Source organism: Coptis chinensis, chromosome 5 (genome assembly GCF_015680905.1).
Source record: "Coptis chinensis isolate HL-2020 chromosome 5, ASM1568090v1, whole genome shotgun sequence".
NCBI lineage: Eukaryota > Viridiplantae > Streptophyta > Magnoliopsida > Ranunculales > Ranunculaceae > Coptis > Coptis chinensis.
This window is the reverse complement of record NC_141460.1, coordinates 49316593-49388681: the sequence shown is the minus strand read 5'-3', so window position 1 is coordinate 49388681 and position 72089 is coordinate 49316593. Positions and strand designations below refer to the sequence as shown.

General features: G+C 37.5%; 3 protein-coding genes, 1 long non-coding RNA gene and 1 pseudogene across 8 annotated transcripts; 3 read left to right on the top strand and 2 right to left on the bottom strand.

The window, feature by feature from the left end:
* Nucleotides 1-9683: 9683 nt before the first annotated feature.
* Nucleotides 9684-10730, top strand: LOC147497772 (uncharacterized). The gene is made up of 3 exons (XR_015194139.1): nucleotides 9684-9743; nucleotides 9860-9961; nucleotides 10673-10730. It is a non-coding gene; the product is annotated as an uncharacterized LOC147497772 (long non-coding RNA).
* A 9412-nt stretch (nucleotides 10731-20142) lies between these two features.
* Nucleotides 20143-20653, top strand: LOC147497771 (putative prolyl 4-hydroxylase 6 pseudogene; annotated as a pseudogene).
* Nucleotides 20654-44995: 24342 nt separating this feature from the next.
* On the top strand, nucleotides 44996-47482 carry LOC147497770 (uncharacterized). Its single transcript, XM_086563730.1, has 3 exons — nucleotides 44996-45131; nucleotides 45255-45384; nucleotides 46426-47482. The coding sequence occupies exons 1-3, from the start codon at nucleotides 44999-45001 to the stop codon at nucleotides 47309-47311; spliced, it is 1149 nt and encodes a 382-aa protein (XP_086419856.1). The 5' UTR covers nucleotides 44996-44998; the 3' UTR covers nucleotides 47312-47482.
* A 1492-nt stretch (nucleotides 47483-48974) lies between these two features.
* Nucleotides 48975-56355, bottom strand: LOC147497769 (uncharacterized). Of its 2 annotated transcripts, XM_086560090.1 has the most exons (8): nucleotides 56015-56355; nucleotides 54988-55068; nucleotides 53964-54099; nucleotides 53615-53777; nucleotides 52972-53100; nucleotides 52124-52318; nucleotides 49266-49388; nucleotides 48975-49167 (listed from the first exon to the last, which is right to left on the bottom strand). In XM_086560090.1, exons 1-8 carry the CDS (start codon nucleotides 56163-56165, stop codon nucleotides 49060-49062), a joined length of 1086 nt encoding a protein of 361 aa, XP_086416216.1. In that variant the 5' UTR covers nucleotides 56166-56355; the 3' UTR covers nucleotides 48975-49059. The 2 variants fall into 2 exon arrangements, with proteins under 2 accessions (XP_086416216.1, XP_086416217.1); XM_086560091.1 differs by lacking the exons at nucleotides 48975-49167; nucleotides 49266-49388 and adding an exon at nucleotides 51553-51874 and having other exon boundaries at nucleotides 56015-56347.
* Nucleotides 56356-57903: 1548 nt separating this feature from the next.
* LOC147497768 (RUN/FYVE domain protein) lies at nucleotides 57904-63729 on the bottom strand. Of its 4 annotated transcripts, none has more exons than XM_086560087.1 (14): nucleotides 63548-63729; nucleotides 63438-63482; nucleotides 63269-63367; nucleotides 63092-63202; nucleotides 62747-62921; nucleotides 62567-62623; nucleotides 62085-62221; nucleotides 61911-61970; nucleotides 61749-61826; nucleotides 60642-60715; nucleotides 60142-60221; nucleotides 58916-58992; nucleotides 58463-58583; nucleotides 57904-58261 (listed from the first exon to the last, which is right to left on the bottom strand). In XM_086560087.1, the coding sequence occupies exons 1-13, from the start codon at nucleotides 63617-63619 to the stop codon at nucleotides 58500-58502; spliced, it is 1149 nt and encodes a 382-aa protein (XP_086416213.1). In that variant the 5' UTR covers nucleotides 63620-63729; the 3' UTR covers nucleotides 57904-58261; nucleotides 58463-58499. The 4 variants fall into 4 exon arrangements, 3 of the variants coding, with proteins under 3 accessions (XP_086416213.1, XP_086416214.1, XP_086416215.1); XM_086560088.1 differs by having other exon boundaries at nucleotides 58037-58261; nucleotides 60142-60191; XR_015195232.1 differs by lacking the exon at nucleotides 60142-60221 and having other exon boundaries at nucleotides 58037-58261.
* Nucleotides 63730-72089: the final 8360 nt, after the last annotated feature.

The window sequence follows — 72089 nt, the reverse complement described above, 5'->3', positions numbered from 1 at the left end:
CGTGGCGCGCTCATGCTTTTGGCGACCTCCAGTGATTTAAGCGCGATCCGCGCTCTATTTATGCCTGGACAAGGGCGCGACCTGCGCTCCACCGTATTTTAGCAGAAACGATTGTTTCGGAAGTTTTTTCTGAAACAGTATAAATATAGGTTTTTTCTGTAGAAGCCTAACTTAACCAAAACCAAGAAAGATAGAGATTATAAATGAGCAATTCTATGTGAGTTGAGTGTTCATTCTTTATGAGTGAATTGAGAGACTTGTAATCTGTTACTCCGGACATCTAGTAAAGCTTGGAACTCGCAGTGTGGATGTAGGCAAATTGTCGAACCACAATATATCTCGTCTTGTGGTTTGTTCTTCTTTTTACATTAATTGTTTTACTTTAGATACTTGTTTATTTGATATTGAGAAATGTTGGGATTACTTTGGAGGGTGTTGAAGTCTTGTCTAGTAAGAAGGATCGATCTTTGTGTAGGATTGATCTATTTGTTGTGAGTAACGTTGTTTCCGTAATGTCCTATTCACAACAAATGCAAATCGACATTATTAAACCATTGTTATCTATTCAAGAAAGGGTAACTTTAATGCTTCAAGGAGTTTGAATAAAACTTATGAAAGGGGCTTTTCCACATAATCTTTGATAATATCATACCTTTTGATAGAATATTGGATTACTAATTACAAAAATCCATTCCATTATGATTTAATAGTTATCACTAACTAGCATATGTGCACGCCTTCTGGCGTCAAATTGAATCAGCTATAGAAATAGATATTCTAAAATTTTGTCCTATAAAAACATGTTAAAGGACGAATTTAAATGAGACTCGAAACCATATAGGTTCAAAATAACTTGAATTGAGGACATTAATAAGATTGAACCAGCGACCTTAAGTTGTCAAATACCAAGGTTAATTTGGAGCAAGGTAATCAATTTTCAAGGGTTAATGGTTAAGCTAGCCTGGAAAGGTTGTATAGATTTTGTCTTCAGCCATTAAACTTTACGCTTATGTGGAGGTTTGATTGCATATCGAACTTTAAAGAAAAAAACGACTAAAAAAGGGTATCAAACTTGACACGCGTTTTGACAGTTTGTGGATCAATTGAGTCTTTGTATCAAAGTAATCAAACTATCGGTTAACCTTTCAATTCTACCTTGGAATTTTATGACCACGGTATTGCACATCAATCTTTCAAGCCCTGACCACTCGTGTTGTTCAATTGCCTCATGTTACCGAGCAAAAAGAAAATGAACTCCTGTTAAAAAGGATACCAATTTCCGGGGAACGAATGTAAATTTTGGAAACAACATGTTTCTTATTTTTTTATTCTGCCCACCAGGTGTCCGGGCCAGCTGATGGTGCACCTCGACTAATCCCAAGGCACAAAACAACAGGTCTTTAAACTTTAAAGTAGTACTTTCCCTAACATAGAACTATTGAGATCGTGTGGCCCTTTGTAAATATTCCAAGTGTTTTACTTTTACATAAAAATCACTTCTAAGCCATTTGCAAAACCCATAATAATTACAATAAACCAGAAATCTAGAATAACATATCACAATAAGTCCATAATGCTATTAGGAAGGGGAAAACAGTTCTCAGAACTACCAGTAGAAAGGTTGTTGACGAAGAATCTTTACACTTCTTTATGTTAGAACTGTTGAGAACGGCATATGAATTCAATCAAAAAGCTGGATATTAAAAAGTTCAGCGACCGACGAATTCTTGGGACCCGCTTTGTCAAGCATGCATTTTCAGGTCCTAGAGAACCATTCCTTGCTTGAAAACCCGGGACACCGAAAACCGGTATGCAAGGGAAGGCCTCTTACAAAAAATCAAAAGCACTTCTGAAGTTCTAATAGTGCTTATGTTGATCCTACGGGGATCATTTTGACAGCAGCAGCAATTGGCATGCCTAAAAACCCAATGAAAATACTAAAGAACCACTACAACAAAGTGAGAGGAGAGGTATATGAGAGGTAAAAGCCAAAAAAGTAAAGGACTAATATGACTATTTTTCCTGTTCATTTTTTGATACTATGCTCTAAAAGATTTTGATACTATGTATAAGATATGTACAAAGCATTTTGATCCGAACTTCATAAGTTTTAGGTGGAGCTACTTCAATCTCTTCCATAACCAGAGGATCCCCTACCTTTCTACCTATTGCAGCTGCACTTTGATAAACTTCATATTATTACTCAATTATGAAAGAACCCGTACTGGCTTGAATTTGAGTGAAGAGTTGGAGACACCAGTGTAAGTAACACGGCTATAGTCACTTGCAAGTACCGGCTATAGTCACTTACCTGTCAAAAGGCCAGTAGGGCTGAATTGTAGTAGCATACCTACCACAGGAAGTGTAGCCTCCACTTCACCTGTGCAAAAAATCGATTCCAGTCCACATAATTTTAGGTTGTCCTAAAACGATCTTTTAACAAAAGAAAGCAAAATCGGCCAGTTTTTATCCTGTCGGGGCCGGCCTCGTCTCTGAGAGGTCAGATCTTACACCCTCAGTTGTCTTGGGACAATACACATACTAATCGGTGTCACTTGGCTCAAATGATAAAACATACAAAGAGGTCATCACCGATAGCAAGGGCTAGTTGTACCAATAGGCTCGCTCTGGGAGAATATGACGCAAATTCACAATAATTTTTTCAATTTAGATGGGCAGAATGTCTCTAGGTACCTTACATGCTATTAGGGTTGCATTTTTCCTTTTTGTTTTTCCTTGAGAAGGCACCAGTTTGTTTCAGCTTATCATCGCACTCACCTATTTACATTCCTAATATTCATCTATACATGCTTTTTTTTGTACATAAACAACTTTTGGTAGTTCAGATTGTTCACATGCTTACCTGTTTCCAAAAGCTTTAAAATGACATTCTTCAAATATGTCATATCTACCCCTTCCCGCTTCTTCATTCTTTCCATGTTTCGGAACTCTTCCTTCAACATCACTTCCTGTACCATGATTTAGAAATGTCAATCAACAAATAAAAATATTTGAAACCCTTCAAAATCGGAAACAGATAAGATCTCAAACTGTTACCATTAAACTACCATGAAGCTTTGTTTTTCTCATCTGTAATATGACACTTGCCTTCAAGACATTCAAGGTGACGACACTAAATCTACCACAGCTTATTAAGCTTTCTCATTTCTTCAATTCTACTTCCTTTCAATTGGAGCTACAAATAGATACTAAGAACCCCGAGTCCTAGTTACATGCAACTACAATCTCTTAGATTCAATTAGAAATGCTGAAATCGTGCTAAACGATTATTCACAAGTACGAATGAATTTTCTACTAAGGTTTCGTTTACATATCCATCGAAGAGACATCTATCAGCTTCTAAGTAAAATATGGAAAGTAAAACACTGTTACCAATCAAACCCAGCCAGTTACAGTCCATCACACAATATCCAAATGGAGCAAACCATTATCTAGCTACAAATCACTTAACATGAACCATAACTTTCCCTGTTTTACCTTCGGCACGGAATGCCTACGAAGATTCTTGATTTGATAGTGGATTATAGGCACAACAATTTTTAGTATTCATCAAGTTCTAATGTTTACAGTTTACTAATAAAATATTAAGATTTAGAACGAAAAACGAATATGCAAATTAACATTTCAATGGAATGGATATAAAAAATAAATTATGTGAATGTACACCAACTCTATACAATTTATACAACTAATGCATTTGACAAAATAGTGATAAAATCAATGACCATACTTAGTACTCTCCTTCCCAGACAATGCCTATTGTCTATCCAAAATCCTAAATTAGAAGGCAACACCATAGCCATCTACTTTAGGGCCCATTGTGCAATGATGAGCTGATGAGGCAAGCGTAGAATATTACCACCTGTCAGAAAGTCAATAAATTTAACACAAACAGAAATATCCCTGCAGCTTCAATAACCTTAAAAATTGCCAAGTTATCAAATTTAAATGGGGAAAAAGTCGAGCAATATATGTACCTTAACGAAATGAGAGAGATGTAAATGACGTGTTTTTCAAGAATTATTCAATGTGGTTGCCCAATGAACTTAAAAAAAAGTCTCTTTGCCAAATAACACATTTGAAAATTTTGACAAACAAATCACCTCGTCAAATAGTAGTTATAAGTCAAATTGAACATCACCAGCCCCATTGCTTCTTGGTATGTCAAAAGCCAACGGTAACATACATGGTAACAATTTTAACAAACATAAAAAGATAAAAAGGGAATGAAGAGAGGTACCCGGAATGATACCTTTAGTAACTTCAATAAGTAGAATACCATAATTCGCATTATTCTAAGTCATTATTGCAGAACCACATGTCACAAAAAAGATTAACATCGGCAGTGTTATATAAACCATATTATTTGAATAATAGTGTGCCGTAACAAAATAGTTAAATAGATGTCATTTATTAGATGCCACAAAATGCAAAATGCATCTTTAACCTAAACCCTAAAAGCTTTTTGGGAGAACATATTCATAATGGTTAAACTAAATTGGTTTTGTGCTACCAAGTTTTGAAACACAACAAAACTCAAAATGATCAATACACTATCTCAAGAAATACAATTTTGATTCAAAGCAACAACACAAAAAGTACCTTTAATTCAACTAATTCTAAGTAGCAAGTACCCTATTAAAAGGTCATGTGTAAGTTAGTAAATAGCGAGTCTCTATTGTCGCTATTTTGCAGATTCTATCAATGCTAATTGGACTCATTAATAAACCCCGACTTCCCGAAAAGCTTCTTGGGAGCATACATCCATAATGGTTTAACTGAATTGGTTTCGTTTTTTGTGTACTCTCGTTACCAAGTTATGAATCACAACAAAAGTCAAAATGACCTATACACTCAGCAAATACAATTTTAAGTTGATGCAATTAAAAAAAAAACTTTAATTCAAGTAATGCTATGGAAGTAGCGAGTATCCTATTGAAAGGTCATGTGCAAATAAATTTGCAGATTCCATCAAGCCTAATTGGACTCATTTAAAAATTTACTTCCCTATACCTATAACACACCTTTTGTAATGGAGGGATCACTATCAAAAGCAAAATGCATCTTCAACCTCTTAAAAGTTGTTGACCCAGCCATCCAGCATGATTGGATTTAGCATATATATAGAAACAATAAAAACACCAAGTAAACTTGGATTGAATCATGGTCTAGCTTTTCTAGCTTCACAACCTAACCTATCCATAAAGCTCATTTGATCAAATCTCGTAATAGATATTACTTCATTCCTAGCGTCCCTTGCCACATTAACTACGTACCTTGCCCTTTAATCACTTCAGAATATTTTTCAACTAAGAAAAATGAAATTGAATCAAACTCCCTAAAGTTTTCCTATAGCACCAAACTAATGGAAACCAAATAATGCGTGTTACATAAACATAGCACTGAATATGTTCTATGAACCACTGATTGTAAACTGATCAGCATTAGCAGTCATCTATGCGTATATATAGTCTAATCAAGTTCTCATTGGCCAAATGAACACTGATGGAATAATTATTGATAATTGTACATGAAATTGACTAATTAATGCAAAGAACATGAACAACTATATATATATTGGCAAGTAAATACCTCTTGACGATGACTTGACAAACTCTTGCTTTAATCCCCCCTCCTTGGCGGCCCATATCTCTGCTAGATTTAGTCCTAATATATCTGCCTTGCTCCTTGCAGTCTCATCAGCACCTCAGACACCAATTCCTACCCCTGCAGAACTAATATAGCATTAGGTATTATTACACCCAGCCATTTGGGTAGGAAATCCATACGATATGGATCAATTCCTTGTGGGCGATCAAGTACTTATTTGACTTATAAAGATATTATTACTATTAACAATTGCATAATAGTAAATACAATTGAATGAACTTCCCAATTAACAAAAAAATTCATTACTAACCTGACCTTGAATATAAGTGAAGAACAACATTCAAGCACTCGAGGCCCACGATTAAGATTAATTAAATATTTAGTTGGTGATGCTACAGACAACTTAAATGACACCACCATACCTGTTATCATGGATTAAGTTCATAATAGACATGAATGAGACAAATCACAAAGCAATTACTACAACGTAGAGCTTAAATGCAGCTTTAAGAAGAACTAACAGGGGATGCTTTCTATAGGGTCATGTATATAGAAGAAGAGACACGTGAACTTGAAATGCAGTCGGTTGAATTGCAACCTCTTTGAATTTTTATTTTTTTTAGAAGAACAAATAGCATATAATTGTTCCCTTTACCCTCTCGGTTTTATGTTATCAAATCAACTAAGTTGTTAAATATGAAAAATCTATTAAAACTTAGCACTACATACATGTTTCAGTGTAAGTGCAAATGCAAAGGATTTATTAGATAAATCTGTAAAGATAAGAAACTAAGAAAGTAAAAAATGATCACAATGCCTATAACTATTTCTGCTGATTATTTCAATAATTAAAGTAGTCACTTTTAAACTAACTAACCAAATTTGAATACAACCAAAGAAACTTGTGGCACAACATTAGCGTGTAATCAGAAAACATTTAAGCAAGCTACCTAGCCGTAATTTATTTGGATTCCAATTGCTAAGATTTCCAAATACTTCCTCAGAGATCATTTTAAGTGACTGACCTAGCCATAATTTAAATGACTCACAAATCACTGATCACACAACGATGCTAATTAAGTTAATATCGTCAATAACCGGTTCACAAAACTTATAATGTAAATTGTGTTGCATTGACATATGATCTCCATATTCCTTTGACTATGAACCTCCCTCACCACAAATGTAAAGCCTCAGGGTCCGTTTCCATTTTCAAATTCTCAATTGATTACTTCCCAAACTGCAAAAGGAGAAGAAAATTCTAGATACTTGAAAGATACCATCCTATCATACACACTAATCTTTGAAAAGAAGATAATGAAGGAGTTAAACACATTCACGATCACGAAAACTATAACGGAATCCAAAGTACCTTCTACACCAGAGTGAAAGATGCCTAAAAGCACCCTAGTAAACATAGCCATTCATGGGGGTTAAATCATACACATTGAGATAAGCGGAGAGTTCCCGAACTAAGACCGATAGCGAACTTTGGGGAAGATGCAGAAACGGGGTTGCCGATTTGTTTTTTAAATGAAGAGGAACAATAGATTTCCACCCCCTTCTTTGTCCCCGCCTTTATAATTTCTATACTATCAATCAATGATATGGTCAAATCCTAGTTCCAAACTGTACACACACAAAATAAACACTCACATCACTGAACCAAATTTTTTTTTTAAGTGTAACATGACCATGAACTACACAATGCAAGATAAGATCGATCTAGTTTTATAAACGCCCATTTCATCCTACAACTCTGACAGATCCAACATAACTAAGACCAAACAAACGGATAATATTACAAGAAAAAATAAAACTAACCATTTTTGAAAAAAAAGACAAAGGGCGAGAGAGAAGAGGCGTGCACTCATTCGACAAAAGCGAGAACCCATTGTTCGAGAAATGTGGCCAAGCACGCCCTTTTTTTTTTCATGAAGTTTCCATTTCTGAAATTCAGAGGTGTTTGATGAAGCGTGAGAGATGAAAATCTATCTTCTTGGCATCCCACACGATCAAGGGTGTAAACAAATGCTTGTTGAAGAGCCTCCAAATACCTTTTCAACAAAGAAGACAATACCTTAAAGAGCCAGCCAACACGGTAAAAACACATGCGACTCTAAAGTTCGTAAGCAATTGAGGGCAATCAAGAATATATGCCCATCAAGAAGAGTTGATTAGGTTACAGAGATACTTTGAATGAGTTCATGAAGAAAGGAGGGGAAGTTGAAAGAACTAAGTTTTTTGGACTGTTTTTAAGACCCGGCATTAATGGTATTTAAGTGGGTATTAATGGTAAGGCTACCCCGCGTACATTTCAATATAGGCGTGGATTTGGTTTTCGACCTGAATTTACATAAAACTCCTTTGTGAGTATGTTGTAATTGAAGGGTATAAATGGAAATAAAAATTTAAATGACAAAATAGTCCTTTTTAAAGACATTGAATAATTTTTTTTTATATTTAATTAGGGGTATTTGGTGGTAGAAAAAAGGTTGGTCTAATTTAAAAGGCTAGGTTAATTATGATGTACTTTACTAATAGAGATATGATTGTATGAGGATCTTGCCAAAAACCAAATACCCCTTCCTCGTATGTTAATTTAAATACTTTTACTCAGAGGTAGATACTCAATTTCAAAATCCTCTTTGACATTGACACCCGCTTCAAAGTATCATAGCACAATTTTGATTGCTTTGATACAAAAAGATTAATCACAGAAATGGAAACATCATAAATTTTTACTAACCAGGACTTTTGACATACATGAATGCCCTTCCACGTGGACGCACTAATGTTCCCCACTAATGTTTACTCTTCTATCAAAATCATTTAAGATTTTCTTTATATACTTCTTTATAATTCAAGCTCCTTTCGATGTAAATGTTTTTTTTTTTTTTTACTTTTGACTTCAGAATTTATTTTGTGCAGTTGTCTTTGATTTTGGAGTCTCCCTTCTCTCTCTATTTCACAATGGTTTTGGGAATTGGAATTTCTCTGTTTATTTGTTTTTCCTTGGTTATTTGGCTTGGAGCAAATATGAGGTAACATTTGTAACTCTCTCTAGTCCCTACTCCCTAGTCATTTCTCTATGTCTATAAGACTTTCAGTAAAAACGAAATTTGAGTCACATCATTTGGGTGCCTTGTGTGTGACACAATGAGTGAGTGTGTCTCCGTAGGATTCCTGTTACTTTAAACCTTTAAATGAGTTAACCAATATTACCCCTCTTAGATGAGCCAATTAAGATTTCCTTTCTTATTAAATGGGAAATTATCTCCCCTAAATACCAAAAAAAAAAAAAAAAAAAATTAAATTGGGTTAACCAATTTTTTTTGTGTATATTTAGGAGGAAAACCCTAATTTCCTATCTAGTGGGGGAAAATCCTAATTGGCTCATCTAGTAGGGGTAACACTAGTTCACCCTACTTAAATTGATATAGTTGCGGATACAACCTGTTTTGATTGTTCTGTTCTTTCTTTTCTGCCTGCGCTTTCTTTTTGTATTCACATTTTCGTTTCTTTAATAGAATATATTTTTGACCTGATATTGGTATTTATGGACTGAGATCAAGTGATTCAAACGGCGTTGCCAAAACAACAATATACATTGTTTTTGTTTGTTTCTTTTCCGCAATTTTTGCTACTTTAATATGTTAATTACTGCTTTTAACCTCACGAATATCATTCAGGCATGGTTTATATCCAAGAATTAGTGAACGAGCTTCCAATGTTGTTGTTGATCCCTCCAGAGTTAACAAATCTCTTGGCATCCAAGGTTCCATTAAACATAAGCTTTCTCTGTTACAACTCTGCTACCACCCTGCCAACATATCAATATTGTCCCTACTTACGCCACCCAAAGTCTTAAACTCTACACCTATCCATTGGATTTGAGCCTTTGAGTGACTTAAGTGGGGACAATACCCACATATGGTCTTGTGGTAATACCGTAATAGGGTTGTTACACTCTGTTGTTATAATCTTTCTTTGTAGCTAGCGGTGAATTAACTGTTATTGATGATGCTCATTTATGAATTTTGCAAATCAACAGAGCTTTTTTATATAAAAACTTGCTCACAGACGCAGAATGTGATCATCTCATCTCCCTGGTGAGCAACTTTTCTATTAGTAATAAGACTAATAACACATAGCACTATAAACTACCACAGGCCCCTGTATTGCTCACCAACGCATTGTCCTGTTTTGATTGAAATAATGACAATAGGCAAAGGGTAAGCTCCAGAAATCGACGGTAGTTGACAATGAAAATGGTACGAGCGTACCAAGTGACATTCGGACAAGCTCGGGCTGTTTTCTTTACAATGAGGTTAGCAAGTTTTCACTCTCTTTTCAGTTCCATATAAAGTCTTCTGTTGAACTTCTCTTGTACGTGTCTACACTTATGCCGATTTATTTTAGGACTTGGGACTTGTATACAAATCTGACGTCAACCTTCAGAGAAGTAAAATAGTTGTTGCTTTCTGAAGCTTAAAATATTACTCTTCTGGTATGGATTTGGATAGTATATGTGTAATAGCTACTGCTTTGTACACAAAGACCAAACTGAAAAGATTAACATGTTTCAGATTAAATAACCATGTCAATAAGGTTGTGATGATTGCATTCACCACTGGACACCTAATTACGGACGCATTTAAGTTTGCTTGCATTACTCTAGAGAAGTGATATTGGCTTGATTATAATAGGGATTTAACACAGTAGGAAAAAGTAGCTATTTCTACCTACATTTTCTTGTATGTAACATCTGTGCGCTTCTTATTTTTTCTCCAATGCTCTGGTAGCCAGGGCCATTTCTCTTTAGCAGCTCAGTGTCTTACGGGAAAATAAAGCAACACGTGATTGCTAATAGTACTAAGAATTAACACTACTGATAACTATCTTTTCTATCAAGTTATCGAAAATATCACTTTTATGCTTGGACTGGAAGCATCAACCTCTATTGTAAAGAGGTTTGAGAAAGAAAAAATATTAAGCTACATTGACAACCAATATAACCCAACATTTTTGTCCTTTCCAGGATGAAGTAACTAAAAGGATCGGGGAAAGAATTGCTGCTTGGGCATTCCTTCCACAAGGTAACATGCTGGTATTCTTAGGGATTATACCAATACCAATCGATTTCTCCACTACACAAATAACTCGTATATGGAAACAATTCAACTCCGGACAAAATCTAAATATCAACTACAGCCTATACTAACATACCCAACTCGCTAAACAACTATCAACAACAAATAATAATGCAAAGCAGTAAAGGCAAACCACAACACAAAGATTTACCGTGGTTCGGCCAATGATGCATACTTCCACAAGAGCCAGTTCTTTATAAAGTGGGAAGGAAGATTACAATCTCTCCTTTCAGTCTCTCACCTTACTAGATCATTCTTATCCCTTTACAGGGTTGTATCTCTGTAAAGGTTATCTCTCAATCTTGATAGCTTTCAAGATTGGGTTTTCTCTCTCTTTGTTTTAGTCTGGATTCCAATCCTTCTGACTTGGTTAGGTTTTTCCAAAATCTTGATTTTGGTTTTTATATCCAAAAACCAAATTTCGCGGTTACTGTAGCGAAGCCCACGAAAATTAGACACGGGCGCAGTGCCCCCCATTGGCGGTCGGCGTAAAACACTGGAGCCATGAGCGCAGGTGTGCCTCATCTGAGCGCGGGTCGCACCCAAAACATTGGAGCCATGAGCGCAGGTGCGCCTCATCTGAGCGCGGGTCGCGCCCAAAACACTAGACTGATTCAAAGGCAGAACGCGGCAGTCGCGCCTCTGGCCTTGGTGCTCGACATATCAACGCCCGAATCAGCTCCATTTCTCTCCAGCTCTGTTTCTCTCCTCATGTGAGGGATAACTCCAACAATCTCCCCCTCCCGAACAGTGAGGGAGGATACCTCCATGCAATTTCCAAATCAGCGGGGAGGAGTTACGCTACTATTCGGTAGGTAGCACAACAAATATCAAACTTACCTTTCGGTAAGACTTTGGTCATCATATCCGACCCGTTCTTGTCGGTATGGATCTTCTCGATACCAATGCTTGTCTTCGAAAGTACTTCTCTAATCCAATGATAACGCCGCGTGTATGTGCTTGGATCTAGAATGAAAACTTCGAATTCTTGCTCAAGTGGATAGCGCCTCGATCACATAGAACTACAAACTATTTCTCGCTTTTGCCCTAGTTCGTCGAAAAACCTCTTCATCCATAGCATCTCTTTGCAACACTCAGTGGCTGCAATATACTCGATTTCTGTAGTGGAGAGGGCAACACACTTTTGCAACTTAGATTGCCAAGAAACTGATCCCCCTGCAAAAGTAACCAGATAACCGGAGGTGGACTTCATCGAGTCAACATCACCGCCATGTATGCGCATCGATGTAGCCTTCTTCAAGTAAGGGCTTACTTCCACCAAAGCACAAACACGATTTGGAAGTGCCTTTGAGATATCTCAATATCCATTTAACACCTTCCCAATGCTCCTGACTAGGATTTGACTGAAATCGGCTTACAACACCAACGGCGAAAGCAATATCCGGTCTTGTATACATCATAGCATACATTAAAGGCCACCTGCAGATGCATAAGGAATCTTTTCCATCGACTCGCTTTCATGCTCACCCTTTGGACACATCTCTTTGGTCATGCTTAACCGGCCACCAAGGACAAACAACCGACCGGGCTTTATCCATGTTGAATCTCTTCAACACCCTCTCAATGTAGCATTCTTGAGAAAGCCACAACTTTCCACTTTTTCTGTCACGAGTGATCCGCATCCCAAGTATCTACTTTACTTGACCCAAATCCTTCATCTCAAAGGACTTACTCAAGTCTTTTTTCAGCTTGGATATCTTGTTGATGTTTGGGCCAACTATCAACATATCATCCACATACAGCAATAGCACTATGAAATCCCCATCTGAAAATCTTTGAACAAATGCACAATGATCGGAAGCAGACTTCTTGTATCCTTGCTTCGCCATAAAGGAGTCAAACTTTATGTGCCACTGTCTCGGTGCTTGCTTCAACCCATATAAGCTCTTTATCAGTTTGCATACTAGGTGCTCTTTGCCTTTGACCTCAAACCCCTCTGGCTGGTCCATGTAGACATCTTCTTCAAGGTCTCCATGAAGAAAAGCTGTCTTAACATCTAGTTGCTCAACCTCTAGGTTCATACTTGCAGCCATACCCAATACCACCCGGATAGAAGTCATCTTCACTCTCGAGGAGAAAAATCTCATCGAAGTCAATCCCTTTCCTTTGACCGAATCCCTTCACAACAAGGCGAGCTTTGTGCCTTGGGTGAGGATTGTTCTCCTCATGCTTGACTTTGTATATCCACTTATTCTTGAGAACTTTTCTCCCTGTGGGTTTCTCAACTAACTCATAAGTGTGATTTTTATGCAAAGAATCCATCTCGTCATGCATGGCCTTCAACCACTTTTCTTTGTCTGTACCTTTAAGTGCCTCTTGATAGTACATAGGTTCTCCACCATCCGATAGTAGCACGTACGTATGTGGTGGATACCTAGTTAAAGCTAGTCTCCCTCTGTCAGACCTCCTTGCCCCATCTGCTGGTGCCTCAGGAGGATGCACTTCTGCTTGCTCTGGTGGTGGTTCATGCATCTCATCTGCATCTTCTATACCAATAGGTTCTATCCCATCATGAACAATAGGATTCTTATCATGAGCTTCAAACTCATGATTCTCTGCATTCTCAATGCCTTCTGCACGTTCCACAGTAGGAACTTCTGGTTCTGTATCAACAAGATCATTGGTAAAAGCATGTAGCTTCTCACCCTCCTCAAAGTCTGCTATGGTTTGGTCTTCTAAAAACACAACATCTCGACTTCGGATTACCTTCTTGTTAATCGGATCATAGAGTTTGTAACCAAACTTTTCATCTCCATAACCCAGAAAAATGCACTGCTTGGCTTTGTCATCAAGCTTGGATCTCTCATCCTTCGGAAAATGCACAAATGCCCTGCACCCAAATACCCTCAAGTATCCATAATCAACATCTCTGCCTGACCGTACTCTCTCTGGATAATCACTATTTAAAGGCTTTGCCAGCGATAGGTTGATCACATGCACAGCTGTACGCATTGCTTCTACCCAGTAGCTTCTAGGTAGCTTAGAGTGAGATAGCATGCATCTCATCCTCTCTACAATGGTACGGTTCATTCTCTTTGCTATTCCATTACATTTGCGGTGTCTTGGGAATGGTGCGCTCATGGCGAATCCCATGACTCTGGCAATACTCTTCAAATGGCCCAATGTACTCACCCCCATTATCTGAGCGAATACACTTCAACAACTTCCCAGTCTCTCTTTCCACCATGCTATGGAATTTCTCAAACATGCCAAGTACTTCATCCTTGGTCTTCAGACTATAGGCCCATATCTTTCTTGACGCATCATCAATGAATGTCAATAAGTACGAAGCTCCCTGGTGGGACTTTACTATCATAGGACCACAAAAGTCTGTGTGCACTAGTTCAAGGATAGTGTCCTTTCTGTGAGACGGGAATCTTTGGAAAGACACCCTGTGTTGCTTTCCTACCAAACAGTGAGTACATGTATTTAAATGTGTACCTTTAATGTCTGGCACGACCTTTTGCTTAGCAAGAACTTCCATCCCTTTTATGCCCATGTGACACAGTCTCTTGTGCCAAAGTTCAGATGAAGCTTCTTCTTCTGCCGCATTTGCTTTTGCTTTACACAAACTAGCCTGGGTTTTGTAAAGAGAGCAAGTTTTCTTTCCTCTGGCTGCTACAATGGAACCTTTGCTCAGTTTCCATACCCCGTTACCAAACGAGTTTACAAAGTCATCGTCATCTAATTTCCCAGCCGAAATTAGGCTTAGCCGTATGTCAGGGACATGTCTTATATCCTTGAGTGTCAAGGTGTAGCCGACATTGGTTTCTACATGAACATCTCCAATGCCTATAATTTTCGAGACGGCACTATTACCCATCCTTACTTCACCATATTCACCACAGCTGTAGGTAGTGAAGAATCCCCTGTGCGGTGTGACGTGATAGGATGATCCAGTATCTATCACCCACTCTGTATCCTGACATGAGGTATTAAGACAAAGCACACACCACGACCGACACATTCCCACTGGGTCGCCGACTAGTGCGGTAGTATCTCCGGCTGTGTTTCCGTTCCTCTGCACCATGTCTTCATGTACCGGTTATTCTTCTCATCCCTCTTCTTGTTTACGCACTCATATCTGAAGTGGCCTTTGGTGGCACAATAGTAACATTGCCTCTCGCCTTAGGAGTTCTAGCTTCACCCCTAGATTTATACGTCATCACCTCTAGAACGAGATGGTTTTCTATTTCGACCTCTCCCTCGTTTATCTGTGAAAAGGATCTCTGAGTGAGAGGAGCTGCTTCTTGCACTCCTTCTAGTCTCCTCATTCAACAAAGACGTGGTAGCCATCTCCATGGTAACAATTCCATCCTTGGCTGCTCCATGTAGAGAAACTACTAATGTCTCCCAACTTTCGGGTAGAGAGCCTAATAGAAACAAAGCCTCAACGTCGTCTCCCAAATTGATCTTCATCAAATGCATCGATTGATGATGATGATATTACTTCTTCATTAAGATGCTCGGACATTGAAGAACCTTCTTGGTACCGTTAATGCGCAAACTTCTTAACGACTAGCACTTTGTTTCCACCCGACTTCCTCTCATAAAGGTCTTCGAGTTTCTTCCACAGACTGAAGGATGTAGTCTCTTGGGACACATGGTGAAAGACATTGTAGTTAATCCATTGTCGAATGTATCCAATCGCTTTTCTGTCAAGCTTTTTCCACTCAGCCTCATCAGTCTTTTCTGGTTTTATTCCCTCATTCTCAATGGGAAGTGCTAAGTCCTTGCAGTATAGCAAGTCTTCCATCTTGGCTTTCGAGATGGTGTAGTTCTTCTTATTCAGACTCATCATCACAGTGTTCACGGAATGGTCCATCTCTACAAGTTATTTAACCTCAAATCTTCTCTCAGAAATTTCGTCAAACACCTTCTGACCAAGATTCGGATAACACCCTAGGCTATTCTAACCAAGGCTCTGATACCACTTGTTAGGGATTATACCAATACCAATCGATTCCCCCACTACACAGATAACTCGTATATGGAAACAATTCAACTCCGGACAAAATCTAAATATCAACTACAACCTATACTAACATCCCCAACTCGCTAAACAACTATCAACAATAAATAATAATGCAAAGCAGTAAAGGCAAACCACAACACAAAGATTTACCATGGTTCGGCCAATGATGCCTACTTCCACAAAAACCAGTTCTTTATAAAGTGGGAAGAAAGATTACAATCTCTCCTTTCAGTCTCTTACCTTACTAGATCACTCTTATCTCTTTACAGGGTTGTATCTCTGTAAAGGTTATCTCTCAATCTTGATAGCTTTCAAGATTGGGTTTCTCTCTCTTTGTTTTAGTCTGGATTCCAATCCTTCTGACTTGGTTAGGTTTTTCCAAAATCTTGATTTTGGTTTTTATATCCAAAAACCAAATTTCGCGCTTACTATAGCGAAGCCCACGAAAATTAGATTTGGGCGCAGGTGTGCCCCATTTGAGCGCGGGTCGTGCCCAAAACACTGGAGTCATGAGCGTAGGTGCGCCTCATCTGAGCTCGGTCGTCGCGCCCAAAACACTGGAGCCATGAGCGCAGGTGCGCCTCATCTGAGTGCGGGTCGCGCCCAAAACACTGGACTGATTCAAAGGCACGAGCGCAGGTGCGCCTACTCTGACATATCAACGCCGAATCAGCTCCGTTTCTCTCCAGCTCTGTTTCTCTCCTCATGTGAGGGATAACTCCAATAGGTATATATATCACTTGCGACTTTCTGCAATCAACTTCAATCTTAGTCTCTTAGATTGCATTCATGGTAACCAGAATATGCGGAGGAATTCCATATACTGCGTTATCAGCATGGGGAGAAGTATGAGCCACATTTTGATTATTTCGTTGACAAGATAAATCAACAGTATGCTGGACAGCGATACGCAACTGTACTATCTTGATGTACCTTTCTAATGTTGAGAAGGGCGGGGAAACTATCTTCCCCTACTCACAGGTAATAAAATTTCAATATCAAAAGATGTTTTGTCATAATATTATACTTTGTCATAATGATACTATAACACCCCATCTTTTATTTGCTTTTCCTATAATAATATTAATAGTAATAATAATAATAATAAGGTAAACAGTTAAAACAAAAATAGGATATCCAGTAGTTCGGAAAAAAAGCCCGTAAGCAAGTAGATAGGTTTAAAACCCTTGTTTTACGGGGAGGTTTTAAGAAACTAGAAAATAAGGGTTTCTCACGTAGAGTTTTTAGGGAAAAACAAAAAAGGGAGAGTTTTACTGAAAAAGTTTGGATCAAGGAAGATAACCTTTTCGCGTGACAGTAGACGTCGGGCTTTCGGGATTTCGATTTCGGGGAGCTGTTCGGGCTGTTCGGTTTATAACGGTGAGTAGAAGAAATTATTTTACTTTTTCATTAACTGCTGATCATATACGAATTAGTGTTTTCATTAGTTGATATCTCGTTAACTGCTAATAATATCCCAAATGTGCCGGCTGTTAGATCAAATTTTGGAAGTACTACAGTTGTATAAAAATTCTAACAAAATCTAAATTTCATGATTTTTATGCTGTGATGAGGATGAGAATATGTTTTAGTAAATACCAATTTCATTGTTTAACTTGATTTGAATAGAATTCTATTACTAGGGTTTGTTTTACTGCTATTGTTGGTCTGTAGGAATTGGGTGGTTGATTGGAAGTGTTTTGTGGTAAGGGGATGAACTAGATAGGTTGTGTGGGTTGCCGGGCAATGACGGGCAGTGGTGGAGGTATGTTATGAACGGTGAGAAGCTTTGAACAGCCATTAATGGCTGTTCAAACAAGAACCCAAACCGTCCTAATTTTTGGTGTTGTTTGGAATGTTTGTTGTGTATGACTTTTGTTGCTGTTGTTGTTGGGTTTATGTTGATGGTTGGGGGTTGATTTGGGTGCGCAGAGGGGGTGATTGAAGCTTGAATCAACCTTTAATGGCGTCGATCGAATTTTTGCAGTATAACAGAATCAAGTATTTTTGGTATAGGCACACAGGGTTTTCTCCAACCAAACCAAACCGGGGGTTTCTTTTTGCCATGGATGGCTGGTGGTGGCTGTTGTGCTGGTCGGTGGTGGTGGAAGTTTTGTGTGAGGAAGGAGATGAACAGTGCAACACGATTTGGGCTTGGGCCAAATCGTGTGGGCTCATATGTTTTAAACTTTTGGATCTTATTTTTGGGCTTTAGTGTAGACTATGGGCCTTAGACTTTGGGCCTTTGGGTTAGAAGAGTTTGGGGATGGTTGACTTTGACTGATTGACCAGAGTTGACCTTGACTGTTGACCAGAGTTGACCTTGACTGTTGACCAGAGTTGGCTTTGACTTTGACCAGGGTTGACTTTGACCAGTTGACCCGAATTTTTGACTTTTTCCTAAAATTATGATTCGGTCTAATAGGATAAGTCTAGGACTATTAACGTGTTTGATTTTTGGCTAAGACCTTTATAAATATACTTGTGTACGTGTATTTACTGCTTTGTGATTTTTCAGTCTTTTGAGATACACAACGTTATGACACTTATACATCCATGAAATTAATAACGCGTAAACCAAAAATAATTGAATCAAGATATTCCTACGTTCTCTGAAATAATCTATGCAATAAAGTACAATAATGCGTAAACAAAATTTACCGCACCCTTTTAGAACTCTCCACGCCTCAAGTTTTGGAATTGAGTTTTATGACTGATGATGTCATATGTTAGGTGGGCATTTATTGAATGTGCCATAAATGGCCCGTTAGCGTTATATAAGGGTATTCATTGAATGTGCCATGAATGACCCGGGTATTCATTGAATGTGCCATGAATGACCAGATTGTAGTGGGCTACCTAAAGAGGAACTAAGGTATTAAGCCTTGGGGGTTAGTTGTATTCCTTGAGTGTATGCGGGAATGTAGGATTGGGTATTCCTTGAATGTGGCAGGAATGACCCGGGCATTCATTGAATGTGCCATGAATGGCCCGTTAGTGATATGATAGGTATTCCTATGATATGTATTCCTTGAATGTGGATGGGAATGACCTAAGGTATTCATTGAATGTGCCATGAATGACCTGAGTTTTGTGCCCAAAAGAGGTGAAAAATATGTGTATGAAAGCCCGAGATGGGCTATGATATTGTGGTATTCGGTGGGAAAAGAGGCACACAGGAATGTGTGATTTGGCAAATGTGTGGAGTGCAAATCGTGGAGTAGGTACTAAAGGGTGGGTGTATAAGAAAAGTAATTGATTAATTTTACAAGAGAAATTGATTTGATTATGTGAGTGTGTTGGGCTTACTTTTGAATGCATATAGGATATTTACATATGTTATATATACAAGTTCTAACTTTCTTTTCGCGGGAGGGTAGGACTTAATAATATTTTTTTGTGCGGGGCGCGTCCTATCCTTATCTGTGCAGATATCGGTAAGTGTAATTCAATTATTTAGATATAAAAAGGAGTTATTAGAATGAGTAGTAAGATGGAAGTTAATAAAATGGAAGTTTTGCTTGGGAAGAAACTATGCCGTTTGAGATGACCGGAACTACTTGTCTTCCAAGCTGAGAATGATTAGGTTATGATAGATTTAAAGTGTTAGTGGGATAAGTAAGGTTTTGAAATGTTTATATGTAGTTAGTCTACTCATACCAGCAAATTTTATTTTTGCTGACCCATGTTTGCTTTATTTTGGCAACGTGGGTGTGTTCTTGAGAACATAGGTGGAAGGCAGTGGAACCGCGGCGTGTGATTGGGATTCGTGCCTGGAGCGGTCCGTTAGTTTTCTTTTAGGTTTGATTTTCTTGGTTGGAAGAATGTAATAACGAAGTTTACTTTTTTCATGGCATGAGGACATGGTAGTGATGAATTTTATTTGGAGAGTTTGTTTGATGTTTTATTTGGAAGGATGTTATCTTAATAAAGAGATTTCGGATAATTGTTGGGATTATTGTTATTTAAGTTGTTTCTTTTATGACATGGCTATTAGGGTTTGTATGTGTAGTATTCTCCGTCATAGTCTGGGTTTTTAAACAAGTGAACCTAGTGATGTTTGAGATATTTATATTTCAAATATTCACTTTGTTATTGTTTAGAAATTCGGGCTGTGACAGATACAGCACTCGCTGTCTGTAGGCCAAACTGAATCAAACTAAGGATGATACTTGGTCTGACTGTGCTAGAAAGGGCTATGCAGGCATGAAAACAACTTGCCCTCATAATTAATGTGTTTATTGTCACCACTTAACAAATCTTCTAATTATGGATCTGTTAATGAAAAGATCGCATACTGCACCTTTTCCAGAGGGGAGGACAGAACAAGTGTCACTACCTATTACCTAGTGAATTTCCATAATGTCTTTGGTCGCAGTGAAAGCCAGGAAGGGCGATGCTTTATTATTCTTCAGTCTTCATATCAACACAACTACTGACCCAGACAGTACACATGGGAGTTGCCCTGTAATTAAGGGTGAGAAGTGGTCTGCAACCAGGTGGATTCATGTGAATGGTTTTGGCCACACAACTGAAGAGCGTGTAGCATCAGAGGGATGTGTCGATGAGAATGTTAACTGTGTGGAGTGGGCTGCTTCTGGTGAATGTGAAAAGAACCCACTCTATATGGTGGGCACAAAGAGGTCTGTTGGGTATTGTAGGATGAGTTGCAAGGTATGCTATCCGTAGAGCAACAAGGCCTTATCCACTGAATGTTCAGGGAGGTCGCTCGAATTTTATTTGCCAAAAAAATTGTTATTGTGCTTCTTTGTTATATATAACAATGAAATTTTAGGTAGGTGAACCGAAAAGAACAGAACACAACTTTACTGATTTTCCAGATGCTCTTGGAAATGTTGTATGCTTCTTCTGATTTATGTTGTTCTGTTTTGTCCCCCTGTTTTTTTTTTTTTTTTTTTTCTGAGCACCAGAATATCATGCATAACTAGGCCACCTGATAAGCTCATTGCTTAAACAATTCAATGGAGGCCACTTCCTCTTGGGGATTAAACACGAAATGAAAATTTGATTGAAGGACATGTTGAATTCTTTCGACATTTTGGATATTTTGGATAAGGCCTTGTTTTTTTTTAAACCAAAACAGCTTTTGTACTTAAATTTAAACATCACCAAGTTCGAGTTTGAACATCTACGAACATCAAGGCTATTTAAATTAGGCAGTGCAAAATATGCAGAAACCATAAAACTGAACAACTACCAGACCATTCAAAGAAGACTAGAACCAGCCATTTGTTGGGGTTAATCACCGATACCAATCGATTCCCCACTACACAGATAACTTGTATTTGAACAATAACCGCTCCAATCAACAATCTAAATATTCCCTACAACCAAACTAACATACCCAACTCACTAAACTATTAACAATAGATAATAATGTAAAGCAGTAAAAGCAAACCACAACACAAATATATACCGTGGTTCGGCCAATAGTGCCTACTTCCACAAGAGCTTGTCATTTTATAAAGTGGGAAGGAAGATTACAATCACTCCTTGCAGTCTCTCACCTTACTAGATCACTCCTCTCTCTTTACAAGCTTGTATCTCTGTAAAGGTTATCTCTCAATCTTGATAGCTTTCAAGATTGGGTTTTCTCTGACTTCTGTGTTGTCTCTCGTGTGTTAGGTTTTGCCAAAAACCCCAACCTATAATGCAAAACTTGCAGTTCCGCAAAAATAGAATCCTGCCAAATTAGGCATGGGCGCATGGCGCACTCAGAATTGTTCTACAACGGGCGCGAGGCGCGCTCATGCCTTGGACGATGTCCAGGCGCTTGAGCACGGGGCGCGCTTCAGATTTGCCTGTGGAGGGCGCGTGGCACGGTCTTGCCTCGAAGTCGATGTTCAAGCCGAGCAGAGTACGCTGAATGCGCTTGAATAGGCTTGGGATGCTGGCATGCTCTTGCTTTTCCACACAAGCTGAACTGATTTCTCTCCTCTCCTCATGTGAGGGATAACGTACTCCAACAATCTCCCCCTCCCGAACAGTGAGGGGGGATACCTCCATGCAATTTCCAAATCAACAAGAGGAGTCTGCTACCATTCCGGCAGTAGCACAGCAAACATCAAACTTACCTTTCGGTAAGACTTTGGTCATCATATCCGACCCGTTCTTGTAGGTATGGATCTTCTCAATACACAAATGCTTGTCTTCGAGTACTTCTCTAATCCAATGATAACGCACATGTATGTTCTTGGATCTAGAATGGAAACTCGGATTCTTGCTCAAATGGATGGCGCTCTGACTGTCACATAGAACTACAAAGTGTTTATGCTTTAGCCCTAGTTCGTTGAAGAACCTCTTCATCCATAGCATCTCTTTGCAACACTCAGTGGCTGCAATATACTCGGTTTCTGTAGTGGAGAGAGCAACACACTTTTGCAACTTAGATTGTCAAGAAACTGCTCCCCCTGCAAAAGTAACCAGATAATTGGAAGTTGACTTCATCGAGTCAACATCATCTGCCATGTCTGCATCAGTGTAGCCTTCAAGTAAGGGCTTACTTCCACCAAAACACAAACACGATTTGGAAGTGCCCTTGAGATATCTCAATATCCACTTAACACTTTCCCAATGCTCTCTCCCCGGATTTGTGATAACCCGTAAAAACTCAACTAGATTACTCTAATTTTATTTTTACGGTATCAATTATTTATTTCCTACTCTCACATGTATATTTATGCAATATATAGAGTACGAAATCGTTCAACTCCTAAACTACCAAGACATAATAGAATCTAATTAATCAAACACAAAAAGTAACCAGATAATTGGAAGTGGACTTCATCGAGTCAACATCACCTGCCATGTATACATCAGTGTAACCTTCAAGTAAGGGCTTATTTCCACGAAAACACAAACACAATTTGGAAGTGCCCTTCAGATATCTCAATATCCACTTAACACCTTCCCAATGCTCTCTCCCCGAATTTGTGATAACCCGTAAAAACTCAACTAGATTACTCTAATTTTATTCTTACGGTATCAATTATTTATTTCCTACTCTCACATGTATATTTATGCAATATATAGAGTACGGAATCATTCCACTCCTAAACTACCAAGACATAATAGAATCCAATTAATCAAACACAAGGAAACAATGGTGACAATAATATTTATAGAGGTGAATTTATACTATAAAACTAAATATATGAATTTAGCTTATACTAATTTAACTAAGCAATTGAATATGTCTTGAATAAAATATGGAGAAGAAATTAGGGGGATTTGATTCCACTTTGATTTATTTCTAATATGCTAGTATAGATTATTGCAATCCTAACAAATTAAGATTAAGTATTTGATCCCTAATTATTCATGGCAATCTCTGCCAACTAATAATTAGCATGTGAGGAAGTTCAACCCATTCTCATGGCGAATCAACTAACCTACTAGAGTGAAACTCTTAACAAGCAATAATTCTAACTAACATATCAAGTCTTCATCAAGCTTCATCAAACCCCTCTAATAGAGGTTTAGCTAGAAGTCATTAGACTATCATTAATAGAAGAATAAATAGAAGACATAATGAAGAACAATAACTTGACTTTTATTAATCTAATGGAGGCTACAAACTAAACTAATTAACTAAAACTAAACTAAACTAAAAAGGGAGAGAGAGAGAACCCTAATTTACAACTAAACTAAAGATGGGAGTAGTCAAGTTTTGTTTTAGCCTTAACCCTCTTTATATAGGAGAGGGTTAGGTTACAATTTCGTACATGGGCTTTGGAGCCATGTTTTGGGCCATGAAATCAAGCCCAAAACCTAATTATATATGGCCAAAAAGGGTTTCTCTATGCGAATTTACTTCAGCACCCTTTTCATCCACTTTTACTACTCTGATTGGGGTCAAGGCTTAGACCATTAGAACTCTCTTTCCGAGCCGATCGTTTTGACATATAATAGGCCCAATTCTGAGGTTTAAATCCAAAGATACAGCCTGTGGAAGTTCTACTGACTTTTATGCGCTATTTCTGCCCGCGTTGACTTTGAATTTTCAGCTTTGACCAGGCTTTAAAAAGGCTTCTTCTCTTTGAATCTTGGCATTTAATCATAGAACTTCTTAGCAACCAACCCTTGCTCATTTATCTCGCAAAAGGAACATATTTCTTCACATATTCGACTCCAATGCCTGAAATACATAAAATCACGTAAACAACACTAACTCTTATTTATTAATCACATAATTGGTCTAAAAGTAATATTGTTAAGGGGTTAAGACTACAGTTTTGAGCTCTTATCAAACCACCCCCAAACGGCATTTTGCTTGGCAATCCTGAAACCAAAGCTACCAAATTCTTACTGAATTCCATTGTCGTGTCATTGACTACGATGGAGAATTTTTGTTCTCCATCTTGGTTACAATATAATTTAACATTATTGTAAAAATAAGCAGTAAGCTGAGGTGAATACAAGTCGTCGTCACTTACCAGTAGATGCCTCCATCCTAACTGCAATATCCTGTCGCGGAACCAACCTCCATAGGTCTCGCTTCCTAACAAGGCTTCGAAAGACTGCTCAGGTATGACTGTAGGAGATGTCATCACAAAACTACTCTCTAGAAAAGCTGCAAACGATCCTGGAACAACCCACAAATAATTGGAATTTTTCGTGCCTACAGAGGTCAGAGCGCGGGTGGCGCTCAAACTATGCCTTGCATGGGTGTGGGTCGCGCTCAGGTGCAGATGGAGTAACAGGCGTGTCAACGCTAGGCGCGCTCACAATTTGTCTTGGGAGGGCGCGGATTGTGCTCCGTGTGTTCTGAGCAGGGTGAAGTGAAAAATAAAAGGAAAAATTGGAGGTTTAAGGTGAAAGATGAAAGTGAGATGTGTGGGTTTTGTGTGTAGAATGAAGGAAGTTTATATAGGGTTTTAGTTTCTAAAACAAATTAACAAGTTGCCAAAAAAATTTAAGGCAATTGTCGGAAACAAAATATTTCCAAAACCTAAAACAAAAACAACCCATATTCCTTATTCAAAAACAAACCTAATATCTTTTAGGTTGAATTTAGAATAGCAACTTTCTAACTCATTGAAATTTCATCCTACCATAATATCTAATTATAGCCATGCCAATATCAGCAACATTCCCAGCACTCATCGCAAAATTACTTCTAAATTTGTGGATTATATAAAAACAATGCTAAAAGAAATAATACCACCCCTAAACAATTCGGAAAGGTGGGATTAAAATTATCTCATACGTAGAAAAGAACCATATTAAATTAAAATCGAAATTCAAAATACAATTAACTACCGAATTCAAATTTAACTACTGAATTTAACAACTTGACATCCGAACTAATAAAAAAACAATAAAAACAACATCAAAGCAACAAATTCCTAAACAGCTAGCCACGAGATGAAGATGGCCCCTGAGATGAAGATGGGGATTGGGATGAAAATGGGCCCGAGCCATCCATCCTTTGGCGATGACGCTCATGCCTCACAGACGCCTCCTCAGAAGAAGAACACCCCATAGGTGGCATACAATCTAGAATCTCTACTCGGAATCAGCGTTGTGCTTCCTTCTCTGCCTTCATATCTACCCAATGCGCATCCTGACACTGGATGAGAGTCTCCATATTATACTGGAGATCCTTCCCACCATCGTTGAGCTGTTCATAATTCGTCTGAAGGTTCTTTTGTTTATTTTGAATTATAATCTGCCTAGCCAGTAAATCTTCACAAATACCATAAACGCAACGCAAGCCACTATGCAGCACTGACATGCGTTCTAAATCAGAAGTACACCTCTCCAAGGCATTTTCATCCAAACATGTCATATCCTCCATTTCCTCATCCGAATCCACCACCCTATCCTCCAGCAACTTCCAAGTTTTTTGGATACACTCTGTATAAATAATTGCATTTGAATGCAATTTTATCATAATACAAACTAGATTTTGTAACAACTCTAAAAGACATCATGATCTTAGTGATGGATACCGGGAAGGGCGCAATACTCTTTCCAACTCCTCTAATCATATTTAAAATAAACTCGAGGATGCAGAATTTATACCTCTTCTCCTGCAATATCCAGAGAACATGCAGACATGTCAAACCGATGTCGCTGACTTTCTCCTTCCCGATGACGTTCTTACCAATCCACTGAGCTACAGCCAGCTGGCCGCGGTTAGTTCGCAGAGATAAATGTCGAACACAAAGAGAATTCGGATTGTACTGACCCTCCATGACAGTGTCTTTCATCAATGTAGGAACTCCAGTATACTGGGATTCCTACAAGGTGGCTTCGAAGTGGCGTTTAGGCGTAATGCCTAAAATATCAGCTAACAACTCTCTAGAAGCTTCTCTCCTCGTCCCAACCACCTTCACAAAAAATTTCTGACCCTCCAACTCCCTCTTCTTATAGAATTGTTCGACCAAATCGGAGTAATAGAAATCATCTGTTGAATACCACAACCTATTCCAATCCCTCATAATCATCTCGTCACGAAAAAAAGACGTAAAGCGGGCGTCAGTAAAAGCTTGTTCTGGCAAAATTCTTCGTCTTTGAGCCATTGAAGTTTTGAAACAATTTGTGGGGTGAAGACAATGTAGGGAACGAGTTTAATGGGATTCACTCACAAACTTGGAGTGGTGGCGGTGGTGGTTCAAATTTGTTTGGATTTGTTTTGTATCTTTGGTGGTTTAAAATGTTGGTGATGGTGGTGGAGATGTTGTGGAGAAGTTTTGGAGTGGGTTAAAACTTTTGGCGTGGTGGTATTTAGCTTTTCTTTTTTTTTTTTTCTTTTTTTTTTTTTTTGGTTAGGGTTTAAAATCGGTAATGGCGGAAGTGAGAAGATAGAAATCGCGAACTGTTTTGTTTTGAGGAAGGAGATGCACGTACGTGCGGTATTTGGGCCCAAGCCTAATTCGATTTCCGAAATTTTTCGATTTTTTTGCACAACTTCAAACTAAAATTGCCGATTCGTTACTGGTTTAATTTTTGCGAATGAGATATGGAAACGATCAGGAGAGAATTTCCAATCTAATGATCCATAAAACACGCTACTCTAACTGTGGGTGACATATAAAAAGATGGAAAACACATCGAAGTATGTACGTAATGTAAGTTATGTGATCGAATGAAATTTAAACCCATAGATAATGTCAACCCGAATCAAAATACAATTAAACGACATAAGCAACACAAATGGAAAGTTTAGCAATCACGGATGGAAAGACCGACACCCCACCCCCAAACAAATTTTAGACAACAAAGTTTAGAAAATTTATTTTAATCGTGGATCTTTTAAAGTCATATCCCTGTAACTTCCTAGATTACTATTTTTATGGTTTTAATATATTTGTTTTTTTATTATTTTTTTTTTTTTTTTTTTTATGAATAAGATTTAATATAAGAAAAATAATATAGCAATAAATGCATAATTCACACCATAGAAGAACCTGACTCAAAAATCAAGAAAACATGTAAGAATGGAATACGTGAATTATGTTAAACGTGGACTTAGGATCCGGTACTTACAGCCACACACTCCATAGGGAGGGCCCGGTTACCTGAATGGTGCACTTATCAATATATGGAAGTGAAAGGAAATACACCAAGCAACAAAGGTCAGTCCTCATACACAGGGTCTTGTAAAAGGACTTTCCTCCACATCAGGGGACATTAGCTCGTGAAAATGTTTTAACCATTGGCCATTGACTTGAAAGGTATTGTTGTCCTTGGGATTTACCAAGGTGATTGTCCCGTAAGGGCTGACTTCAGTAACCAGAAAAGGACCAGACCAACGGGTTTTTAATTTCCCTGGAAAAATATGTTGATGGGAGTTGTAAAGCAAGACCTTTTGACCTACCACAAACTCTTTGCGCAAGATTTGTTTATCATGAACACGTTTCATGTTAGCTTTATAATCCTTCGCGAGATCATAAGAATTGCTAAGGATTTCTTCAAGCTCATTCAATTGCAACTTGCGTTTGACACCCGCCTCATCAAAATTGAAGTTAAAGCTTTTTATAGCCCACATAGTACGGTGCTCCAATTCAACGGGCAAATGACAAGGTTTCCCAAATACAAGTCTAATGGGAGACATACCTTTAGGAGTTTTAAAAGCAGTCATATACGCCCATAAAGCATCAGTTAGACGCTTAGACCAATCTTTCCTATCAGGATTTACAGTTATTTCTAAGATTTTTTTGATTTCCCTATTAGAAACTTATATTTGTCCGCTAGTTTGTGGATGATATAGAGTTGCTACCTTATGTGTAACCCTATACTTTTTCACTAGAGATGTAGCAACTCTGTTGCAAAAATGTGTTCCACCATCACTAATGATGGCTTTAGGAATGCCAAATCGACAGAAAATATACTACTTAACAAAAAACACAACTATCTTATGGTCATTGCTAAGGCAAACCATGGCCTCTATCCATTTAGACACGTAGTCCACGGCAACTAGAATATAAATGAAACCATGATAAACAAGAAAAGGACCCATGAAATCAATACCCCATACGTCAAAAACTTCTACCACCATGATTGGATTTAATGGCATCATATTACACTTCGTGATTCTCCCAAGTTGTTAGCAACGAACACACGTCTTGCAATGCACTTAGGCATCTTTAAAAAGGGTAGGCCAATAAAACCCACATTGAAGAATTTTAGCAGCTGTTTTCATACCACTAAAATGGTCACCACACTCTTTGTCATGGCAGAATGAGAGAACCTCATTATATTCCCACTGGGGAATACAACGACAAATAATCTGATCCGCACAATACTTAAAAAGGTAGGGCTCATCCCAATAGTATAGCTTAACTCTGGCCAAGAACTTCTTACGTTCATTTCTTGACCAATCATCAGGAAGAATATCATATGCTAAATAATTCAAAATGTCATCATACCATGGTGCAGAAAAAATAGCATACAGATGCTCATTAGGAAAAAAGTCCGGTATGGATTCAGAATCACTTTCATCGTAATTTGTTAGTCTAGATAAGTGGTCGGCAACTATATTTTCAACCCCTCTTTTGTCCTTTATTTCTAATGTGAACTCTTGCAAGAGAAGAATCCATCAGATTAATCTCTGCTTAGCATCCTTCTTTGCAAGAAGGTACCTAAGGGCTGCATGGTTCGTGTAAACTAAAGTCTTAAAACTAACCAAATAAGGACGAAACTTATCTAAAGCATAAACGACAACTAAGAATTCTTTTTCAGTAGTTGTATAATTCCTTTGAGCATCGTTTAGAGTTTTACTAGCATAATAAATAACAGTGGACTTATTATCTAGTTTCTGACCTAACATAGCACCAATGGCATAATCACTAGTATCACACATGAGTTCGAAAGATTTAGACCGATCGGGAGGCTGTATAATGGGTGCAGATGTTAAGGCAGATTTTAAGGTTTCAAAAGCCTATTTACAGTTAAAATTAAAATCAGAGATGGCATCCTTTAAAAGCAAATTAGTCAAAGGCCTAGCTATTTTTGAAAAATCTTTGATAAAACGCCTATAAAAACCTGCATGGGCTAGAAATGCTCTAACATCACGGACATTCCGTGGTATAGGTAGAGATGCTATCTTATCTAGTTTGGCCTCATCTACTTTGATGCCATCACGAGATACAATGTGACCTAGGACAATTCCCTTTTTCACCATGAAATGACATTTTTCCCAATTTAAAACTAGACTCTTCTCCTCACACCGTGTCAAAACCTTAGACAGGTTAGACAGGCAGTCAGTGAAAGAGTCTCCATAGATAGAAAAATCATCCATGAAAACTTCCATGAAGCGTTCTACCATGTCACTAAATATATGAAGCATACAACGCTGAAAGGTACCAGGAGCGTTACAAAGGCCAAAAGACATTCGTTTATAGGCATATGTTCCAAATAGACATGTGAAGGTAGCCTTTTCTTGGTCATCAATATCAATAATAATTTGAAAATAGCTAGAGTAGCCATCCAAAAAACAATAAAAAGCATGACCAGCCAGACGTTCAAGTATTTGATCTATAAAGGGTAAAGAGAAAATGATCCTTTCGTTTCATGGCATTTAAACGTCTGTAATCAATACAGATCCTCTATTTCATAGGACCATGCGTGGAAACATATTCACTCTTGGCATTACATACCATGGTAATCCTTGATTTCTTAGGAACTACATGAATGGGACTTACCCATTCGCTATCAGAGATTGGGTATATGATACCCGCATCGAGTAACCGTAAGACTTCTTCCTTGACCACCTCTTTCATGGCAGGGTTCAAGCGACGCTGAGGTTCACGAGAAGTCTTTGTGTTATCCTCCAAATGGATAGGATTAGTGGAAACATTAGGGTCAATTCCCTTAATGTTGTATAGGGACCAACCAATCACCGAACGATGTTCCCTAATCACCCTAATTAAACGTGTCTCTTCCTCCTCAGATAATAGAGAAGATATAATTACCAGATGACTACCATCCGGATCAAGTTAAATATACTTTAACTAAGCACCGGGGTGGAAGGAATGTCGATAAATGCTTCTGGAGGGTCCTCATCTTGAGTAATGAAAACTTGCTTAGGCAGCAAGTCTTCAAACTCAGTAGATGGAGCAACAAAAGGATATACGAAGATGGTGTTGACTTCCTCTAACTATGAGTCATCGGCGAAATCTGAACTTCCAAAAGAAAGGAATTTATGCATCTGGTTTTTGGGAAACATGTTATTAAAATAGTCTTGAGCTGAGCTCTTGATCATGCTAACCTCCCTATCTACGGACGAATCTGGTAACTATTTCATCATTTTAAAAACATTTACCTCAACAGAAAGATGGCCAAAAGAAAAAGACATCGAACCATCGCGGCAATTTATAAGCACATTGGCAGTTGCCAAGAAGGGTCGCCCAAAGATGATCGAAATAGAGTCGTTAACGACTTCCGTATCTAGGATAATAAAATCAGCAGGATAGTAGAAATCCTGAACTTTAACAAGCATGTTTTCAACCACACCCTTAGGATACTTAATAGACTGATTCGCTAATTGCAACGTCATTTTAGTAGGTTGCATCTCCTGTAGGCCTATTTGTTTGTATAGATAATATGGGAGTAAGTTAACACTTGCCCCCAGGTCTAATAGCGCAGTCATTATATGGGAATCTCCTAAGGTGCCTTGTACAGTAGGACAACTAGGGTCCTTGTACTTAACGATTCCATTATGTTCGGTTAAAGTTAGAAATTGTTCTGTTAAAAAGGCGTCTTTAGGAATATTTGTCTTACGCCTAATAGTGCACAACTCTTTAAAAAACTTAGCATGGTGAGGTAACTTCTTAATCGCTTTAAGAAAGGGTAGGTTTATCGTTAGATTTTTGAAAACTTCCCTAATCTCATCGAAATTTATATTCTTGTTTAACATTGCTAATCTCTAGGGAAACGGTGGTTTCTCTCTATATTTAGCGTATGGATCAACAAGATGTCTAACCTTGGTTTTCTGTTTCTTATGTTGTGGTTTAACTGGTACCTCTACAGGGATAGGATCTTCAGTTTCTATTTTGGTATCTAGTTCAATATTTGGTGTAGGGACTACTGGTGGGGTAGCTATAGGCATAGTTATGGCGTTATCAACCACTCTGCCAAAATGGAGAGTGGTGATGGCATTTAGCTCACCTACGTTTGCATTGTCCTTACTAGTATTACCGTTTACCTCAAAGGCTGTGTTTGTTGTTTTAGGATTAGGTATTGCTTGACCTGGAAACACACCTTTTGGTTATACTTTCTCTTGTGCTAACTGCTGTAAGGAAAGTTAGATGGCTTGTAAAATCTGTTGTTGGGATTGCATAAAAGCATCAAAATGATCCGGTTGTGGAGTAGTATTTGTTACAAGTTGTGTGACGGGAACTATGTCACGTTGATTATTTACAGGTGGGTTGTGATAGTTATGATTAACCAGAATGATACCTCTATTAGCATTATAATTATTATTGTTATAATTAATATAATTACCCTGACCTTGCCCTTGTCCTTGTCTTAGTGGAGCTTGGTTGTAATTGTTTGCTGGCCTAACATTTTGATTATTATACCCTGGAGGTGTAACTTGTTGATTATTTCTCCAACTTAAGTTAGGATGTTGCCTCCAAGGGGCGTTAGGATTAGGATAGCTATTAATTGAGCAAACATTATCTTGTTATGATGTTTGTTGTTCATAAGCGAGAGGACAATAGGAGTCGGGATGCTCAAAACTCAAACAAAAATTACATGGATTAGAGTTGACATTCATGATGGAGATAGGCTTTTGTTGAATAGAAATAGCTTCTACCGTTTTAGTTAGAGATTCAATTAAAGTCTTAAGCTCAGGATCGGGTTTAATCTCAAACATACCGGCGGCCTTAACTGTTGATGAAGAACTAGCGGAGCAGGACCCCCCCCCCCAGTTATTATTACACTTTGTTTGATCTTCTAGAAATTTATATGCCTCTGAGGCTCCTTTACTAAGGAAACTACCCCCATTCATTATGTCAAGGACCTCTTTATGGTGGTGTAACAGTCCCTTGAAAAAGGCACGAACTAATGTGTATTTCGCAAGGTTATGATATGGACACTCTATAAAAAGGTTAGTGAAACGATTCCAAGCCTCTAAAAGGATTCATGAGGATTCTGTCGAAAAAAATGAATCTTGGAAAGCATTTCATCTGTCTTCAGTGGTGGGTAAAAATGTTCCATAAATAGTTGAACAATTTCTAAGCGCGTTGGCAGTCGCCAAGAAGGGACGCCCTAAGATGATTGGAACAGAGTCGTTAACGACTTTCGTATCGAGGATAACAAAATCAGCAGGATAGTAGAAATCCTAAACCTTAATAAGCACGTTTTCAACCACACCCTTAGGATACTTAATAGACCGATCCGCTAATTGCAACATCATTTTAGTAGGTTGCATCTCCTGTAGACCTATTTGTTTGTATAGATAATACGGGAGTAAGTTAACACTCACCCCCATGTCTAATAAAGCAGTGGTCATGTGGGAATCTCCTAAGGTGCATTGTACAGTAGAACGACCAGGGTCCTTGTACTTAACGATTCCATTATGTTCTGATAAAGTTGGAAACTGTTCAGTTAGAAATGCATCTTTAAGAATATTTGTCTTACGCCTAGTAGTGCACAACACTTTAAGAAACTTAGCATGGTGAGGTAACTTTTTAATTGCTTCAAGAAAGGGTAGGTTTATCGTTAGATTTTTGAAAACTTCCCTAATTTAGTCAAAGTTTGTATCCTTGTTTAACATTGCTAATCTATGGGGAAACGGTGGTTTCTCTCTATATTTCGCGTATGGATCAACATGATGTCTAACCTTGGCTTTTTGTTTCTTAGGTTGTGGTTTAAGTGGTACCTCTACAAGTAGGATCTTCAGTTTCTATTTCGGTATCTAGTTCAATATCCGGTGTAGGTACTACTGGTGGGGTAACTATAGGCATAGTTACTTTGTTATCAACCACTCTGTTAGAACGGAAAGTGGTGATGGCATTTAGCTCACCTACGTTTGCATTGTCCTTACTAGTATTACTGTTTACCTCAAAGGCTGTGTTTGTTGTTTTAGGATTAAGTATCGCTTGACCTGGAAACACACCTTTGGGTTGTACATTCTCTTGTGCTAAATGCTCTAAGGAAAGTTGGATGGCTTGTAAAATTTGTTGTTGGGATTGCATAAAGGTGTTAAAATGCTCCGGTTGTGGAGGAGTGTTTGTTACAGGTTGTGTGACAGGAACCATGTCATGTTGATTATTAATAGGTGGGTTGTGATAGTTATGATTAACTAGAACGATACCTCTATTAGCATTATTATTATTAATGTTATAATTATTATAATTACCCTGACCTTGTCCTTGTCATGGTGGAGCTTGGTTGTAATTGTTTGCTGGCCTAACACCCCTTGGAGACAACATCCTAACTTTAGTTGGAGACCTTGTCCTTGTCATGGTGGAGCTTGGTTAGTTGTAATTGTTTGCTGGCCTAACATTTTGATTATTAAACCTTGGAGGTGTAACTTGTTGATTATTTCTCCAACTGAAGTTAGGATGTTGTCTCCAAGGGGTGTTAGGAATAGGATAGTTATTAATTGAGCAAACATTATCTTGTTGTAATATTTGTTGATCATAGGCGAGAGGACAATAAGAGTCGGGATGCTCAGGACTCAAACATAAATTACATGGATTAGAGTTGACATTCATGATGGGGATAGACTTTTGTTGAACAAAAATAGCTTCTACCTTTTTAGTGAGAGATTCGATTAATGTTTTTAGTTCAGGATCGGGTTTAATCTCAAACATACCAGCGGCCTTAACTGTTGTAGAAGAACTAGCGGAGAAGGAGATATCGTCACTACCCCCCCCCCCCCCCCAGTTATTATTACGCTTTGTTTGATATTCTAAAAATTTATAAGCCTCTGAGGCTCCTTTACTGAGGAAACTACCCCCATTCATTATGTGAAGCACCTCTTTATGGTGGTGCAACAGTCCCTTGAAAAAGGCACGAACTAACGTGTCTTTCGCAAGGTTATGATGTGGACACTCTATAAGAAGGTCAGTAAAATGATTCCAAGCCTCTGAAAAGGATTCATGAGGATTCTATCGAAAAAATGAATATTGGAAAGCATTTCATCTGTCTTCAGTGGTGAAAAACAATGTTCCATAAATAGTTGAATAAGTTTGGCCCATGAGTCCACAGAATTAGGCGCTTGGGCAGTTAACCAAGACGCCTCCTTATCGGCTAGGGTGAAAGGAAACACCCGCAATTTAATTTGTTCAGCACCAACCGTAGGATGATAGAATGTGGTAAGGACTTGTTCAATCCTATGCATATGCTGATAAGGTTTTTCATGGTCTAACCCATGAAAAACGGGTAACAAATTAAATATATTTGGGGGGATTCGGAAATTCCCCACTGGGTCTGCAAGAACAATGCAAGATTTTGGGCTATCGTTCAAGGCTTTGTAAAAGTCGAGAGAGGAGACTCTCTTTCTTCAGCCATTATCTCAGGTGTAGTGTGTGGTATACTAGCTAGAGGTGTAGTGAGTGGTATACTAGAAAGGCGTGTTTATTGACGTTGACGTTTGATTACATTAGGCGTTTTTTTTCTACCTGACCTTAATCTCATGCAAGGCTAAGACCAATTTTAACTAAACACGACAACCTCAAAACAATCCTGATATGCTAGTATAAACCTCTAACAGGAGATGCGAGGAGTGGAAGAAAAAAGTACCTGAATGCCTCCTTGCTTTGCTTATGAATAGCGTCTTGTATACGTGAGCTCAGTGTATTTAACAAGTTAGAAACATTGAATAACTTGAAGAAATGGAAGTTTGTACTAACCAGTGAAATTTGGGCTGCTCATAAGAGGGCGCGGGTCGCGCTCACAAGTAGCCTAGATAGGGCGCGGGTCGCGCTCCTTCCTAGCTCGAGTTCCAGGCGCTTGAACTTTGCTTTGGTAGGGCGCGGGTCACACTCAAGTCCAATTCGAGTTCCAGGCGCTTCAATCCTAGGGGCGCTCGAAGTTAGCCTTGTATGGGCACGGGTCGTGCTCAGGCTTGTTCTTTGAATTTTTTTTTTAGTATCTAAACCAAACAATCAATGTTAGAAGCAAACAAAGGTGGGTGGGTTTAATGGGACTTTGGAAAGACTAACAATACTAATGAAAATAATTCTAAAGGGAACTAAGATGGCAGCGACGCCATTTGATAAACGGTAAAAACGTAAGTTTTACCTACGAATACAATTACGACAAGGTAAGTAAAACTAAAGCTTATGTCATATATATATATATATATATATATATATATATATTATCAAAGTTTTCTACTCTCGATGTTATTGCAATATAGTTGGAATAGAAAATTCGTTCCACTCCTAGTTCTTTAGAATTCTAAGTAAACTACGATTATCAGCCTATCAAGGTTAATGAGAGTAACGATAGGATTATACTACGATGGCAAACTACTAATCAGGATACGATAATTCAAACTACGGAATTGCTAATTTGACTATATGAGGAGGAATTAGGGGGATTTGATTCCACCTTAACTCGACTTAATTAACTAGCGAAGATTTGTCGTAATCCCAATTGCAATGCTTTCGCATAACAAATTGGTATTTCTAATCCCTAATTATTCATGGCAATCTCTACCAAATAATAACTAGCATGTGAAGCAATCAAACTCATTCTCATGGTGAACTAATTACTTTCTAGAATTGAATAGATTATCACAACGATTTCTAAGCTAACACAATCAAGTTTTCATCAAGGCTTCCTCAAACCCCTCTAATTGAGGTTTTAGCATTGAATCATTAAACTATCATTTCTATATGAATTTAAGCAAGACATGATATAAAGTAATAAATTTACTAATTTGATCTAATCAAGAATTCACAATTGAATTAACAATTAAGAAATGATTATCAACTAATAACTAAATTTAGATCTAAGTAATTTAATAAACCAAAACTAAATTTATGAATAACTAACTACTTTCATTAATCTAATAAAGAATTATCAATGATTCAATAAACTAAATTAAAAACAAGTAAATCATTAATTAAAAAAATTGAGTCCAAGCTAATTTATTTCTGATCTAGGTCTAGCTAATGAGTCTGCCTCCTTTCCTTCTTTCAAGAAGAGAAAGAGATCCCCAATTTCGTGCATGGGCCTGGAGCCATATTTTGGGATGGAAAAATCGAGCCCAAAACCCAATTTTTTCAGTCCATAGAGGTTTTTTCAGCTGGATTTGACTTCAATAGACTTTTCATCCACTTTTTCTCCTCAGATTGGGTCAAGGTTTGTATCATTGGAAATCTCATTCCAAGACGGTCATTTTGACATAAGGTAGGCCCAATTCAAGGTCCGGAGTTCAAAGATCTGATCTTGGGAAGTTCTCATTGATTTTTGTCTTATTTGTTTCTACCAAATGACTTTTGACTTTCCATCTTTTTTAAAAAGGTTTTTTCTTCTTGAATCTTGGCTTTTAATCACAGAACTTCTTAGCAACCAAAACTTGCTCCTTTATCTCGCAAAAGTGACACATTTCTGCACATAATTGACTCCAATGCCTGAAATATATAAAAGCACGTAATCAGCATTAACTCTTATTTATTACTCGCATAATTAGTCTAAAAGTATTATTGTTAAGGGGTTAAAACTACAGTTTTGTTTAGTAAGTCGCCTATAAAATTTCAGATCAATCGGAGTTATGAAAGTTCTTCTACTGCCCTGCAAAGTTTGTGAAACAGTTTTCGGACACAACACAAACAACAGAATGGTTAACCAATCAAAACAGAGCCAAAAATCGCCAAACTTTTATTGGAAATTTTGACATACCATGTGTGTTCCCGTAAACAATTTAAAGCATTAGGAGTTCTAAAAACCATCCTTATTGGTTGTTGTTCCAGAAATTAAGTGTTGCAAAACTGCAGAAACACACTGGAAACAATCCACTAGTTAGGTGGTCAAAACAAATAAAAAACACTTCAAATATATACTGCAAACTCCTGACTTATGATAGATACTCCTGTAAAAATCTTAGAATTTTTGGAACTTCCTAAGTAACCTTACTCGTCAGGTTTTCCCAAAACTTACTGTTTGAAAGCTGAAATGTAGCACTGTAAAGATGGTATTAGTTTGCTAGGTGAAATAACTAGGAAAAATCTGAACATATTCCAATAAATCAACAACACCTTATATATTATGCCTGAAAATTTTTAGAATTTTTTGAAATTTACAAATGCCTTTGCTATAGTGTTCTTCAGTGTGAATCTGCAGACACAAGGGAGGGCGGGCTCCCCTGTTCCTAAAATAGTGAACAGTACCGAAAATGCAAGAAATAAGAAAGAAAAAGTAAAAGAGTGGGTGGGTTGAGAATGGGGGATTGCCCCTTGGATTCAACCAATTGAATTCTTGTTCTGAATGAGTTTAAGATGGCAGCGACGCCATTTGATAACCCGTAAAAACTCAACTAGATTACTCTAATTTTATTCTTACGGTATCAATTATTTATTTTCTACTCTCACATGTATATTTATGCAATATATAGAGTACGAAATCGTTCCACTCCTAAACTACCAAGACATAATAGAATCCAATTAATCAAACACAAGGAAACAATGGTGACAATAATATTTATAGAGGTGAATTTATACAATGAAACTGAATATATTAATTTAGCTTATACTAATTTAACTAAACAATTGAATATGTTTTGAATAAAATATGGAGAATAAATTAGGGGGATTTGATTCCACTTTGATTTATTCCTAATATGCTAGTATAGATTATTGCAATCCTAACCAATTAAGATTAAGTATTTGATCCCTAATTATTCATGGCAATCTCTGCCAACTAATAATTAGCATGTGAGGAAGTTCAACCCATTCTCATGGCGAATCAACTAACCTACTAGAGTGAAACTCTTAACAAGCAATAATTCTAACTAACATATCAAGTCTTCATCAAACTTCATCAAACCCCTCTAATGGAGGTTTAGCTAGAAGTCATTAGACTATCATTAATAGAAGAATAAATAGAAGACATAATGAAGAACAATAACTTGACTTTTATTAATCTAATGGAGGCTACAAACTAAACTAATTAACTAAAACTAAACTAAACTAAAAAGGGAGAGAGAGAGAGAACCATAATTTACAACTAAACTAAAGATGGGAGTAGTCAAGTTTTGTTTTAGCCTTAACCCTCTTTATATAGGAGAGAGTTAGGTTACAATTTCATACATGGGCTTTGGAGCCATGTTTTGGGCCATGAAATCAAGCCCAAAACCTAATTACACATGTCCAAAAAGGGTTTCTCTATGCGAATTTACTTCAGTAGCCTTTTCATCCATTTTTACTGCTCTGATTGGGTCAAGGCTTGGACCATTAGAACTCTCTTTACGAGCCGGTCATTTTGACATATAATAGACCCAATTCTGAGGTTTGAGCCCAAAGATACGACCTGCGGAAGTTCTGCTGACTTTTATGCGCTATTTCTGCCTGCGTTGACTTTGAATTTTCAGTTTTGATCGGGCTTTAAAAAGGCTTCTTCTCCTTGAATCTTGGCCTTTAATCATAGAACTTCTTAGCAACCAACCCTTGCTCCTTTATCTCGCAAAAGGGACATATTTCTTCATATATTCGACTCCAATGCCTGAAATACATAAAAGCACGTAAACAACACTAACTCTTATTTATTAATCACATAATTGGTCTAAAAGCAATATTGTTAAGGGTTAAAACTACAGTTTTGGGCTCTTATCAATTTGACAGAAATCGGCTTACAACACCAACGGCAAAAGCAACATCCGGTCTTGTACGCACCATTGCGTATATCAAGCTGCCTACTGCGGATGCATAAGGAATCTTTTCCATCTAACTCTGCTCATGCTCACCCTTTGGACATATCTCTTTGGTCATGCGAAACTGGCCACCAAGTGGACAACTGACTGGCTTCACTTAATCCATGTTGAATCTCTTCAACACCTTCTCAATGTAGCATTCTTGAGAAAGCCACAATTTCCCACTTTTTCTGTCACGAGTGATCCGCATCCCAAGTATCTACTTTGCTTGACCCAAATCCTTCATCTCAAAGGACTTACACAAGTCTTTCTTCAGCTTGGATATTTTGTTAATGTTTGGGCCAACTATCAACATATCATCCACATACAACAAGAGCACAATGAAATCCCCATCTGGAAATTTCTGAACAAACACACAATGATCGAAAGCAGACTTCTTGTATCCTTGCTTTGCCATAAAGGAATCAAACTTTATGTACCAATGTCTCGGTGCTTGCTTCAACCCATATAAGCTCTTTATCAGCTTGCATACTAGGTGCTCCTTGCCTTTGACCTCAAACCCCTCTGGCTGGTCCATGTAGACATTTTCTTCAAGGTCTCCATGAAGAAAAGTTGTCTTAACATCTAGCTGCTCAACCTCTAGGTTCATACTTGTGGTTATACCCAATACCACCCGGATAGAAGTCATCTTCACTACAGGAGAGAAAATCTCATCAAAGTCAATCCCTTTCCTTAGACCGAATCCCTTCACAACAAGGCGAGCTTTGTGCCTTGGGAGTGGATTGTTTTCCTCATGCTTGACCTTGTAGATCCACTTATTCTTAAAAAAAAATTCTTCCTTGCGATTTCTCAACTAACTCATAAGTATGATTCTTATACAAAGAATCTTTCTCGTCATGCATGGGCTTCAACCACTTTTCTTTGTCTGTACCTTCAAGAGCCTCTTGATAGTACATAGGTTCTCCACCATCAGATAGTAAAACATACGTATGTGGTGGATACCTGGTTGAAGCTAGTCTCTCTCTGTCTGACCTCCTTGCCCCATCTACTGGTGCCTCAGGAGGATGCACTTCTGCTTGCTCTGGTGGTGGTGCATGCACTTCATCTGCATCTTCTATACCAATAGGTTGTATCCTATCATGAGCAATGGGATTCTCATTATGAGTTTCAAACTCATGGTTCTTTGCATTCTCAATGCCTTCTGCACGTTCCACAGTAGGAACTTATGGTTCTGAATCAACAAGATCATTGGTGAAAGCCTGTAGCTTCTAACCCTCCTCAAAGTCTGTTATGGTTTGGTCTTCCAAGAACACAACATCTCGACTTCGAATTTCCTTTTTGTTAATCGGATTATAGAATCTGTAACCAAACTTTTCATCTCCATAACCTAGAAAAATGCACTGCTTGGCTTTGTCATCAAGCTTGGATCTCTCATCCTTCGGAATATGCACAAATGCCCTGCACCCAAATACTCTCTCAACATCTCTGCCTGACCATACTCTCTCTGGATAGTCACTATTCAGAGGCTTTGATGGCGATAGGTTGATCACATGCACGCCTGTATGCATTGTTTCTACCCAGTAGGTTCTAGGTAGCCTAGAGTGAGATAGCATGTATCTCATCCTCTCTACAATAGTACGGTTCATTCTCTTTGCTATTCCATTCTATTGCGGTGTCTTGGGAACGGTCTGCTCATGACGAATCCCATGACTCTGGCAATACTATTCAAATGGCCCAATGTACTCACCCCCATTATCTGAGTGAATACACTTCAACAACTTCCCAGTCTCTCTTTCCACCATGCTGTGGAATTTTTTAAACACGCCAAGTACTTCATCCTTGGTCTTCAAACTATATGCCCATACCTTTCTTGACGCATCATCAATGAAGGTCATGAAGTATAAAACTCTCCCATGGGACTTCACTTTTATAAGACCACATAAATCTGTGTGTACTAGTTCAAGGACATTGTCCTTTCTGTGAGACGGAATCTTTAGAAAGACACCCTGTGTTACTTTCCTATCAAACAGTGAGTACATGTATTTAAATGTGTACCTTTAATGTCTGGCAAGGTCTTTTGCTTAGCAAGCACTTCCATCCCTTTTATGCCCATATGACACAGTCTCTTGTGCCACAGTTCGGAGGAAGCTTCTTCTTCTGTCGCATTCACTTCTACTTTACACAAACTAGCTTGTGTTTTGTAAAGAGAGCAAGTTTTCTTCCCATGGCTACTACAATGGAACCTCTGCTCAGTTTCCATACCCCGTTACCAAACGAGTTTACAAAGCCATCGTCATCTAACTTCCCAGCCAAAATTAGGCTTAGCCGAATGTCAGGGACATGTTTTACATCCTTGAGTGTCAAGGTGTAGCCGACATTGGTTTCTACATGAACATCTCCAATGCCTATAATCTTTGAGACACCACTGTTGCTCATCTTCACTTCACCATATTCACCACTGTTGTAGGTAGTGAAGAATTCCCTGTGCGGTGTGACGTGATAGGATGCTCTTGTATCTATCACCCACTCTGTATCCTGGCATAAGGTACTAAGACAGCACACACCACAATCTGACACAATTCCCACTAGGTCGTCGACTAGTGCGGTAATATCTCTGCCTGTGTTTCCGTTCCTCTGTACCATATCTTCATGTACACAATTATTCTTCTCATCCTTCTTCAGTGTTCTGCACTCATATCTGAAGTGACCCTCGGTGGCTCAATGGTAACATTGCCTCTCTGCCTTAGGAGTTCTAGCTTCACCCCTAGATTTACTTCTGTCATCACCTCTAGAACGAGATGGTTTTCTGTTTCTACCTCTCTCCCGTTTCTCTTTGACAAGGATCTCTGAGTGAGAGGAGCTTCCTTTTGAACTCCTTCTAGTCTCCTCATTCAACAATGACGTGGTAGCCATCTCCATGGTAACAATTCCATCCTTGGATGCTCCGTGTAGAGAGACTGCTAATGTCTCCCAACTTTCGGGTAGAGAGCCTAAAAGAAACAAAGCCGTAACTTCGTCTCCCAAATTAATCTTCATCAAATGCATCTGATTGATGGTATTTTGTACGTCGTTAAGATGCTCAGACATTGAAGAATCTTCTTGGTACTTCATGTTGGCAAACTTCTTAACGACTAGTACTTTGTTTCCGCCTGACTTCCTCTCACAGAGGTCTTCGAGTTTCTTCCACAAGCCAAAAGTTGTAGTCTCTTGGGATAATGGTGAAAGACACTGTCATCAATCCACTGTTAAATGTACCCAATTGCTTTTCTGTCAAGCTTGCTCCACTCAGCCGCAGCAACCGTTTCCTATTTTTCTCCTCCATTCTCAATGGGTTGTGCCAAGTCCTTGCAATAAAGTAAGTTTTCCATCTTGGCTTTCCAAATTGTGTAGTTCTTCTTATTTAGACTCGTCATGCGAGTGTTCACGAAATTGTCCATCTCTACAAGTTATTTAAACTCAAATCTTCTCTCAGAAATTTTGTCAAACACCTTCCGACTAAGATTTGGATAACACCCTAGGCTAATCTAACCTGGGCTCCGATACCACTTGTTGGGGTTAATTACCGATATCAATCGATTCCCCACTATACATATAACTTGTATTTGAACAATAACCACTCCAATCAACAATCTAAATATTTCCTACAACCAAACTAACATGCCCAACTCACTAAACAACTATTAACAACAGATAATAATGTAAAGCAGTAAAAACAAACTACAACACAAAGATATACCATGGTTCGGCCAATGGTGCCTATTTCCACAAGAGCTTGTCCTTTTATAAAGTGGGAAAGAAGATTACAATCACTCATTGCAGTCTCTCACCTTACTATATCACTCATCTCTCTTTACAGGCTTGTATCTTTGTAAATGTTATCTCTCAATCTTGATAGCTTTCAAGATTGGGTTTTCTCTGACTTCTGTGTTGTCTCTCGTGTGTTAGGTTTTGCCAAAAACCCCAACCTATAATGCAAAACTCGCGGTTCCGCAAAAATAGAATCCTGCCAAATTAGGCATGAGTGCGTGGCGCGCTCAGAATTGTTCTACAACGGGCGCGTGGCGCGCTCTTGCCTGAGTCGATGTTCAGGCGCTTGAGCGCGGGGCACGCTTCAAAATAGCTTGTGGAGGGCGCGTGGCGCGCTCTTGCTTTTCCACACATGCTGAACTGATTTCTCTCCTCTCCTTGTGTGAGGGATAACTCCAACACCAATCCCCTAAACAAATTCAAACCACATTAATCTGAACAACACTCTTCCTCTCCTTTGGAAGAGTCACCTTCAGCACACCATTAGCTTTAATCTGACCAACATTGTAACGCTGCGAAGCGATCACAAACTTAGTGGAGTAACTGTTATTTCCACTCCCTTCATTGTCAGCATTGGCTTCTTCAGGCCCTTCTCCTTTGATAATCAGAAGGTTATCCTCCACAGACACCTTAACATCTTCCTTGCCAAGTCCTGGCATAGAGAGAGTGGTGTGAGTGCAGAGGAACAGGGTTGGAATGACAGAGTCCTGGCCCATTTATAGCGGTTAGTAGTGGGTCCTATTATTGACAGACCCATTTTGTTGAAGGCAGGACCCGGCCACTCTTTTCTCCTCTTCTCTTCGTCTCCTCCATCCACCAGCCACCATCTGAAAAACGAAAGTGTAAGTGACTAAGGGGCCATTTGTTTTGGAATAAGGCCTCGCTGAACTGAAAAGCAAAAACTAAAAGGATCAAACTAAAATCTAATATGATTGTGTGGAGATTGATGAGAAATCCTCTTTAACTCTTTCTTTTTTAAAAATATATGTTATATGTCATACTCGTTAATTGAACTACAATTTTACAATCAACAATTTTTCATCAATGAGTCATAGAGCCATACCATTCATTAGGGATTTAGGGCGACCCTATATATCCATACCTTATACCTATAGGTACCGTAGACGGAACAAATAACTACATCAACCTCCAATCTCCATATAACTAATTGAACCTCTATAAATTAGATATGTAAAGATATATTTCCTGATACAGTAGCTAATTGAGCTACAACTATAATTTAGGATTTTTGAAAAATGAGACATACCATTACCAACACAGTCAAAAACTTAAGTGTGTATCCATTTTTTATAATGTATCAACCTTCAGAATTCCCCCTAGATGACCAGTTAGGATGTCCCATCCTAATTGGCCATCTAGTGGGGGGAAATCCTAATTGGTTCATCTAGTAGGGGGTAACACTAACTAACCCTTCTTCTAAAACATACTCAAGCATCACTTTATACAGATGGTTACATGTTTTTACTGGATTATCTGACCAAGGAGTGTGGTTCTTTGGCATTGGAAGTTGATTTGCAAGCATTTCACGCAAATGTATGTCACTTCTGTCTTGTCGCTCTTTCTGTGAGACTTGTTGCCAATTAACCCATACATGTTATCTAACTACTAGATCGACTACTAGTTTACAAAGATTAGTTTTTACTTGAAGAACTTGTTTATCAGATATTTAATATTCCCATGCTAAAAGAACTTGTTTCTTTCACATGAGGCACCATTTTAGTCTATAATACAAGTCAAATTAAGTAATTTAAATGGTTAGATTAATGCTTAACCAAATAATTCACCCAAAATGAACCTGACTAAATACTCTTGCAGCCAAGCATTTGAGGTGTGGGAAGGGTTGGAGAGAGAAGCATTTCTATTTGATATTCCATCTCAAACGGTTTTAGAGAAGATGACATTATCATGCAAATATAGTTAAATGGAAATGAACACATGCTTTTCTTGCCTCCACACTTGTTAAATGTTTAAGCCCATCGCCCTCCTGTCATTCATTGCTCAAGATGATCAAGTATTTGGACTAAACGTACATCATCGATCTTCACAATCTACTGTTCTTATTTTCAGTGTTTGTTAGTTAAATCTGTGAGTGATATGGGGAGACTACCTTGTTGTGATAAATCAAATGTGAAGAGAGGTTTATGGACTGCAGAGGAGGATGCGAAAATACTTGCGTATGTTTCAGATAATGGACCTGGTAACTGGACTTCTGTTCCAAAGAAAGCAGGTTAGAAAGTTTCTTGATATAGTTAGAATTGTTTCTTATTACAAGATTTTGTGTGTAGATCACCATAACATTTTTCTTTTTTTCTCTTTTTAATGTACCTTTGAGGATGTTGGCCATGGACAGGACTTAGAAGATGTGGGAAGAGTTGTCGGCTTAGGTATACTAATTATCTGAGGCCTGATCTCAAGCATGACAACTTTACACCTCAAGAAGAAGAGCTTATTATCAACCTTCATGCTGCCATAGGTAGCAGGTGAGTTAAGTTTCTGAATTACTTGTTGACTTTAGAGATATCCAACATAATTCGTTAACTGAGAACTGGTATATACGTATATGGTTCGTACGAATTTGGATAATGAAGGTAAGAAGGAATGGTGATACATGTTATTGAATTTCAAGTTTTTTAGATGGTTTTCCTGGTTTCAAATGTGTATTCTTTTTCTCTTTTTCGTATTGTTTTAGTCGATTTTAGATCAAGTTTTTTTATTGTTTGAGAGCCGGACTTATCATTATCATTCAATTGCATAGAAGACGCGCAACATTAACTAATTATCAGTCAAGAACCAAGTCTTGAGCAGAGATCTTCTTCTGAAGATTAATCTTGGATGTTGTTTCTACTTAATTTTGTAGTAAATGATTACTCAATTTTCCTATCTGCTTATCCAAGAAAAGGTGGTTCCATATATGCTTTAAATTTTCTTTGTATAAATTGCTTATTGTCTATACCTATGATATTTACCCCGAGTAAAAATGATAGCATATTGATTAATCGTACCCCTAAAACGAGGATAGTTGTAGGAAAGCTCGATCTAACATAGAAATGCGTATTTGAGGGCACAAACGTACGAGTAATGGTTGCATAATGGTGACGGCCTGAATAGTACTAGTTATATATGATTGAATACACAATTTTTCACGCATAATTTTGAATTTAGTCTTTGATAGATTTATAGTTATTTCGTAGATTTACATATGCAGTAGAGTGAATAGTTTTAGAGAACATATATCAACAATAAACTAATCTTACTGCTAAACAATCTGGTGGAATAAGGCGAGATACATACAGTGACATTCAAATTCACCGGCATATGTTTACATAATATGATCTTAAAAGCAGGAAAAAGTTGTGTTGGCCATGTAAGCTAGGTAGATCGTAACAAACTTAACCTCCAATCACGTCATGTAAGTTACAAGTACACATGCAACTGTACTTGTTAAATTTTCAGTTACTAATAATATATATAATCCAAGGAAAATGATTCTCTATATCTCTCTCATGACTTATGTGGTGCAGGTGGTCCTTAATAGCACAACAGCTGCCTGGAAGAACTGATAATGATGTAAAGAACCATTGGAACACTAAGTTGAGGAAAAAGCTATGTGGAATGGGCATAGACCCAGTTACGCACAGACCCATCTCCCAAATCCTGGCCGACTATGAAAACATTGGTGGCCTACCCAAGCCAGGCACTCGAATTGGTTCCCTTAATCGAGACTTGAAGAATGCATTCACGGTTAAACCAGAACCACATGATGGCATTTCAGGCATTGCAAACCATTCAATGATGCCAATCCGGATGCCAGCAGGTGAACCAATCTTCAATAGGCCCTTTAACATGAATAACAGCAACACCATTAACAACCACTCTCTGTTGCTTTTAGCTCAATTCCAAGCCATAAAACTTGTTACTGAAGCTTCAAGTTGCACCAACCAAGAAACTATCCAATCACATTTGTTTAGTGAAGGCTCTTCGTCAACATCCTCATCTTCTTCTAACGTCCAAGTAAATTCACAAGCGCCTGGTTCTAACTGCCAACCTTCAGTTCCAAACACGCCATCTTCTCCCTTTAGTTGGAGCGAATTTCTTCTGGATGACGCCTTTCTTCAGCCTAATCAACAGTTGCAACAAGACATACCGTCAACTGGGTCTGTAAGTCAAGCACAACAATCTGGATACAACAATGGGGATCACATGAATAATGAGGGTGCAACGGACATTGGGTACAGCACGTATGACTATACAGGTCATGACAATTATGCGACTACTGGTGCTGTGGAAACAAACCACACTTTTGGAGCTTCTTCAACCTCTAATCATTCATTCTTAGAAACCATGTTAGATCGAGATAGCGAGATGTCCTGGGAACTCGTCCCTAGCCTTTTAGAAGAACCATTCTAATGAATGAAGGTTCTTGGATAAGATATCCTTAAGTACCTAGCTAGCAGTAGTTAAACATCTAGAGAGTTTTATGATGGTTTGAAGTAAATAAAGGGATGTCAATTATAAGGATTTTCATCCCAGGTTGGAGGTTGATGGATACATAAATCTATATCCTTTGTTTTAGGTCCAGCCGTATGGTGTCAATATGTCATTACTACATTTTACCAGCTTAATTAGCGAAATGTGAATGTGAAAGAGTAAATTAGAAACCATATAATTGGATTTCGATGTAACTGATAACGAAACTCAGTTCCTCAAAAAACAGAAGTTGGCAATCAAAAGCCAAAACCAGTGGCTCCCCATGGTAAGCGGGAAGTCTGAAGCACAAATGATCCAAAAATTTCTAACCATCAGTCACGTCCAATCACAATCCCTAACAATAACAACCTTTTATAATAAGCCAATTACTGGACGCCAACAAAGACAAATTCTCACAGAAAATGCCAAAGATATGAGTAAACAAAAAAAAACACAATTGCATCAAACTTCCTCTTTTAGCTTTGGCTTGAGGTTTCCTTAACCGTCCTAGAAAAAGATAAAAATAGAAAAAAAAAAATGGGATGGCTCTCGCAACTGCAAGATGTATTAATGCCACATGTCCTACATAAATCACCATACACACTTATCTAAAACTATAAGAAATTAAAATCACTAAGAAAACCAAGAAACCTAAGAGCTCTTAAAAGAGAGAAATTGGTGGATGGCGTCGTTGCAACGATCTTCTGTTTCATTTCGGAGGCAAGGCTCTTCAGGTAACATTTGGGATGATCCGCGACATCCTGTTCATCATAGTGCACCAATTACGAGTGGGAAAAGATATCAATCAGAGATTTCCAAGGCAAAAAAGACAGCTCTTGCTCCACATTCTTCCGAATCCTCCCCTTCTAAAGCTTTACAGAGGAGACAAAGATGTGTTCTATCGGCCGTTTTTGGAAAATGCATGGGATCCACAAGCAGTTAACCTGAATGCAACAGTACATTCTCTTGTAGATAATTTTCTATCTCCCTATTTTTTGTATATGTTTTTTAGTACGTTTTGAGCTAGATAGCATTATCAGAACTCTCATGATCCACAGCAGTGTACGTGATTAAATTTAGATGTTGTATCTCGACCATTTTCAGTTTTAACATTCTGTTCGCAAGTTCTGCGCACTTGGTAAATCCATCCGTAATTCTAGATCAAGATTCAAGACTGCCATTCTTAGTTTCCCTTCAATCTTAAAAATATGTAATGCTTATATTACAAGTTTGAAAACATGTTCTATTCGAGCGATAAGTGGACTTAGACTTAACAGGTTGCTTGCTCTTTTGCAAGTTGTAGTTCCATAATGTATTAGAATAGCCTTTCATTGGCCTGGGAGAACGGGGGAAAAAATGAACTATAGACCCTTTTTACCTCTAAATACTACAGACTGTAGGAAAAACTATCAGAGACTCAGAGCTGCCACCCGAATTTACTGTCTTACTGGTAACAGCACGCGAATGAATTCTGTTTATACTACTAGTGGAAGCGCTAAATGTCGGATTATCCATACAAAATGAATTTATATGTTTCTGCGCTGTGCAGTGTGTGGTAAATAAGACAACCAAAAAAACAACAAAATTGAAAGACAAGCAAAAAAAAATATAACAGCATAAAAGGCTTTATAGAAAACAGCTTAATAGCTATTTATTTAGTAACTGTTTACATTAAAAGATTGATCAAGTTACAAAGACACTAGATTCGACTCCAGTTGGTGGTACTTTGTGTGGTCAATCCCATTTAGTCGTATGCAACATAAGATCTGCTCTGGCAGTTCTTCAGCCTTATTCCCCTGTTTAGCCATACAGTGTAAGATAATAGGAGTAATAACTTCGGAAAAAACAAACTCTTTACCCTTAACAATTATCATCACCGACTCCACATATATACCTGAATTGTGAGACCAAGATCCAAAATGCAATGCTTCAGTCTATCTTGAAATGCATCAAAGCCTTTTCTAGATATGTAATTGAATCTGTGCATGTCCAAATCAATCTCAAAATAATCTTCGCCCTGTACAAAATACATATTAACAGCAGGAGAGACCTGGTAACTGAAGCTACCACTACAAGGCTTAAGTTTGGTTGTCTCTCTAACTGACATATTGAACAGAGTTCGAACATTGAGCAAATTAGACAATCAAGAATATCCTACACTGATAAATGAAGGTGTGATTCATAACTAAATTCTTATTTGTAGCTAAAACTGCAATTTATTTCTTCTTCTCTTTCTAATTTTCACTGGTACAGTTAGAAGTGGATTCAGAGAGTACATTTCAGTTACAAGTATTAAATAATTGCCTCCTGAGGATGGGATGACATCTAGGGCAAAAGGGTGATAGTTTCAATGGAAACTAAGGAAGTTCTGTTCTTAACTACAACTTGTAGGTTTTGTTAAAAGGGTTTATTCATGAAAACCCCCCACTTTATGATATGCTTTTGTGTTTACCCCCCATATTTTGAATCATCACAAAAGTCCCCCCACTCCGTCCTGGCCCCATTCAGAAATCATCCATATTTACTCTATTGCCTAAAGTACCCCTTTGCCAAGCCCAACTAACTAAACTAAACAACGACCGGGTGTATAGGATCACCCTCGCCGTTATCTTCTTTCTCAACCACTGAACCAGCAAACCCTAAGCACTAACCCACCGACCGCCACCACCAATCGGCCCAAAAATCATTCGAAATTGGTTAGGGTGAAAAACCCAATAACTTTAATTAATTAAAAACTCTAATTCACCGCCCGTTAAACCACTCTAGTGATGTTAATTCTTCTTTTCAGCAGTTTTTCATGTCACTGATCAACATGGAAACAAGGTTACTAACACTCAAACCATCAAATGTAGTTTAACCACCAGTAAGGACAGTGAGGTTTTTATCCCTATTATTAGCTTTTAGTGATCCAATAGCTGGAAAGCTAGCAGCAGTCTCAACTAGAGCAGTTCGAATTCTTAGCCAAGCATGCGTCCCAGTGGCTGACGTGTCCCAGCTCATCCCATGGTTTTCAAAACACATCACGTTGACCCAGTCCAAGTTTTTTTTATTATGGAAGCCACAGGAGACTTGCTCTTGTTGGTGAGGAAGAAGTCCACAGCAAAGTAGATTGCTCCGGTCAACAGGAGCAGCTTCCGGTTGGTGGTGCGGGCTTCTTTTATGAGCGCGAGCTGCCACTCCTCCAGAAGGACACCGAGGTCTGACATCTCTTGAGTGCTTTGGGGGAACTACCAATCGAGATCCAGTCCATCAAATCTGTAAGTTAGTCCAATCTCAATTGTGGAGTCGATGAAGCTCTCTCTTACGTGATGAAGCTTTGGTAGCCATTGGATTCATACTTAGAATTATAATAATTGGGAAATTACTTCCAGGGATCATTACTATGAATCGATTCGGATGCCTATGAATCAGTACCAACAACTATCGAATTTCTGGACAATGATATAAGTGGTGAAACTGATCTTGAAGAACTGGGCTGTGGATGTAGATACTACTAATGGCGAGAAGAGGATACTAAAGCGGCGCATACCAATTAGTGTTTTCCATCGAATTCAATACCCAAAAACCATAAAGGGTTAATTGGGAAACCCAAAAACCAGCAGCACCCAAAAATTCAGGATCGGGAGCAATCGGGAGCAACCATGTCAAACATCAACAGGTCGTTCGGTTTGATTTGAGAAACTCAAGTTTGGTGACATACATTTGTGTTTACCCCCAAGGGTATTTTAGGCAATAGAGCAAATATGGATGATTTCTGAACGGGGCCAGGACAGAGTGGGGGGACTTTTGTGATGATTTAAAATATGGGGGGTAAACACAAAAACATGTCATAAAATGGGGGGTTTTCACGAATAAACCCTTGTTAAAAAGAAGTCCACTCCATTATCAATGAAAAACACAATGGTTTGGATGAATAAGTTGTACAGATTAAACTAGCAGTATTTGACGTTTCCATTAGATATTTGGGATAAATAAAGATTAAACCGAATTTCTCACCAGCATATTACAACATTCTTACACTATCGGAACCTTCCTAATTAGAAAAAAAAAATCTTTGTAAAGTTGGATTATCTGATCAAAATAAACCTAACTTAATAAGAGCATAATAATACTGTTAATATTCAAGGAAGGGTCGTTGGATTGTCTGCATAACTCTAGATGATTCCAAAAAAAGGAAAACAGAGAGAACGAAAATATATTACGGAGGATTTGAGAGGATGCCAGCATTATTAGAGCTGCTAGCAAAAATCTCATACATGCAGTGCTAAACTTTCTGGTTTTCATACCCAAGATTGAAGGGGCTAACAGACTTGAACCTGCATTCCTATCAACTTCTTTTTCAAAGTTGGTCAAAAATATCCTAGTTGTCAGAAACTTGCAAAGGTCTCTCACTTAACATGTATAAAAATAAAGAGGGGCGGGGGTGATGGGATTTGGAAGCTTATCTTCCTTGATGCAACAGCCTAGGACAGATCATGATTTCTTCATTTGCGCTTTTTCCGTCTAGAAGAAACATCAATATCAGCCCTCAACATGGAACTGTAATATTTTCTTAACAGAAACCGCCAGAAGATAAAAAAAATCCTTGATACAGTACAGCTTTTTAATTGTTTATTAAAGGGGAGTGTCAGTGAATGGACCAATATCACTTGAATAAACAAAGAAATTGACTTTCAACAATGTAAAGAAACATGATTAATGACTACGATATTGTAATTCATAGTAAACTGTAGGATTGGGTGGTATACTTACCAAGTAAAACTCATGTTGCGGACGTGAAAGAATAGGTTTTTCATTGTACGCATGCATTAGCTTCCTCTCAGCAGCATTTAATTGAAGATCATCCACATTTGCCACACGTCCCAAAATCTTTAGCCTTTCACGGATCGGAATGATTGCATCTATGGCAAAACCTTTTAGATTTTCTACTTCATTGTTGATTACCCTCTATACAAAAGCAAAACTAGCAAACATTAGTATAAGGGGTAGAAAAAACAGAGGTCGAGATGAAAAGAACCAACTTAAGTGCGAAAAAGAAAAACAATTAAAATACCATATAAGATAATGAGATGCACCAGAAATGAAAAGTTTGCTAAAGATTAAAACTAAAAAGTATTAAAAAAATATGCCTCACTTGAGAATCTATTAAAATAAAGTTAACACCTCCTGCCGCTTCTAACATGCACTTTTCAGATGTGACGATTAGGAAACTGTGCTACCTTTGCCTCCCGGGATCCAGATTCCTGGAGACTCAGAGAAACACAACTGCCACCATTTTAGACGTAGAGAGATTTGAGGTTGTTCGCCTGTCTTTAGGAGGGGTTCTAAAGGAAAGAATTTTTTCTCATGCATTTAGAAAGAATTTGCTTTCCTTAAAGCACCCTTCAACAAAGATGGTGAGATCGTGAGAACATTTCTCTGTGTCACTCCTAAAAATGGTCTCTCTCCTGCAAAGTGACTCAATCATTTCTAACTTTTCCAAGAATTGGTGTGCATGAATTAAACATAGCCGTAATATAAGATTATTTCCCGTGTGTAAGTAATAAAATGAAGGAAACAACTTATACATGTATAAAGGTATGCCCAAAGGGGACACTTACTCTAAAATTTTCCAGGAAATGAGATGCAATTTCTTTAGAATAATTTTCAGATAGTTTAAAATACAGTACAACGCTCATTCCTTCTCCATCATTTTCACTTTGAAAGATGGTTGGTGAATATAATGGGATCTGCAAAACAGAAAACATTTTTAGAACGCGGAAAGCAGAATACAACCGAAGAGAAAATCGACAACAGAGCAGAAAGGTGAAAGAATTCCTACTTGGAGATTACAGTTGAACACTTGTCAAAACGCAGCAATTTATTAACCAAGGTGTATAAAAGAGAATTTGAAAGAAAACCAAACAAGGATGAAAAAAAGTAAGGTGCTCGGCAAATACAACAAGTAATTTGATTGGAGCATTGTATAAATAAAATTTGAAAAGAATTGTTCTAGCACATGTAAGACTTTCCAGCATATAAGACAAAACTTCAGCCCATGGATAATGGACACAATAAAAACAAATCGCCTACTTCCTTTTCTTTCTTTTCCTTCCCTCTAGTACATCCTCCACACCCTTAAAAGCACCAACAGAATTCACTCAGCATATTGATATCTAAAATATGATTATCAAAGATCAACATAATGCATTCAAAGTACAGAACAAAGATCAACAAGGATCATCAAAGTAATAAAAAAGGTACCTGAACATTTACAACAAGAATAGGTGGGAACTCTCCTTGTAGTTTAACAAGAGGAAGTTGCACGAACCGGGCAATATGATCAACTTTTCGCTGGGATAAGAAGACATCAACACCGAACGGATGATATGCCGCATAGTTTGAAGAAAGGGCTTTCTTTTTATCCCTGGGATACAAAGAAAGTACCAATGTTAACATCAGTGGCCTCCATATAAGGTGAGAAGAGATAATAGAACATATAACTTTTAACTAGAGATACTGGTCCTTGGTTAGATAGTTCAAAGAAATGCATCAGATTAGTACGCTTATCGACAATTATTGAGAATTAGAGTAACAGGATTATCCCCTTTACCTTAAATAATTTTTGGCACGTACTCTGAAAGACCCTGGCTCAATATGTGACCAAGAACCAAAAACTTTCTTCTCTATTGGACTGAATGGAAACTGGGAACCTGCTAATGGCCTTTGTAGAAGAGTTCTTGAAGAAACTGTAGGAACAGAAAGTGAGACGAATGAGTTGAAGACTTTTAGTATCAATCAAGAATCTATCTTCTTCTAGTCCTAGCTTTGGCAACAGGCATACGAGCTACATACATTTGACTCCTAGGTAATTGGATGTTAATATATATTGATTTATTTTGTGTTCTAATCTTAACTAAAAATGTATTGTGTTTTAACTACAAATTCTCAAGAAGAATTGCAGATAAAAGTCTCAAGTAAATGAAAAATACATGTTAACCACACCATTATGTCAGATGCTTGAATGAAAATCAACAGATTATACAACATTGGTGATAATGACATTGTGTAGGTTTAGAATGTCCTTCCCTCCATTTAAAAAAAGTAGAAGGCCTTTATCTTGCTTGTGTCTGGCGGACAAGAATGCCTCTTATCAGTTGAAGAAAGAGAGGAAGGTAGATACGATACTCTACTATTTGTACGAATCCACTGTGATCCGGTACTCAGTCTCCCTCCCTATCAGAGTATCAGTACAATCATCAGTGGAACCGCTATGGATTTGATCAAGGTAGGCAGAAGCATTAGCATCATTTATAAGTCCAAAAAGTTGCTTTTGGGTGTTAGCACCAATTAGATTAAAGATCCTTTAGCAAACTCTTTATGATGTTAGTGTTTCGTTTCCTGTTTAGGACCCCCTTTTCTTTTTGTTCATCATTTAAACCGATGCACGGAATGTTGTCAACGTATTTTTCAGGGTTAGCATCTCTTACTGAAGGGATATCGTATATAGATGCACCATCAAAGAAATGTGGAGACAAATAATCTGTAGTTGAAGGATATCAGCAACTCCCAAATAGCATGATTTATGATTGCGGAGGCATAAAACAGAGTATATTTAACGAAATAGTGCCACATACCATTCCGGACGCTATGAAACTCCTCCTCAGAATCAGAATCAAATCTTGCGGTAGAATCAAACCATTTTTCCTCATTACCTCCTGCAGGTATACCACAGTATGAGTAAATCCATTTGGAGAGCTAATATAAGACAATTATACCATACTGCCAGAGTTTCCTACGTCTATGCATTCAGTTCCAACACAAGATCTTTAGCTTATCGTCCAAATTGTACTGAAGTGTATTTGCACCAAAACCTTTAGGATTTTCGAAAGCCAGACCAAACAAATGTTTCAAGTTACATGGTAATTACAACAACATAGGATTATAGCTTAGATTATAACTTTAGTAGGCAACCCAAACCCCTCCTCCGAAGCTAAATTGAACTTACATGGAATCAAAGACTGTGATGGCGCATTCGCATGATAATTGTGTATGTTCATGCTATAAGCCTCCATATTCTTTGACACAGTGACACAGATAAAGCATATCAGATGTTTGGCACTAATGTTACAATAGTTAAGTATGTACCTATAATGTCAAACTGAATCTGCATTCTACTTGAAAGAAGCACAATGCAGCAAACTATACATAGAATTCCATTACCCTAGATCTCTATCAAAATTTAACTTGGGGAAATAATAGCAAACAAACAAACAAACAAACAAGCAAGGCAAAACAAAAAGAGTCATAAATACCAGTTTGTATGAACAAACAGGTATTTTGAAAAACCAAAAGTCAGTATGCTGAAACCTAACTGTCAAATTTGTTTTACACTTAATAAGCAGACATAGATACAGTAGCAACCCAATTAAAAAGACATTCACAATTATTAGCACGTCTACAGATTTAGTACTCCATAGGAATGCAAGCAGCTAAAAAAATTAAATCTTTATTCTCAAAGAACAATTTTACTGCTTTAGAAAATGCAGGCAACTAAACACTCAAGCCCAGCAATCCGACCTCAGAATTTTCTGCAAAATAATAAATTTTTCTTAAAATTCAGATTTGCGAACAAAAAAAATATAATGAAACAGTAAATATGACCTTGAATGTGATCCAGATTGCCAGACTTTATTCTATCAATTGATTTTTTGGATGAAAACCACTTAATGCTTCTTGTGCTTTTATTAGATTCCTCTGAAACTCTAAAACAAGCAGTACAACACTTTTTGTGACTTGAAACACAAGTTCCCATCACCTTCTATCCACCTTGGATCAAAACCATGCATTCATATTTCTCAAAACAAAAACCACTTGTTATTATTCAAACTAAAGCAGCTGCAACTTGAACCATGATGTGAAGTAAGAGTTTTTGTTTTATTATTCTTCTTCTTGATTGGTCAACAATCAACCTCACCTCTCAGTAGAGAGGTTGGCAAGTCGGTATAAAATTGCATGTTTCTAACTTATATATGGAATCTTCTCTTGATACTAGGAATTTGCCACGTGGAGAAATTTGGTGGTGGTAACGACTAGAAAGTGGAATGAAATTCGTTAAGAGAACAAACGTGTCAGGACTCAGGTTCTATGTTCGTATACGCTGTCAACAATTTTGATACTAGTCTTTTAAAATACCAAAATATCGATAACGGTGAATATATCAGTGTACCCAAAAATATATATAGAATATATCTATTTTTTTTGTGACCAGTCCAAACTATTTAAAATATCAAAAATATCAGATATATTAGAAATATAATATCAGAAATATCAGAAATATATCAAAAATATTATATTTATATTAAAAAATAGTCAAAAAATCAAACGATATATATCAAAAATATCATATATATCAATTATATTGGCGATATAAAGTTTTATATCGAAAATTTTGATATATATCGAAAAAAAAAGATTCAATATTCGGTGGATATATATCAGAAATATCAATGTCAGTGTACCCAAAAAACGATATATATCAGCAATAGATCGGATTTATCGGTGATATTTTGGTCCTTGTTTTAAAGTAGTCCCTCAAAATAAAAGCATTGTGCACAATTTTGGGAGAGTGAAAAATGCTGCTTTTAACAAGAAATTCTCCGTTGTTTTTGCCTTTTAAGTCTAAATGCTGATGAGCAACCCATTAAACTATTCAAATGGTCTGCTAATAGAGTAATATAAGGCACTCCTTTAGTCGGGCATCTATCTATCTATTTTAAGATTCAAGTCAGCCAGTGTAGCACTGTTCCACGACATATCTTATATTGGGCTGAAAACAATGTAACTCTGAGTCTCTAACTACTAGTAGTGCGACACTGATGGATTGAAATTGCTCTAACAACCCCTTTTTTGTTTTACACAACGGAAAGACTGGCTTACGAACTTGGGTACAACGAATCGAGTCAATGGCTGCGCCTGAGACGTTAAACAGTTAAACACAATCTTTTGCCAATTTTGGGGCCCAGTTGCACTTGGGTCTGGCTTTGAGCACGTTTACTGCTGTTTTCAGCTTACTGGGATCGGAAATTCAGGAATCAGGATACAAAGTTCACACGCCGAAAGCTCGGATTAAGCCCATCGTGGGTTGGGCCTGGGCTTTCAGTCAATCCATAATCCAGAAGTGATTTGAGAACCCCAAGAAGTATTATTACAGAATTACAGTATATGCTGCATTGCTTAAAAGTTAAAAGCAGCTTTGTGGTGTTTTAAAAGCACCTATTTTATCAAATGCGCAATGTCGTTTGGCAATTTACAAACTAACAAAAGGCTGATAAAAAAAGTCGGAATGCAATTAAATAGTAGATAACTCTAAGCACCATTTTGATGCTTTTTCTATCCACTTTTTAAAATTTTAGAATAAAAGTTTTTTAACTAATGCATCCAAACAGACAAAAGTACATTTAAAAGCATTTGTTCTAAACTGTTTTTTTTTTTTAAATCTGCTTTGTTTTAAATTAAGCAATGCTAAATGGGGCCTTATTAGTTCTGCTCTGTATCGCTCAAAACAATTATGCGTTACTTACTGGTCATGACTCGTGACTAACTAATACAGAAACATCAAGTCAGCGAGATTTCTTCTTGAAATTCTCTGCACATGAAAGTTACGCAAGAGATGCCAGTCGCAACTTCTGAAGAAATGAGAGGAACAGCAAAGGCCATTGCTACATCTTTTAATCGCTAGTCAAGCTCTTTCACGTTTGATTGTGGTTAGAACAAAAAAGAATTATTACCTTTCTCATACATATGGTAACATGTGGACATGCATACAATCTTTCAAGATTAAAGTTGAAGATCCAAGTCGTGCAAAGCCAGGAATCCCAAGATGACAGATAGAGTGACCAGATATGAAGTCTGCAAAAGTGTTATTCAAGCGAAATGTCAAAATAATAAGGTCGATAAAGGAGGTTGGAGGCAACTTTCATCGCACAACTGGATTTAGACATGCTGAGTTTCCACACAATCATAATTGTGCTGCTTGAAAAGATGAAAAAATCAGCTATTTGATAAAGATGTGTGATCGAAAGGAAACTCTTTAAATGAACATAAGCTAACCTGGATGTTTGAGGCCTCTGTGTCTGCTGTACATGAGCTAAGCTAGATCGCTGGAAGGCCCTGCGTCTGTTGTTGAGCTTTCGGAATCTAATTGGTGCTGAACCAATAGAGTGCTGTTACCCTGTATGAGGCAGAGAAATTTGACTGAGCCATGTTTTGATGCTTGAGATTGAGCCTAGTAGTACTCTTAAAGATATTCATTTGGAACTCTATAAAATCCTCATAGAGCAACATCAGTACTGAGGAGTTCTGAATGATATACTAATCAGGAATTGTATGAGAAACAGGAATGTCATTTGGTCTCTGCCCAAACTAAAGAGTAAAGCAGTAAAGCTGACACAATTGTACTTTTTGTTCATTAGAGATCTTCGTAATATTAAAAAGTTCATATCAGGCTTCCAATTTTTGAACTTGGACCAGATAGTCAAGAAAGGAAGGCAAGAATTTACTTGCCTCTGATATGCAAGAATCAGTATAGTGCTGTTCATTGCTGGGGTCTTTTGCTGAATTGTCTTGACAAGGAGACAAACCTGCAGTTTTTACAGTATAAGAAAATACAAAATAGTATAGTTATCATGTTTTGTCCAAAGAATATTAAGCCTTTCTATATTAGTTTCAAGAAGACAAACTGACAAAAAATAAGATTCAGCACCAACCTGTTCAGTATAAGCATCAACAACAACAATGTAATAAAATAGGCAAACCAAGAGATGAGGACCCAAACACATAACCTATGTTAAAGGAATGGAGTCAACTCGGTAAAGGAGGAAGAAGGAACTGCCAAATTATTAACGGCAATTCTTGTTTCACTGTAAAACCCACATTTCGTTCTAAATCATCAACCTACTTTCACGTCAGTTTTGGAAAGATGACTGAAACATGATTATCTTTTAATCCCATTTGAGCGGAAAAAATATGTAGAACACAGGCATTCTCTTTCCTTTAGAAGTTATTAAAAGATCCCAAAAAATCCATTTCATGATCATCAAACAACACACGCACACCAAGACACAAAAGAAAGACAAGAAAAACAGTAGTAATCATAATAACAACCAAACTAAGATAGCTTCATGGGCTTTATGTGATATACTCTTTAAGCACAACTTTTCAAACTCTATACCAAAGTACGATTTGTTCATTTCTGAATGAATAAGATTCTGTTAGGTACCCCGAACACTGTCCTTCTGTCTCTGGTGTTGATCACCTCTATTAGTAATTTGAACCAAACTCACTTTACAGTCCCAATGTTATTTGTGTTCTTTTGTAAACTTCAACAAAGTATGGCCTAACTTCCCATTACTCATTGCATTCCATCTTCCAAATAGATAACTCTGCAATTTTCAATTATCACACAGAAATGTAGAGTGCTATTTCAACAAATTATCACACGGATGAGGAAAATGATACAATTTATAAACCCATTGAAGACTATAGTTATTTCCACCTAATGCATGGTCTAATGCATCAAAATTCTGAACCTTCGTGGAAACTATAGAAGTTTTAAACACCTCTTCACAATTGACGTAAACTCTGGCGGAAATTGAAAATAATGAAATCATTTCTGAGTATTCTCAAGAAAATGCATATATTGACATATCTGTATTTTGAACATGCAGGCTTATATCAAATTAATTCATCCATGCAGTGATAGCAATATATATCCAAAGGCGGATCAAAACCTTTATTTTCTGCTGCTCCATGATCAGTATCATTATGTATAGACTCATCCCTGCACGTAAGATGCATATCATCTGATCTCCTTCACCAAAAAACTACGACAGTGAATGAACAATAATAAACACTAAGGGGGTTTCACTCTGGAGTTATATAGTGACACATAAAAGGAGTAGAGAAGTTCCAGTGGGAAAGTGCCCAGTAAAAGGGTGTCATGAAGACCAAGGAGCACCAGCAAATCAGTGATGCATGGGGAGCTGGTACTCATCAGCTTTAATAGGAAAGATTCAAAAATGGGGTGACCCAGAGCATCTACTGGGTGTGTGTCAACCATGAATACTGCAGTATTATCTAATGTTGTACTCTGCTGCATCAATCCATCATCTTAATCACCCACCTTTGAGACTTTAGATCTATGTTTTTGCCACAGTGAAACTCTACATTGATTTAAACCACGTATTTTGCTTCATCAATAAGAATGCTGAAAAATAAGACACTCACTTACCTTCTGTTTTCCTTTTCACTCATCTGTGCACGCTTTTCCTGGTCTTCAAGTACTGAGGTAATTATTTTCCGGTCCTGGATCAGTTATTGACATGGATTACTTGAAGGGTCGGATACAGTTAACACCAAATGACATAATGCAACAAGAATATAAACAGGAACAAAAGCTAGAAATCTGGATAAATCAATAAAATGATTTGTAACAGTATAGAACACCCCAGAATGAAACAACTAGCATGGCGGTATGCCACTGCTGATTTGCGTGCTTCTATCTTTATGATTGACTTGATACTTAACTATACATGAAGTATGTCTTTCTATGAGAAGAGAAGAAAATAATGAACCTAAATGCGAGATTCAGATATTTAAAAGTATTTATATTCATGCTAAGTTCACCATTACAATTCATCATGAACGTATTTATATCTATATACCTTTTTGGAAATGCATTGTTCTGAGAAATAAACAATTAATAATGCTATAAAGCCCAGTACACAAAATGAAACCCTTATATATGGTGAAGCAGGTTTTGTATTAAATATCATCACACAAGAAATCACATAAAGGAAGGATATTTTCATTGTAAAATCTTTACAAAATTTTCTGTGTAAACACATTGCACGTGGAAGGAGGTTAGCCACCAACCGATAGGTCAAAAAGATCATCTAAAACTAAACAGACGACTAAGCATCTGAGGCAAGCACTCTAGTAGAGATGACAAGCAAGCATTCACTAGAAGTCCATACAGAGAGTGCTTACTCTGCCTCGCAACCTAACTATGTATACTTTGCTGCAAAATCACATCATATGTTGTGTTCTATCCCACAAAGAAGTGGTCCCCTCACAGATCGTCCAATTCTCAATTTACCTTATTTACCAAAGTAAGTTAAGTGGGCTGTCATTACAGTGAAGTCTAAGCACATCCAAGCTTTCCCTTCAGCCCTCATTGACTTTTAACATTATGTTTAGCCATATCTAGGAAAAGTAAGAAGTGAAAAAAATAATAAAAATAATAAAAATCTCATGATTTTGACTATTAGCAAGCACTAATCGGTCATGATGATTTTGAGTATTAGGTTGAGATTTAAAAATAATGACTTCCACAGACCTCTGCATCCATACTCATTACAGCATCTTGGATCTTTCGTAAAGCAATCTCCAATCCTCGCACTTCACAATGCAATGCCTGGCCATTAAACATTCAAGATACTTTTAACTTGTGATCATCACAAAGTAAATGGTAAACTGAAATCAGAATTTTGGGGCACACCTTTTTCTCTGCAGTGACATTCTGTATAACCTCTTCCTTCAATGATAAAGATTTCTGAAGGTAATAGAAGTGAAGAAAAACATCTTTCATGAAAGTATGAAACATCCAGTAACTTGATTGTTCTGGTTAAATTTTACAGCTTACTTAAATTATATTCCAGATTGGCAAGGATATCAACTCTATCTTTGGACGGCAGTCATTACTGATTTTCTCGGCCTCAAGTTTTAATTGTAATTCTGAAATAAATGCATCCTTTCTTCGAATTTCCTCCTGGGTATATCTCACCTTATTCTCCAGGAAATGGATCTTTTCTGCATGCACAGAATATTGGTGATATCTGGTGAAAATATAAGTTGCATGCATGATTGATGTTTTGGCTCAGTATGAGATGTAAACTAACAGATTTCTGTTAGTTATAAATATTACTAAACTAGAAACACATATTTGCAATATCAATCACTGACATGGAGAAAAAACAGGTCATGAGTCATGACAAAGTCCATGGGGCATAAACAAGAACTACCCAGCATAAAAATAAAATAAAATAAAAAAAATAAAAAAAAAAAAAAAATAAAATAAAAAGTAACTATACAAGCAACGTAAAGTATATCTATCAAATTTCCTGTGACACATAATATATTTGGAACCGGACTTACCAAGAAAATCTTTTTCAAATGCAGATATCTGATCCATTTTCTTCGTTAACCCAGCCACTGAAGATAGCAGAAATAAGAATAAAAAAAAATGTACATTAGTTAATCTAACAACACAGACGAGTCTCATCTTCTTGGTCAGATAGAATGGAACATAGTAATAATAGTTTAGAGATTACATGCCTACACCCTCTTTTTCACTCACAATCTGTTGCACATTGTCCACAACTTGCTTCACAGAGATAGCTTCTTTTTCTATTGAGTCAAATAAAACGAAATGGGCTTTTATCTTTTCTGAAAGAAACGCAAGCTTTCTGTCTCTTTGTTGAATTGAGCGTTTTATATCACTGGTAGAATCCTGCAACATAATGAGATTGATGATTGATATTATTATATTCAGTGTCAGAGATGAAGTGAAAGAGTATTACATTCTTCTAGAAAATTATTTAAATGCATATATGAGCAGCAAAATACTTTTGTTAAAGATAACACCACTATTGAACTAAAACTTTAGAAGCTAGGGCAAACCTGATAAAGACTGATAAAAGTTTCCCTGGATTGAAGTAAGCTATCTATGGTTCCCTTCAATTCCTTTTGCTTGTTTTCAAGCAAAAAATTGTCATTCTCAAGGTACTTCACCTGCAAAGTAAATAATAAATGATTAGTAAATTTTTATAATTATATAAACGAAATGGGCCAATTAACCTTGGTTTCTAGCTTGCATTGGGAATCGTGAGAAGAAGATAGTTCCACTTGCAATTCATGTAATTTTCTCCCAAATTCTTCTTCTGTTTGCTTTTGTTTCTGAAATCAAACAAATATTTTCAAGCTGCATTAAGAAAATAAAAATTAAATAAGAAGAAAAAGCAAAAACCTGGTTGAAGAAATGAACTTGTTCACTTTCCAATCTTTCTCTCTCCTGCAAATCAAGAACCAAAATGAATGAGAAAAAGAGAGAGAATGAGAAAGAGAGAGAGAGAGTACTTTGAGGTGACGAAGCTGTGAGATTAAAGCTTCGAGTTGAAGCTTCAACTTGGAGAGTTTAAGCAACTCCATTTTTTTCTTTTTGCAAACAATTCCCGCCTTCCTTTTATATATACTAGCCTTGGGCACTCTCTCTCACGTGGTTTCTCTTCTACACTTCCACGTCTCTTCTCTCTCTCCTTTTACAAATTTACAGTCTCTATCTCTCTCTTTTACGGTTCTTCTTTTTTTAGTCTGGTGGAGCCAAAAAAAAAAAACGAACCGGATCAAATGCTAACTCGCCCACGTCTCAAAAATTTATGATTTGTTAGAACAAAAAAAATTGACACGTGACAGCTTACAAGAAAATGGACGTCTGACCCCCCAAAAAAACCGCGTGTAGGTTTTATCAACTCTCTATAGCATAATTTTTTATTTTTTATTATTATTTTATTTTTTTATTTTTATTTTTTTATAGATAAAAGAAATACACTTCCAAAATTAGAAAAAACTTCCTACATTCCTTACATCCATACATAAAGTAATCAGCAATCTTGTCGTAGCAAGGTTCAAAGTAAAATGCAGAGGGGCTTCTCCCCTAGCCACGAGCCACGAGTACACGAGCAATAATGTTTGAGTCTTTGCAAATGTAAAAGAAATTACAATGATCAAACAAAGAGATACTATAATAAATATCATATGCGACTGATGATCTAGCTCCCCAAGATAAATTTGTTCCTTTTTGGTTGAGGACTTCAGCTAGGTATTTGCACTCCAGCAAAATAGTGACACGTTGGAGCTGCAAACGTCGACACAAGTCTACTCCTTCTTGGATGGCTTGTGCCTCTGCCACTTCTGGGTCAGCGGCACTGGTTCTGTCATGTCCTGCACTAATACAATATTCAAAATTATTCCATATAGAAAAACCGAGGCCTGCCTGGTTAGTGTTACTATTCCAAGAGGCATCTGTAGTGAGGTAGTGGCAGTCATTTTCTATCTCGGGCCAACTATCTATGTGATTGCTTTTAGCATAAGATTCTTTCTTGTTTTTTTTTGCACGCAAGTAAGAAAATTTATTAATAAAAGGAATTGTCAAAGATAATACAAGTTACATTCTTTTTCATCTAAATCGATAGTAGGTCCTAAAGGGACTTTCTATCTTAGTAACAAAGTCTGGTCTACTAGTGCTCCATACTGAAGTGTCGGGCAATAAGATGGATCCCTTCCTAACTGCTGCATCCGCACTAAAGTTGTCGTCTCTCCAATCATAGGATAGCTTCCAATGTTGTCAAAATGCAATTGCTCGCTTCCATCTCGCTCTAAACATCCATGGAATTGCATCGCCATTGAAGGCCTTTACAGTAGCTTCTGAATCGGCTTCAATTAAAATGCAACCCCAATTCATCTCCACCGCTTTCTCGGCTGCCATAACTATGGTTGTGCATTCGGCATGATAACTATCTACCTGACCAAGACTCACAGCAAGAACCCCAACCACTGCTAAATCCTTATTCCGACATACTATACCAGCCCCGCCATTACTGGGAACTCCTTGTGCTGATCTATCGGTGTTACATTTGATGACATTGCCCACTGGAGCGACCTAGTGCACTTCTTGGATCAACTGCGTTGGGGAACTTTTCACCTGTACATCAAGCCTATCAAGAATGCGAAATTCTTTCATGACATTGTGTTTTTTTCCTTGTGACAGCTAGCCCGATACCTTGATCCCTTTAAGAACTTCTCTCTTAATGTTACTCAAGTGAATATGAATGTCCTCAAAGTGTTCTTTGTTCCAAGTTTTCCATACCTGCACCATAATGTGGACTATGGCAGCGTTCCACAAGTCTTGAATAATAGTGCTTCTGTCTTTTGCAACTCTCTATAAAGCTTTGAAGTTATGATCCAAGAGAGTTAATTCAAACAGGGATGCTGCCCATGCCAAGATTTCTCAGACCTTGCTGCAATCCCATAACATATGTTGTGCATTTTCCTCCTCTTGATGGCAGAAGTGGCATCATGATGCGAGATTTACCCTTACCTTTTTCACCCTATCATCTGTTAGAACCGCCTTGTGCATGAGCTTCCACGCAATGCAGGCTATTCTGGGGTGTAAATGCACTGCCCAAAGCTTCCGATGCCAGGAGATCTTGTTCTTCTTTTGTCAAATTGCTTCAAAAGCGAACTGTATCGGGAATGTTCCATCAGTTTCTGGTTTCCAAATTCGAACATCCTCTTCCCTACTAGGTTGTGGGATGGATGACAAGTCAATTCCTAGTCGATTGAACACTTCGGATACTGCCTCCGGGAACTTCCATTTATTTTCTTCTATAACATCTACTACTTTTTCCTTTAAACCAGACCAGTTGACCTCAGGGAGAAGTTCCATGACCGATTGCCCTACCCAATTATCTCTCCATAGGTCCACCTTGTCTCCTTTTCCTATGATCCATCCAGTAAATAGTTTTAGATCATGCAAAGCATCTCTAAGGCCTGGCCAAACCGATGAGGGCTTGTGATATGTGAGAAAGCTTCCATCCTTTTTTGTGAATTTTCTGTTCATGAAGATACTCCAATCATTTTGTTCATTTAAGAAACACCATGCTAACTTGTTAAGTAGAGCTTTGTTCAGTTCCTCCAACCTTCAGATTCCGAGCCCACCTTCATCCTTGGGTTTACAAACACTTTCCCAATAATTAAGAGTGACAATCCATCTCTTACTGGGATCCCCTGACCATATAAAGTTACGTATGACAACTTTTCCTTCCTTGATGCTTTTCTTGGGCTATTTATACACCGACATATTGTGTATTGGTATACTTGAAAGGATAGCCTGTGCCATGACCACTCTCCCTTGAAAAGATAACATTCTGCCTGCCCACCCAGAAGCTTTCTTTTTGATTTTGTCGACTAGTGGTTGAACACATCTACTTGTAACTCTACCTTTAAAGAGTGGCACTCCAAGATATTGTTCAGGAAGCTCACCTTCTTTAATATAAAAAAGCTCCTCTACTTTCCTTTTCCTAACACCTATCATGTTCCCCAGAAAAAGCTTGCTTTTCTCTGTGTTAAAGAATTGTCCAGCTGGTTGTTGGTAGGCTGAAAGGGCCCACTTTAGTCTTTTAAGCCCTCGGTTGTCACCATTTTCAAACAGAAAGAGATCGTTTGCAAATAGAAGATGTGTAGGTCCAAGAATATCTCCGATGGTCACCATATGCTTCACGAGTCCAACCTAAAAACAGTGATTAATTCTCCTACTTAGAACATCTTCTACCAAGTCGAAAAGGAACAGAGACAGAGAGTTTCCCTGCCTCAATCCTCTTCCAGCCACAAAGAACCCACATGGTCCTCCATTTATCATAACCGAAAGCTTTGTACTGCTAAGAATAGTCTCAATCCAATCACACCATTTTTTGGAGAAGCCAAATCTCTACATAACCTCAGCAAGGAACTCCCAGCTTAAAGTATTAAATGCTTGCGCTATGTCCAACTTCAACCCAATGTTACCGCCCCTTCTTTTATGGTCAAGCTCATTCATCATTTCAAACCCTAAACAGATGCCAGTGGAACTATTCCTGCCTTTGATGAAACCTAGTTGTTCACTGCTAATCAACTTGGTTGCCATTAGTTTAACCCTTAAAGACAAGATTTTTGTAATAATTTTAAATAGAAAATTACTCAGGCATACCGGTCTATAATGATTTACAGATTTGCCATTTGTTACCTTTGGTAGAAGCACCAGAAAATTTGAGTTCATACCCTGCGGCAGTTTGTTGTCTTTGAAGAAAGATAATGGCTTTGCTGACATCCAGTCCCACTATTTCCCAAAAAGTTTGATAAAAGGTTCCTTGAAACCCATCCAGTCCTGGTGAGTTATTGGAGTCCATGTTAAACACAGCATGTTTGACCTTTGTGAAGGTAGGTATTACTGAGATATTTACATTATCTTCATTAATTAGTCACAAGTTTCGGTATAAGTTCCATCAGTCCAACATTGGGTATGACTGCTTGTGGCTTGTACTTGGCTTCAAAAACTGAGACAATGTGTTGTTTAATGTCTTGTTACTGCTTAAGGATAGTTCCATCATTTTTATGAATTTCTAGGATCAAAACTTTATTCATTTGCAGCTTATGAAGTGCATGGAAATAAGTTGTGTTCCTGTCACCTTCAAAGGCCTCACTAACTCTAGCTTTCTGTTGCCATTGTGCCACTTCTGTATCCAAAATACCATTCAGTTCCTCTTTTTTATTCAGTTCCATCTCTTGTAGCTGAACATTAAAAGGGTCCTCTTCTTGCTCTTTCATTATCCATTCTAGATCATCTGTCACACTCTTTTTCTTTTTTTTCAAATCCCCGAAAGTTTCCTAGCTCCATATTTTAATAGCTGCCTTCAACCTTTTGAGTTTTTTCATAACTTTTCTGATGGGCACATCCTCAAGGCATTCTTCCCAGCTTTGTTTCACGACCTCTTTGAGACTCTCATGCTTTATCCAGTGCTTCTTGAACCTGAAAGGGATATTGTGGGGGCTTAGGAATAGTGGTGAACCATCCTACAATAGGGGAATGGTTAGAAAATCTCTGTTGTAGGATCTTGCTTCTCCATCCTGTGGTTGCATCTATCCATTTCTGATTAACTAAAATGCGATCAATTTTCTATACCATTCTTCTATCTCCGTGTCTTTTGTTTGACCATGAAAACTTGAAGCTGAGACTTGTAGTATTCATAAGAGCATTCCCATTTATAAAATCAACAAACTCATTTACTACTATCTGACAAGGGAGCCTTCCCCTTTTTCTTTCTACAGTCGAAGTAACAACATTAAAGTCCCCTGCCACTGCCCAAGCTTCTGCATTCAAACCCAGCTGCGATAATTCTTCCCGTAGTGCTCTTCTTTGCACATAAGGTGATCTGGCATGAACTAGTGAGATAAGAAGATCACCAGTTTTAATAGTAATTTGCTGATGGGACAGATCAACGAGATTCACTACAATTCCCTTCCTCCAAAAAACTCATATATTCCCTATTCTATTGGGAATATTATTATGAACAAAGTCCTCATTGAAACCCAACCTGCAAAGAAACTCAGGAGTCCTAGTAGGCGGAGATATGAGAGGTTCAGCCGAACATATAATGTCTGGTTTATGACTAGCTATGACATCTTTCAGGTAAGTGATTGGTTTATTACTAGCTGCATTCAAACCCTCTTTCTTGTTAGTTATGAAGGTTGAAGCTCTACGGATTATATTAATTGCATCTGTGTGCTTGTTGTTAAAAATTAGATCATTTCTACTGGTCCATATTGAGAACATGATAGAAGCAAGAGTACTTAGAGTGTCTCTTAATTATCTCAGTTTTATTTTGTATTCTAGCGATAATGGTGGTGATAATAGAGGTAAGGGCAACATCTTGATTCCAGTGGTCTATCCTAATGGAAAGGTTAGAAGCATACCAGACATGTCTAAGTAAATTGCAGTGAAAGAGTGCATGAGTAGTAGATTCCACCTGGTCATTGCAGCGCTAACAAATTCCAGAAGGGATTATATTTCTATTCCATAGGTATTCCCTTGTGGGAAGTGACAAGAGAAATAAATTAGATGTGAAAACAATAGTTCTAACATGCTAAAATCATTCTAATCAATTTATAATTATACTCTCTAAACATGTGTTGAAGAGTAAAGTAGTCGTGTTCGAACCACTCTTGCTTGTACGTATTTAACACGAATTTAGACTAAACAACTATTTCACTAATAAGAGAGTAATATGAAATATGAAAACAATAAATTTAATGTTCTAAACAATGATTTAAAGTGATGAGAGGAGAATATAGAGAGAGAGAGAGGTAATCCACCACGCAATTCGATTGACTATTAGTTAGTTATCGAATCGCTTCTTTGATCCCTAGTGAACACCAAGTCGTCTCGGATCACGGCTTCACTAGCTTGAGAGTTTAGCTCTACTACAAATCTCTTTAATGGTGGCTCTAAACTCTAGTTTTCTGTTATGAGTTCTATCTCTAAACACTCACAACGAAAAACATGAAGTTCTTTATGCAAAACAATAGTAAATTAATAGCTAATCATCCTCACATGGCTTCATAAACCCCCTTTAATGGAGGTTTAGCCTTGTTTCATTGGATTCATTAATCTAAAACAGTGAATTAAAGACATAAATAATAAAACAAGAATTGAATATGATGAACTAAAACTTTATTTGATAAGGTTTTAATGGAGGCGACAATGCTAACTTAATTCTAACCTTTAACTAAATTATAACTACACTAAACTAATTAGAGACTAAGGGGAGGAAGGAGATAATAAGTTTAGCCTTAACCCTCTTTATATAGGAGAGGGTTAGGGTTACATTTTCATGCACGGGCCAAAAAGGGGGACTTTGGGCCTCTAAAGTGAACCCAAAGTCCATTAGGTTAGGTCTAAAAGGGCAAATTATGCTAGAAATTATTTCAGTGCCTTTTTCGTCCACTTTTACAGCTTTGATTGGGGCAAGGACAGGTCCGTTGGAAAGCTTATTCCGAGCCGGTCGTTTTGACATAAAGTAGGCACGAGTCCAAAGATACGCCCATTTGAAGTTCTGTTGACTTTTCTGTTCTTTTTCTACCCGAATTGACTTTGACTGGGCTTGAAAAGGCTTTTTCTTCTTGATTCTTGGGCTTTAAATATAGAACTCTTCTACCAATCATCTTGACTCATTTTCCACGCAAAATGACATCTTTAAGCACATAAACAACTTCAAGACCTGAAATACACAAAGCACGTAAACATTACTAATTTTATTTATTATAAACATAATTGGCCTAAATATAATACTATTAAGGGGTTTAAACTACACTTTTGGGTGCTTATCACACCACCCCCAAATAGCATTTTGCTTGTCCTCAAGCAAAGATGAGAAATAAAAATAAATAAGTGGCAAAAAATGTGGTCCTAACTAATCTCGTTTCGCGGAGTGCGATTGCATTGACCATATGTAATAAGGCCTTAAACCACTAGGAATTTCCTAGTGGACGACTTGTAGCCTCATGAGAGTTTTCCAGAGAAGATACTCACAAACTTCATTTATACTTCAACGACTAAATAATAAAAGTAATGTCCCCTAATTTTATCTCAGATATCTATACATCTCACTAACATTTAAACAAGGATCATCAATCTAACTCCTAAATGAATACATGTATAATAATCAAATCATCTTAAGATAAACAACAATACAATGAAGTATGCTATAAAATGCAAAGGCAGGTCCGTTTTTGAAACTTTTGGGTAGCGTGCCAAAGTAGGTTCTCATAAGGAATGTGCCAAGACACCAAACACTATGATTTTTCCACTCAAGTTTGCTAACTCCAGTGTGTAGTGGGCACACGTTTCCTCATAATCTCAATGACAATCCAAGAAAGTCAAGGTCGATCAAACACATCTACCACTTACTATCACACCAATCTATTCCTAATTAAGCTAGAGGTCTTTATTAGGTGATACGGGGCATAGGTGTTGGCTTAAGAATGAAGGAAATGGATATTCAAAAAGACAAGTCTGAGATAATAGGGTCTTCAAAATATGTAATTAGATAAAGCCTTGTTCTTACTTTGTTTCTACACTTAGTTTCCATCCTTAGCCTTTTTGTTTTGGCTTTTGACTCTTTTGATTATATTTTTTGGAGTTTTATTTTATTTCTATTTTTTTTTTTTCTTTGGATGGAAACTTTCTTTTCTTTTCTTTTTCTTTTGAAGCAACTAACTAATTTTCGTTTACATAAGTTTTTCTCTTTTCTTTTCTTCACTCATCCTATTTCTTAGACTTATCTAGATAGGCAGGTAGGCTGACTTTATTTTGTTTTTATTTTGTTTTATTGGGTAAAGGATTTGTGGTTTGTTAAAAGGCTAATGAAAAAGGCTCAGTGGGATGACTAGCGGAAAATATAGTTACGTCAGAATTTCTGGCTATATCGATCCAAAAAGAGCCTAAATTCTCGCTTAAGATATAGTATGATGATCAAGCAAGTGGATGTGTGATTTCTTTACTCGGATTTTACTTCTCCCTTTTGTCATCACTCAGATATTTCACTCTTATGAGGCTTTTAGGCTAGATGCTCACATGATATGTATTAAGTACTCTAACCTAGGTCTCAAAAAATACTGCCAAGTATAATCATAGATGCTCATGCAAGATGTTCATGAAAAGATGCAATGACGTACTATTACCTACATATTAATCTAAGTTTCAAAAATTAAATCATAGTTCAAGTACTACGTAAGATTTCTAGACTAATATCATCATGGAGAAGGGAACAATACCATTATCATTAAGTGTATAGTATAAACTATTTTTATGATTTTGATACTTTTCTACTTTTTATACGATAATTAATATGTAATATACATCCTAATATGTGCTTAAACATTTACAGTGTATTTCTATACCACCCCCAAACTAGAATCATGTTTTGTCCCCAAAATATGAAATGAAAATAAAGGATAGAGAGTACCATAGAAATGTGCTTATAAATGGGAGCACCTGAAAAAGAAGGTTAATTTATACTAATATAAA

Excerpts from the sequence above, each read along its gene's own strand:
- LOC147497769 (XM_086560090.1), bottom strand. The coding sequence starts at position 56,165 with ATGGGAACTTGTGTTTCAAGTCACAAAAAGTGTTGTACTGCTTGTTTT. Across the intron at positions 53,778-53,963 it reads CGTGCCAAAAATTATTTAAG|GGATAAAAAGAAAGCCCTTT; the intron begins GTAAAGGGGATA and ends TTTGTATCCCAG. Across the intron at positions 53,101-53,614 it reads TTCTTGTTGTAAATGTTCAG|ATCCCATTATATTCACCAAC; the intron begins GTACCTTTTTTA and ends TCTGTTTTGCAG.
- LOC147497770 (XM_086563730.1), top strand. The coding sequence starts at position 44,999 with ATGGGGAGACTACCTTGTTGTGATAAATCAAATGTGAAGAGAGGTTTA. Across the intron at positions 45,132-45,254 it reads TTCTGTTCCAAAGAAAGCAG|GACTTAGAAGATGTGGGAAG; the intron begins GTTAGAAAGTTT and ends GGCCATGGACAG. Across the intron at positions 45,385-46,425 it reads CATGCTGCCATAGGTAGCAG|GTGGTCCTTAATAGCACAAC; the intron begins GTGAGTTAAGTT and ends TATGTGGTGCAG.
- LOC147497768 (XM_086560087.1), bottom strand. The coding sequence starts at position 63,619 with ATGGAGTTGCTTAAACTCTCCAAGTTGAAGCTTCAACTCGAAGCTTTA. Across the intron at positions 63,368-63,437 it reads AAGTTCATTTCTTCAACCAG|AAACAAAAGCAAACAGAAGA; the intron begins GTTTTTGCTTTT and ends GTTTGATTTCAG. Across the intron at positions 61,827-61,910 it reads ATGTCACTGCAGAGAAAAAG|GCATTGCATTGTGAAGTGCG; the intron begins GTGTGCCCCAAA and ends TTTAATGGCCAG.